The sequence below is a fragment of the Carassius gibelio genome, chromosome A2 (genome assembly GCF_023724105.1).
Source record: "Carassius gibelio isolate Cgi1373 ecotype wild population from Czech Republic chromosome A2, carGib1.2-hapl.c, whole genome shotgun sequence".
NCBI classification, from domain to species: Eukaryota; Metazoa; Chordata; class Actinopteri; order Cypriniformes; family Cyprinidae; genus Carassius; species Carassius gibelio.
The window spans coordinates 26,804,424-26,875,183 of NC_068372.1; the positions used below are offsets into that span (position 1 = coordinate 26,804,424).

At 35.6% G+C, this 70,760-nt stretch overlaps 1 protein-coding gene and 3 long non-coding RNA genes across 5 annotated transcripts in view; 2 read left to right on the top strand and 2 right to left on the bottom strand.

Annotated features, from left to right (window-relative positions):
* The window catches only part of LOC127935199 (uncharacterized), a 7,798-nt gene extending 2,833 nt beyond the window's left edge, over window positions 1-4,965 (top strand). Inside the window, exons 2-4 of the long non-coding RNA XR_008148004.1 lie at window positions 834-955; window positions 1,055-1,155; window positions 3,453-4,965. This is a non-coding gene — a long non-coding RNA (uncharacterized LOC127935199). The remainder of the gene's footprint in view (window positions 1-833; window positions 956-1,054; window positions 1,156-3,452) is intronic.
* Window positions 4,966-33,087: 28,122 nt separating this feature from the next.
* LOC127935210 (uncharacterized) lies at window positions 33,088-48,974 on the bottom strand. The gene is made up of 3 exons (XR_008148005.1): window positions 48,833-48,974; window positions 38,407-38,495; window positions 33,088-34,261 (listed from the first exon to the last, which is right to left on the bottom strand). It is a non-coding gene; the product is annotated as an uncharacterized LOC127935210 (long non-coding RNA).
* LOC127935202 (zonadhesin-like) lies at window positions 41,204-54,785 on the top strand. 2 transcript variants are annotated; one of them, XM_052532878.1, is made up of 21 exons: window positions 41,204-41,382; window positions 41,474-41,511; window positions 42,507-42,602; window positions 43,271-43,521; window positions 43,734-43,815; window positions 43,950-44,305; window positions 44,711-45,251; window positions 46,271-46,467; window positions 47,241-47,621; window positions 48,873-49,156; window positions 50,227-50,492; window positions 50,626-50,676; window positions 50,755-50,892; window positions 51,041-51,297; window positions 51,429-51,513; window positions 51,749-51,826; window positions 53,115-53,252; window positions 53,332-53,591; window positions 53,709-53,793; window positions 53,929-53,986; window positions 54,325-54,785. In XM_052532878.1, exons 1-21 carry the CDS (start codon window positions 41,306-41,308, stop codon window positions 54,359-54,361), a joined length of 3,756 nt encoding a protein of 1,251 aa, XP_052388838.1. In that variant the 5' UTR covers window positions 41,204-41,305; the 3' UTR covers window positions 54,362-54,785. The 2 variants fall into 2 exon arrangements, with proteins under 2 accessions (XP_052388838.1, XP_052388841.1); XM_052532881.1 differs by having other exon boundaries at window positions 42,513-42,602.
* Window positions 54,786-60,944: 6,159 nt separating this feature from the next.
* On the bottom strand, window positions 60,945-64,495 carry LOC128023809 (uncharacterized). Its single transcript, XR_008186033.1, has 3 exons — window positions 64,340-64,495; window positions 61,240-61,292; window positions 60,945-61,145 (listed from the first exon to the last, which is right to left on the bottom strand). It is a non-coding gene; the product is annotated as an uncharacterized LOC128023809 (long non-coding RNA).
* Window positions 64,496-70,760: the final 6,265 nt, after the last annotated feature.

The following is a 70,760-nucleotide window of genomic DNA, read 5'->3' on the forward strand; positions in this document are numbered from 1 at the left end:
TGTTCAAAATTACTTCCCGCGGCCCTGGCTCTTTGAAAGGAACGGATCGCGAAGATCCGGATCCCCTCAAAGAGCCATAAATCCCATCACTAGATCACTGTATGGATTAAGAACGGCGGGAATAAAAAAAAAAAAGGAACTGCTCTAAACCTGACAGCGTAAGACATTCGTCAGAATATACATCGATGAAACATTAGGAGAAAAAAGAGGATTCCTACTCGAACTGTGTCTTTTCTGCATGTTATAAGGGAAACAAATGAGCACCATAGATGAGCACCTCCCTCAGAGTTCTTCTGGAGCGCGTAACTTAACGTTACATTTGATATCGCTGACATAAGCTTAGTTCTGATGATTTTTTTACAGTCTACGGTTCAGATGAAGTTCTGAAGGTAGCGTTACAAACTCTTCTTTCAGTTTTCTGAAGTAACGTTAGTCATTCAAGTGCCTCGCTAGAACCTAGAACCCAGTGTAATACTGCGTGAATATCTGTTTTTATATAGTCTATGGTGAATATACGGTCATAAGTAAATTGCGTACGTTTAAATCTATATATTTTAGAATAAAAGTAATAATATCATATATCTTGTATAAATAGAGATACAATAACGATCGACACAAATGTGTTAAATTTCCTTTTATTGTGTTATAATTATGTGTTGTGTCATTTAAAAGCATTGTCTGGATGGTATAGTTTGTCTTTGGCATTTAATACAAACTTGTCAATACATTTGTCTTTCTCTGTAAAGATTTATTTATATGTATGTTTATTATTTTACAGTGTTTTAACATGTTTTTGTATTTTTCATGTTTATGATATTTTTGAATGACTGAAGATTCAGCGCAGAATTCAATAATCCTGTGGATGGACCGCAGCGAGTCCTTTTGCAGTTATCCATCAAAAAGATATGCAGACATAATGGAAATGGCATTTACATTGTAGAGCTTGGACAAAGTTGTAAGCAAATTTATTTATTTATAAATGCACATTTATTGGAGTCTATATGCTTTACAATTGTAAGGCCCTGTTTAATGCATCCCTTTGTTTTTAATAAAGCACACAGGCTCTGCGCAGGAATTCATCAAGGACATGACTGCTGGGATTACGCTTGTGGATGACCAATCTGAGCACCATCAGTCTGCAGTGATATGGTCCAGGTAAAAGAAGAAGAAATCTGGGTGATCTGGGGTTGTAACTCATTGTGGTATTGTGTACGGTGTTAGACGATCTGACTGGGACTAACAGAAATAAACTAATTCAGGTTTAAAATAACTTGAGGTTTAGTAAATGACAATTTTCTTTCTTTTTCTTTTTTGGGTGAACCCTTTACGAAAATGTAGATATTTGCATTGGAAAACAGCTTCAAAATTTAGAGAACATAATTTGACATTATTTTCCCTTCAGTTTTATTTCGTGAATTTTCTATAATTGGTATTTAAAATGTCTTTATAAAGTGTTGAATTTATCTTCATAAAACCACCAGAAACCCTGTTTATGGACATAGCCATTCTTTATTATTTTGCTGAATACTGTTTTGAATCCTGAAAAATGTTCAGTTCTAGCATATTGGCCATTAGCAACTTTGCTTAAAGGATTGTTTCACCAAAAAAATTAAATTAGGCCATGTTTTACTCATTCTCAAGGCACCCTATGTGATTTTCTTCTTTCAGACGAATCTGATCTGAGTTGAATTTAAAATTGTTCTGGCTCTTCCAAGTTATTTAATGGCAGCAGACTGGTGTGTTTTTTTTTCTCAGCAGTCCAAAAATAATCAAGTAAAATGCACCCATCCATCAATAAAACGTGTCTCACGTGGCTCTGGGGGGTGAATAAAGGCTTCCTGTCGCAAATCGATGCACTTTTTGTAAGAAAAATATCCATATTTAAAAAGTTGTAAACACTTTTTTTTCTCTTCCACTGACTATCATATGTGCAAGCCTAATTTTGTGATTCTACTTCGTGATTGGTGTATTGTTGTCTCCTCCGCTCTTCCGTGTTCGTCACTAATCACCGGTGCATGCATGACCCCTATGTCCTATTTTCATCCACCCGGAATGGCTCTTACGAAAGTGAGAGAAAAGGATTTAAATATGTTTTGAATAACATTTTAAATATGTATTTTTTTTTTATTACAAAAACACATGGATTCGCTACAGGAGGACATTATTCACCTCTCAGAGCCATGTGAGGTACTTTTTATTATGAATTGATGCACATTATTTGACTACTTTTGGACTGTTGAAAAAAACACCCACCTATTGCCATAAATATTTTTTTATATAATCCGACTGGATTTGTCTGAAAGAAGAAAGTCATACACACCTACGATGCCATGAGGGTGAATAAAACATACATGGGTTAACCAACCCTTTAGGGCCATTTCATAGTCAACGCATCTGTAGGCATACGTGTCCCCGAGGCTACGCATCATTATGCTTCGGGCGCCATTATGCGTCGGTGCGTAGCCAAATGTGTGGTCCTAGTTTTTGATACGCGACGTGCCGATTCACGCAATACTATGCGTTGTCGGTGGGGGCGACATTGCAAGTATTGTACATTAATTCAAGTATATTGTATTTACAAAAGAAGAAGGTATACAATGAATTGAATACAATGGCGGGCGAAGAGGAAAAATTATACGAACTTATACATATTCATCCACATTTATACGATAGTTCATCAGCAACAGAATACACTCCTCTTCAGTTGCCATTGTAATCTGAATATCACGCGACCCGACTCTACTAATATCACCCGACTCTACTACCCCCTGTTGCGTGAGCCGTGTATTGCATACACGCATCAACCGTGACGCTTGCGTTCACTGTTTAGACTATGAAAAGGAGTGCGTCGCTCGCGTTTCCCGCGTTGACTATGAAACGGCCCTTAGGAGTCATGCTTTACTCTGAACATGCAGTGCAACAGACTATTATTTAAAAGGAATACCTATTTACACCAATATATTTTCTGATCATTGTATAAATGGTGTGACAGATTAGACACTTAGAATCAGATTAAGAAAAAAAACCTGAATGTTGTATTGGTTTGTCACATTTTATGTCATTCAGAAATCATGTAGAATACCAGTGAAGAAAATAATTTCCCCCCATTTTTAGAATAGTTGGTTCTGGGGGTGTATTTTACACTTATCTTCCCATGGGATTTTAAACTCTTTGTGTTCAGCAGAACAAAGAATTTAGTACAGGCTTTTAACAGTTTAATACAGGAAGTTATTTTGAATGTTTTTAAACGAAACCGTTGAGGAGCACCATTTAATTTTGACTTTCATTTTTGGTTACATTTTTCTAAATATCTTCCACTTGAAGGTGAATTACACTTTGCATTAATTGGTAGCTGTGCTTTTAACAAAACACACAACTTTAATAGTGTATGTACATATGTGTGTTCGTTTATAAATTTATTAAGTAATGTAATATTTTTTTTCTTTTCCCAGCCATCCAGTGACATTAAGGATGTTGAGAAAGAAATTGAAGAGGGCATTCTGATTGTAACTGAGGAACAGCAATGTGATGTGCTTCCCAAGGAATAACCAACATTGGTCTCATTTGGACATCCTGTCATCACTGACATCTCCCATGTCCCCAAGGCATTTAGACTCCTAATGGGTCTGTATGCAGTGAACAGCACTACCTCCAGCGCATTAAATACACCATTGAGGCTCTGCAAAAACTTGTGAAGATCAGCTGCTCCCACCATGTGCTCGCTACAGCGGCAGGAACTGTAGGTGTGGGGGAGTGAATGTCCAGTGCTCTCTCCACCCTCAACACCACAAATAAGGTGTCCTTGAGCAAGGCACAACTTCTCCCCGGGTACTGCAGCATAAATGGCTGCCCACTGCTCTGGGTGTGTGTTCACGGTGTGTGTTCACTGCTGTGTGTGTGCACTTTGGATGGGTTAAATGAAGAGCACAAATGTATGTCATGTCACTTTCACTTTTCAGTGTTCATGATGTGTCCATCGGCTCCACCGCACTCTTTCTTAAAAAGTAGTGTTTTTTTTTTTTTTTTAAGGAAAGGTTCTTTTGTGCCTTTCACTATATAGAATGTACATTAAAGTTTACATGTCATGACTTGGAATATGCATGTTCTCATGTAAACAAATGTTTTTTCACCTCTCATTTTCTTAAACAGTATGTACACATTTTCAGTATGTAGCATTATGATGGGGGACGAGTTTGGAAACTTTCAAGATCCTTCTGATGTTAACACCTCTGTCTGGTCATGTTGTGCTGTGAAATTTAGAATCTGACTTTAGATTTTTGTGCTTCCATGTGCATTCATTCCATTTATATCTTATTATACAGAAGTACAGTACACTCATTTTTTGTAACTAATTGTGATATTATATACATATATCTTGGTTTCTCATTTTGACCATGACTTGCATTATGGTGGGGGGAGTGCATGTGAACTTGTCCAGGGTTAATATGCAGAGTTCAACCTTCTGATTTTCATATTGAGTTATGAATTTAAAAACAATCCCTGTGGTTTTGATCTGATGAATTGAAATGCAACTATTTGTTTCTCAATCCCATGCCAATGTTATTTATTATACATCACACTTTCAAGTGTCGGTTCAGATCTTTAGACGTGTTTGTATTTTGCATTTTTTGTTTTGTTTATCAATTATCAGTTGATGTGTTGACAGCAAATTGCTTGTTCAATTTAAATGTGAATGAAAGTGTTGTCTCTATCATTAAATAATTACATTAAAAAAAAGTGTTTTGTCATCTTTATTTAAACATTTAAGGCAGTGGAGTAACATTTGTTTATGATTATTGATCGAAGTAAAAAAAAATCCCTGTTGACACAACATGATTTAGTTGACTGGACTAGAAAATAATAGTCAAGTCAACTTAAAGAAATTTGTTACCTGGACTAACTCCACTCTAGTTTGAAGTTGTTTCAACAAGATTTTTTTTGTCAAGATAACAAAAAAATTTTAGGCAGCGGGGTAACAAAAAATTTTTAGTTGACTCAACAAATTCTTTTTTACAGTGCAGACAAAGTGTGTGTGTGTGTGTGTGTGTGTGTGTGTGTGTGTGTGTGTGTGTGTGTGTGTGTGCTGTGATTAATCTCAGTCAGGGGTAACTGAAAACCTTTAATAAGCCATCTTAGTCTCCTCAGAAAGAGCTGTCACTCACTGTGGACACACTGTCATTTGAATAGCTTCAATCAAGACCTCTCACATTGTCTTTTTTTAATTTAATTTTAATTTGGGGTCCATATGCCCGTCTGACACTTATTTTATTAAGTGTCTTTCTTTCAGCTGGAATGACTGCCCAGAGAAGAAAACAGCAGAGAGTTTTCTGCAAAGTCACCATCGCTCTATCACTAATTGGGGTTGCTGCCATTATGAATGGCTTGTGTTTTTTGTAATATAATGAGTGTATGTAGGGACCACAACCAAGCTCTGAAACTGACTAAATGCACAGTCCATATGTCCACATGCAGTACATTCCAAAACTTCTGAAATTATAAGGCAGAAATTATAGAAAGATAATTCATGCAACTTAATATGGAGCCTATTGAGCAAATTGGATGTCATGACATTAAACAAAATAACTACTAGATAACATTATGAACAACCCTTTTTGCACACCTTGACAACAGAATCGCTATTTTTCAATTTAATCAAATAGTTATACTATTAATATCATTTGCAATGGATAAAAACTACTGAATTAGAAAAATGAGAATGCATTTTCAAAAGAGGACTTATGAATCCCACTATGTTCAGGGCATTGTAATTTTGATGGTGGTTTAAATGTTTTAAAAGGTTGAAGCATCAGTTCAAAGTTCATTAAGGTCACAGTCTTGTTTTTAATGTCCTTGAGCAAGAAAACATTTAAAGGAGTAGTTCACTCAAAATATGAACATTTCGAATAAAGAAGTATAAAATAAGTCTGAATTCATAGTATAATATTATATAATACTATTCTATAGTATTCAGCCATGTAAAATAGACATATACAATACAGAATGTTATCATCTACAAACATGAAGTCAATATGAGAACACTGAGTTGACCCACATATGTGGAGAACATCCATTAGTGTTGAAGTGATATGGCATGTACAAAACTATGCAAACACTTATTCTCAACAGACACTGTGGTTTAACTGATTAATAAACAGTAAGATTCCAATCATTTAATTGACATTTAAATAAACTGGTGAGTGCAGACCCTGGAGCAGATCCAGACTGCAGAGCTTTCATTCGTCCAGCTGAAGATAGCCTGAAGCTTAGCAGGACAATTAAATAGGTTTGAATGGAACTCTGGGTAAAGCCTTTCTAGCACAAAAACTCTGGATCAGTTTTGAAAGTTAATGATTTCCCCAAGACACCAGCTTGAGTCATTATCCTTGGATTTGTCAAGGAGACGCTGAGGAGCCCCAGTGAAAATCCAAACAGATTAAAAAAGAAAATACTAAAAAAAAGAAAAATTTTGTTCATTGAAGTGAATACCATTTTTTCCCTTTACAAATGTAATTGTAGTTGGGAGAAAGTGAGCAACTGTGATCTTATCTTCTGTTTTCAGAGGGAAAGTGTGTCGGACACCGTGACATAATATTCAAATTGATTCAGGACTTTGGACTGTCTCCTAATGTAGTTTTAACTCTCTTTGTCTCCATAATTGAACTCATTTTAGAGAATTTCAAAGTGATAAATCTGCCACAGAGTCTGAGCAGGTTCAGAAGGAAAGAATGAAAGAGAACTAAGCCGTGCAATTTTAGAAAGAAACTTCCACAGTATTAATCTCTTGTTTTAGACATGACAGGAAAAAAATGAAGATTACAATTCACTGCTAATGAGAAACTAAATTTGTGCTTTTCAATGTTGCATAGAACTGTTAAAAAAAGGCTTATCCTCACTACTCCAAACCAGTTTATGCTGGTTTGGCTGAGGTCAAAACAGGTGGACAAAGCTGGTAGGAGCCGGTTGACTTATGCTAGGTTTGTTGCATCAGTTTTGACATCAATTTCTTTTAATATAATAGTTTTTTTTGCATTTGTTATTTGAATTTATCATATGTAAATGTAGTTGTTTTTTTTTCCCAGGTGACTTCAGAAGATTAAATTATGGTGCCTGGACTGTATAAACCACAATGCTGGAGTCCGGCAACCAATACATTAGGCATTGATTATACAAACCCAATACCAAAAAAAAGTTAAAAAGGAGTAAAAAAACAAATGGAATAATTCACAAATCTCATAAACTTATATTCTATTCACAATAGAATATAGATAACTATAGATAACTAGATAAATGTTGAAAGTGAGACATTCTGAAATATCATGCCAAATATTAGCTCATTTTGGATTTCATCTACACATTCCAAAAAAGTTGGGACAGGTAGCAATAAGAGCCCGGAAAAGTTAAATGTACATATAAGGAACAGCTGAAGGACCAATCTGCAACTTATTAGGTCAATTGGCAACATTATTGGGTATAAAAAGAGCCTCTCGGAGTGGCAGTGTCTCTCAGAAGTCAAGATGGGCAGAGGATCACCAATTCCTCCAATGCTGCACTGAAAAATAGTGAAGCAATATCAGAAAGGAGTTTCTCAGAGAAAAAATTGCAAAGAGTTTTAAGTTATCATCATCTACAGTGCATAATATCATCCAAAGATTCAGAGAATCTGGAACAATCTCAGTGCTTAAGGGTCAAGGCCGGAAAACCATACTGGATGCCCGTGATCTTCGGGCCCTTAGACGATACATCACATACAGGAATGCTACTGTAATGGAAATCATAACATGGGCTCAGGAATACTTCCAGAAAACATACATTGAAATGGACTGTGACAAAGTGGAAAACTGTTCTGTGGTCAGACTAATCAAAATTGTAAGTTCTTTTTGGAAAACTGGGACGCCATGTCATCTGGACTAAAAAGGAGAAGGACAACCCAAGTTGTTATCAGCGCTCAGTTCAGAAGCCTGCATCTCTGATGGTATGGTGTTTCATGAGTGTGTGTGGCATGGGCAGCTTACACATCTGGAAAGGCACCATCAATGCTAAAAGGAAAAGGAAAGAAACAACATATATGCTCTCAGCCAGACGTCGTCTCTTTCAGGGAAGACCTTGCATTTTCTAACATGACAATGCCAGACCACATACTGCATCAATTACAACATCATGGCTGCATAGAAGAAGGATCCAGGTACTGAAATGGCCAGCCTGCAGTCCAGATCTTTCACCCATAGAAAACATTTGGCACATCATCATAAAGAGGAAGATGCGACAAAGAAGACCTAAGACAGTTGAGCGATTAGAAGCCTGTATTAGACAAGATTGGGACAACATTCCTATTCCTAAACTTGAGCAACTTGTCTCCTCAGTCCCCAGACGTTTGCAGACTGTTATAAAAAGAAGAGTGGATGCCACACAGTGGTAAACATGGCCTTGTCCCAACTTTTTTTGAGATGTGTTGATGCCAAGAAATTTTAAATCAACTTATTTTTCCCTTAAAATTATAAATTTTCTCAGTTTAAACATTTGATATGTCATTTATGTTGTATTCTGAATAAAATATTTAAATTGGAAACTTCCACATCATTGCATTCTGTTTTTATTCACAATTTGTACAGTGTCCCAACTTTTTTGGAATTGGGTTTGTATATATATACTTATATATTTATAAAAGAAAGAATATACAACACATTTTATCACCACATACTGGGGACCAGAATCCGCAATACAGCTCTTTTCAACCGATTACCAGGCAAATCTGACTTACTAAAGACTGTGATGAAATTAGTCTGGTTGTATGGTTACTGAATCAGGTGAGTGCAATAAAGAAATCCACAGCATTATTCATCCCGGATTGTTTCTGCAAAACTGATCATTTCAGTTTCATTATCATTCATTATATCATTTCATCCTATCACGGATAGATACTAAACAGTTCTGCTACTTCAGGGAACGGTAGTTTAAGCACAATCCCTTCCTAAAACTCTGATGCATTATTCAGTGACTGACCTATTCTCTTATGGAGAGTAAAGTCCCCCGGATCTGTCTAAATGCTGGCTAGAATGCAGCACTGATGTAAAATGCATTCGCACTGATGTCACCTCTCCCCCATTCCTAAAAGCTCTCATCTTCACAGACACAAGCGCGAGAAACACTGCAATATATATATATATATATATATATATATATATATATAAACTACCGCAGTACGACTGCACCATCAAAACATCATCTCTGCTCGTTAATTAGACTCTCTGCACTGTACACACCACAGGCAAAAGGAAAGGAAGCAATGAAAATATAACATCGCACAAAAAGGAACTGAAGTAAGAAGAAAATGGAGTTATTCATTCTATGTGAATGTGTTACGTGTTGTTTCACCTGCGTTACATTAACACACAACTCTAGCTGCTATATTCTCATATTCTCACATCCCAGACTGTAAGCTTCCTCATTGCACATTGTTTAGGAATGTACAATGTAAGTTTCAACTATCAACATTTGCACTCCCACACTTTATATATTCTGTATTTTATATTTTTATCTTTATGTTTTTTTTTCTCTCTCTCTCTGCTCTTATTGTATAGCTTTTACTTGTCTTATTTTAAAATTGCTTATCTCATGCTTATCTATTATTTGTTCTTGTTTTTTCTTTTGTCTTCGTCAAGCACCAATTTACCAAGACAAATTCCTCATACATATATACATACAGTACTTGGCAATAAATGTGATTCTGATTCTTGATTTTTTTGGTAAAATACAACCCAGACATGTTCTTGAAAGGTTCTGTGATATTTATCTACCAATGTCTTGTGTAAAGTTTCTTTATCACAGGCTTCTGTTAGTCTGCAGGCCTTGGCAAGCATTGGGCGTGTGTGTGTGTGTAATTATCACTAAGCAGTTACACACTCTTTGTCTCTCATTTCCAGTCCATTTCATACCCCATGTTTTATTCATGCCTAACATCCTTGTTTTACAAAACATGATGCTGCTTTGCTTGGGACTTAGGATTGGATGCAGTGCCAAGACTGGATGCAGAACAACAAAGATGGACAGATGCAGCAGGAGAGGAGAGGAGAGGAGAGGAGAGGAGAGGAGAGGTGAGGAGAGGAGAGGAGAGGAGAGGAGAGGAGAGGAGAGGAGAAGAGAAGAGAAGAGAAGAGAAGAGAAGAGAAGAGAAGAGAAGAGAAGAGAAGAGAAGAGAAGAGAAGAGAAGAGAAGAGAAGAGAAGAGAAGAGAAGAGAAGAGAAGAGAAGAGAAGAGAAGAGAAGAGAAGAGAAGAGAAGAGAAGAGAAGAGAAGAGAAGCTTGGCTATTGTTTCGAGTGACAGTTGTCAGATGTGGTGCCAACCAACCCCATGATCCACCAAGGAGACAGGGACAGGAAATGTGGCTCCACATAAAATATAAAAGGACCCGCATTATTCATCTGACTCAAACACACACACACACACACAGACACACTCATACGGTGCAAAAATACGAGCAAGGATCAAAGTAAGTGCCAGTCAAGAGCAGTGATTGAAACGGCTCCAAATGACCCACTGAACTCAATCCACATGAACGCAGTGGCACGGGGGGAAAAAAGAGAGGGACACATCATAAAACATCAGCCTGGCTTGTGAATACTAAATAGCACTTAGTCATGGCACCCATTGGTTAGTGCTACAACTATTACTAAAACTACAGCTATTACTTGTTTTCTGTAATTTAAATAAAGCTGAGATAAAAGAAAAAATCAATATTACATGAAAATAATAATAATAATGATAATTACAGGTTGTAGTACTAAATCTAAAACAGAAAACGTAAAGCTATATTGAAATATGATAACAATAAATGACAAAAATGTCAAATAAAAATATACAAATGCTGAGTAGATCAGCTCTTTCACAATGTTTTCTCTGGTACTAACCTTAGATCATTTTATAGCAGTTGTTTTTATATGAAAAATGTTTTTTACTTTTTATAATAATAGTTGGTACACTCCTTCCTGGATAGCTGCCGGAACCATTAGCACATCCGCACTTATCACAGCCATGTTCTCTGCGGCTGAACCCAGAGGAGAGAAGACCAGCTGATTGGCTGTGATGCTCGCTGACAGCAGGTGCTTCTCATCGGCCATGTGAGAGCAGAGGCTCAGTCCACATTACAGGCTCTGTCAGAACATAAGGCATTCTGGGAAAACTCAAGAGGTCCCCTAATAGACATTGCCAATAATGGGCAGATCATGACACCCTGCACGGACTCGCTAACAGAAACACAGCCAAAAGACAGCAAACAATTTCATCACTCTCAGACTACAACAATAAACATTACACACAAAGGTCTTTTCCAAAGCTCTGCATTTTCAGGTGACACAGGTTGCTCAAATTTCAATTAGGTTTTAATTAAGACTTAAGCAAGAAATGATGTTTGGAACAACAGGGTGAGTAAATAATGATAAACAATTAATTTTTTGAGTAAATTAACTAAAATTATGCTATCTTTTAAGAACACTTTATTTTAGCCTTATTTTAAGGCAGCGTCGCATGTATATTTAGAAGACATAGCAATCCCAGAATGAAAATAGAATACTAAAATACAAACATGCTTTTTGATAACTTTGGTCCCTTACTTCTATATGATAAATAACTTTTGTACTGATTTAGGTTGCTACTTCATATTTAATAGTCAATATTAAATTTACACTCAAGTATAAATGTCCTAAAGCAAAACTACAAATGAAATACAATTATATATATTTGACCTATTTTAAACTTTCTTTATATCTTCTTTCTAACCAGAACTTTTTATTAATTCAAGCAAATCAAAAATGCATTGCTTACTGAATAATAGACTATTTTGCATTTTCATGCTAATTTCTTATTCAAAATGTTATTTTTGTTTTTTATTAATATCCTGGTGTAAGTTACAAATGTAAAATAATGACTTGAGGAAAAAAAAATCCCACTGAACATTTGATTACTCCAATGAAATTGTTTTGCGACAACACCATAAACATACATGCTATATAAAGCAGAAAATTAAAATGGCTTTTAAAGCATCTGACAGACTCTATACCAGCAGGGTGACTAGTGTTCAGTCTCGGTGTAAATGTATTTCTTCTCATTCTGACGATTAAAGAATTGTATCCTAACAGGATCCTGTGTAATTAGACAGTGAGGCAGAAATCAACACAGGGTTCAAGGGGTTGTGTCACCTGGCAGTAAGCAGCCTTGACACTCGATAAATGGAAGACATAAACGTGTCAAACTCAATCTTCTCTCATGTCAGCAACCATTGCCAACAATCGATTAGTGTAGAAGCTTTTTGTTTTCCTTCATTTCTGTGCTCCATCTATCAGTTCCTCAGGCTGCTCTGGGACGTAGCTAAAAAGGGCTCAGCCTCCTCCAGACAAAGCACAACACTAAACATGAATAGAAATGCCATAGCAGGTCTCAGATCAGCGATAAACGTGTCAAACCTATTATCTAAGAGAACTAATAATAATATGTTTGCCATAAGGTAAATAAAAGATATACCATTATCTTTGAAAATGATAAATAATGGGAAAATAATAATAATAATTATTATTATTATTGTTGTTATTAATTATTTAAATTGTCATTTTGGCTTACTTCTGCATGGCAAATAACTTTGGTACTATTTTGGGTCGCCACTTTATGTTCATATTCATATTTGTGGCCTAAAGCAAAACCAGATGAGAACCAATGCTGTACAGTCCTAAAAATATTACTGCTGCTGCTGCTGCTAACTTACTAAATAAATAAAATTTCTTTATTTGAAAAGGCATTGAAGATGATGGCAAACACTTTATTTACTGTACTACTACTACTACTAATAATAATAATAATACATGCATATTCGTATCTGTGACTGAAAGCAAAACCAATTGAGAACCAATATTAAAACTACTGATAAAAAATAAAATACAACAAATAAATAAATAAATGGATAATTGTTTTATTTATTCAAAAATACAATGAAAAAGACAAAAAAAAGTCAAATTATTTACCGTATGATGCACCATGAAATCTGAAATTTGTTAAATGTTCAGTGAGATCTTCAGTGAAATCTTTATTATTATTATTTATTTTATTTTTTATATTATCTTGATGTGTTACAAATTTGATAGTTACAAAAAATTTAATAATTTCACTGAACATTTAACAAATTTCAGATTTCATGGTACATCATTCAGTAAATTGTTACAATTACATGAAACATGCAGTTTGTTAGTAATCAAAGAGTACACACAAAATGTTCTACAGCCGTGTTTGTTAGAGAGAACACACTGAAGCTCAACTTTCACTAAACTGCAGCACCTTCGTTAATGTAAAGCTACTAATCATATTTAATTACAGTAATGACTACAAGTCTTGCATACAGTCTGACTAACACAGGAATATTTAGGTGATCAAAACAGATGTAATTCCACCAGAGGATGACAGTTTGGTTATTTCCGCTGTAGTAAATTCTCTAATTACCACTGGCCCAGCTTTCAGATGAAAGATGTCTAAATACACAGGGAATCGGCATATGGAGAGAGTTGATGAAGAGGAGGATCTAAGCGAATGAGAGATGGATTCTGGAGAGTTTTACAGCTTGGAGTTTCCATGTAGTCATGACAGAGTCAAAGTCTTCCACTGTTTTTGTGCTCCCCGATTCTTTCATGCATTTATGACTGAGATTGAGGTGCTCATGCACACAAGGTCACAACAGAGAGGAAATTAACAAATAAATAAATATATAAATTAAATAGTTGGGATAGATAGACAGATGAATAGATTCTATAAAAAAAAAATTAAGTATATAACAATAAGTATATAACTCCTTATGTATACTGTATATGTGAATATATATGTATATACTATTATAGACTTAGGAACTCAATTCCCCTTAGCATTAAAATGGACTACGCAAGTGTACAAAGTCACTGAGTAACAAATCAACTCCAGTCACTGTATAGAGTGCAAAAAGGAAGTGTGAGTGGTTAAGAGAGAGGAGTGGCATGAAATAAAAGAGGGTCTCGACCCTCAGTCCCACCGTTACCAGCATTTACACAGACAAATTGGAACGAGCAATGACATGCATTATACATCCGATGTCGTAGTGACACGCCTGTTGGACTAATGGGATGAGAGATTGTATTTACCCAGCATGCCTCTCAAGAGCTCTCGCCGGTTTGTGAGTGACAGTGATTGGTTTACCTGCTACTATAATGTCCACACAGCTGTAATGTTCACTGATTTAGTATGTCTGTACATGGACATTAATGTGTTTTCCGACAGCATTTCAATGGATTGATTTTGTTCAGAGATCCAATAAAACTGATCTGAACAACAATCTAAATACAGAAACACTGATAAAAGTATTTAGTATTCAGAAAAAATGCACTCATAAAATGAGACTCAAACATTTGACAGTTGAAAAGACACTATGAATAAACAAATCGTGTTTTCCAGTGCTTTTATAAAGCTATATAAAAATGGAACAGACAACTCATCTTTTTAAAACTAAATATTTTATTCAAATAGACTTGGGCCAGTAAGCAACCACCCATAACATCCTATCATAGTATATCTAATTTTGCATGGGCATATTTCTTTCAGATAATGTTAAGTTACATCTACATAAATGAATAAAATGTCCACACTGAGATGTAAAGGTAACATAAGTGAAGTAAACTCAAACACCCTTCTGAAATGTTAATTATGAAATCTGATTCACTTGAGTGATCAGTTCATTCAGACAGCTCTATGGAATAAATCACTTAAAATAAAAATCTTTGCCCAAATACTGGTTTTCATCAACAGGTTTTAAACAATCATATATTCACTATTCAAAGTTATGTAAATACATTGTTTTCTGTAAATAATAGTTATAAATGACCTGTTCAAATGATTATTGCTTTGGTGATAGATATTCTACTAATCATGAATATTTATTTTTTACTTGATGGCATTTTTGACCAGCAAAAACAGCTTTTTGAAGACACTCTCCCAACTGGATAAATTTAATGACACATGTTTAGTCACATGATACCCATATACAAGTATGACTACCGGCATTGTTGCATCTGCTATTCACTTTAACAATGTTGTGAAAGATAAATGTGACCATGGACCACAAAAAAAGGTCTGGAATCTGGAATCTGAAAAAAAATCTAACTACTAAGAAAATCGTATTTAAAATTGTCCAAATGAAGTACTTAATGCATATTACTAATCCAAAATTATGTTTTGATATATTTACTGTAGGAAATAGACAAAATATCTAAACATTTTACTCAATATCCGAATGATTTTTGGCATAAAAGAAAAATCTATAATTTTGACCCATACAATTTTTTTTTTTACCTTTTTTTTTTTTTTTTTGCTATTGCTAAAAATAAAACCCTAGCGGCTTAAATTTGGTTTTGTGGTCCAGGGTCACAAATGCAACTTTTTTGCAATTGTAACAGAATATTTACTTTATAAAAGATGGTGGTTGGTGGAATATTTGGCTAATATCAAGACTTTATTATGTCTGTCATTTAATGCAGCTTTTTCAGATGATATCAGAGCGTTTTGATATATATATATATATATATATATATATATATATATATATATATATATATATATATATATATATATATATATATGTATATATATATATATATATATATATATATATATATATACATATATATATGGCCTTAAAATCCAGTTTGTGAGCTCTGGCCTACACACTACAATGGGATCTGCCCAACCACTGACTCTGTGTACGCTGAAAAAAACACTTCAGACTGTACCTGCATTAAACCCCCAAGCTCATTACCCTTCATCAAAGCACTTGTCTTGTGAATGTTCTGCGGCTTGATTGCACAAAAATTACACTCCTCATTGATTGCTCTCAAATGTGTTCATTGTATTACATTCTTTATTCTCAAAACAATCAAAAACCCTCTCTAAGTGATAGTACCAATGGACTGCTTTATTTCTTTTTTGCTTAAATTTAATATGAAGCCCTTTGCAATCTTCTATATGCTATATAGAAGTTTGTAAAGGTTTACACTAAGTTGTCCACTAAATTAATTCATTACAATGCAATTTAAATGCTTTAGGTTTTGGGTGTTATTTACACCTCCACTAATTCTTTTCTCTGCTGTTATACAGGTTCTAAGGTTATTAGTGTGCATTTAAATGCACAAAACCTGTCATGTACATGTTTACGTGTCTCCGTGAAAGAGTGGCTAATAAACCTTAATTAGTATGTAATGTAATTTAATCCTTATTTATTGCATGGCATTAAGAACTAATTGGCAGCACTGATAGGAGAACGACTGAAATGAGCTCATTACAATGATAATGTATTTAGAGAATAACATGTTAAGCTGGCATTTACACAGCGATGACTGTTCGATAAAGAAAAGAAAAGGAAAAAAGAAGGACAAAATACACAAACCATATTCTGACACTGGAAAAAAAAAAACTGATGTCAGAACATTCCTTCACTTTTTATGTAAAAGCATAGTGTTCAGTTGAAAACACAGACTGAAGAAAACCACACAGTTGTGAGAGGGGAAAAAAACTTAAATTATAATTATTAACTATAAGAACTGAAATGTTCCACAAAATAATATATCATCAACATACTGTAACTTTAAGTGTTGTCATATTAATAGAGTGTGCTTGCAGCTGTGTGTTTGTCGCCATTTTAAACAGCCCAGAATTTAATATGTACAAACAGAAACATTTTATATTTACATCTATTCCCTTAAAGCAACTTACAAATAAAATATACAAGAAATCTATCAATTTACGATTTATCAATAAAAACAAATGATTGGTCAATAAACAACAAACACAAGAAGTTCTAGTAATGTTTCCAACACTGTCACAACTGTAGCTTGTGTTTTTCTGAACAAAGTAAATGTTATATGGGTCCATGAAGTAAGAAAACCAACTACTAAAACATCAGTGCAGCAGTTAAAACTGCATCCTATGAAGCCATGTTATCAAGACCTCATAGTACATTAATTAAATCTGGGTGATATGTTCAGGCTTTTCCACATGAACTGCCTGTGAATGTTTCTGTACAGAGAATGAGACAAAGCAGGAAGATCATACTAACACAAAAACAAGCCATTGAGTAGAGGATGTATTATCAATGTAAGGCAGTAGAAATTCAGGGGATGTGATGAGATATTTCAGCTTATTCTTACACAAGTATGTGCAATTTATTACATTTAATCCTGGCTTAGTAATTAGCATCTTAAACATTTGTGCTGAGTGTTGTATTAAGCTGAGGAGTTGATTTCAGGGGTTCTGTGAACTCCAGAATTTATCTGTGAGTGCGTAGGCAATTAGCAGCTCTTTTTAATTAAATACCCAATTGCAAGTTTTTGCACTTTCCAGAGCAGGTAATTTAGAAGCTGTGTGACTAATAAAAAATAAAAAAGTGCTCGTGCTACCATTTGTTTGGGTTTAATTCTTGGCAGCTGTGCAGAAAACTGTCATTTTGTTTAAAAACGGGGGTGTAGAGCATCCTGTGTGCTCGTCTCACTAATTAGCTTTGATGCTTGAGAGTGAAAATAATTGAGACCTTGTGTCAAGACAATGACAGGTCGAAAGAGTAAATAGCAGAGCTTGATGATGCACTATATATTTATGAGAAAAGATGAGCATTGTTTGGTGCGCATCAAATTCAGACTATAGAAACAGGCAACAAGTTTTTAAATCAGATTTCAAATCAGACATTGAACAAACAAAGCATGTGCATTAAAGCCAACCATATATATATATATATATATATATATATATATTTATAGATATATATATATATATATATATATATATATATATATATATATAGATATATATATATATATATATATATATATATAGATATATAGATATATATATCTATATCTATATATATGTATATTTAATATAATATAAAAAATTAAGTCACTTCCCGTTTATCTGTCAAATATACTTGCATCCATTGGCACAATTTACTTGCCAAATATCTAATCCGTTTCAATAACAAACTGAAAAATTGCACCCAATGTAATTATACATATTAACACCATAGATGGCATGGATAAGTTTGTCAAAGCCCTTAAAGCACATAGACATTACACAATCATTATCTTTTTGTGCAATACTTTTTAATACATATTACAGTTTCATGAGGGATTTCAATTCTTGGTGACAGGTAGTCAATAATTTATTGATTCCGGCTAAATAATGGATGGTAGTGTGAGAGATGGATCATTAGGACGACTGAGCCTCTACTATAAAACTGTGAGATTTCTTATCAATAAATAATGGGTTTGGAGACCATTATCCAACATTTCACTAAGATGGATTAAACACACCCAAAACCACAATGAAGTCTTAATGTTGGCTGAAAAAGTATTGAATGAAGCTGACTGAAGCTGGGGAAAAGGATGGAGTAAACCTGAATGAGATCATACTGACACTTCATTCTCCCAACCAGCCTGTCAATACAGTTGTGATAATAAGAAATTATATAGAAAAGAGTGGCACCTTTCGGAAAATCGGCCAGCAGAAACAGTAGATTATTTAAAATCAAGTTATGTGATATATGTAAGGTCCTCAAGGGAAGTGTTTTGCTTGATGGTAAGACCTTGTATACCAGATCCAATCACATGTGATCAGGACAGACAGATCAGAGAAAGAGAGATTGACTGAGCAAGTGTGTTTACCTGCATCTGATACAGCAGTCATTCTTCAGCTCAATCTCATATTCACAATAAAAAAAAAATATTTGAATTTCCACTGAGGAGAGCGATATCTGATTCATACTGTCCTTTCATCTAATAATGGTTTTGATTTCCGATGACAGCACTGCTCACTGCATTTGTTGGCAGCGTCTTAAAAGTACTTGTTGAAAGTACAAATAACTTCTTTATTTACAAACCTGTTTCATACGGTAGTCCTAAGAGGCCATGGGTTATAATAATTTTTTCATTCTTGTTTTCTGGTTTAACTTAAATTTTGTGATCTCCACACAACAGTTAAAAATAAGAACAAACAATGCACATTACAGAAGCGCATCCTAGTCAAACATAACATACTCCCTGCTTATTAACTAACAATCATGGTCATCCGGAAGCAGAAAAAGAAAAGAAAAAGCACCAGGCCCAGATTATGTTACACCAGCCTGTCTGAAATTCTGTGCTGATCAGCTGGTCCCCATCTTCACACAGAACTTTAACAGATCACTGGAGCTGTGCAAAGTCCATTCATGCTTCAAATGCTCTACCATCATCCCCATCCCAAAGAAATCCAAAATTACAGGACTAAATGACTACAGGCCTGTGGCTCTAACGTCTGTAGTCATGAAGTCATTCGAAAACTGGTGCTTGCCCACCTGAAGGACATTGCTGGAGCCTTGCTGGATCCTCTTCAGTTTGCCTACAGAGTGAACAGGTCTGTGGACGATGCAGACAACATGGGGCTGCATTTTGTTCTGCAAAATCTAGACAGATCAGGGATTTATGTGAGGATCTTATTTGTGGACTTCAACTCGGCCTTTAACACTATCATCTCAAACCTCCTTCTGCCCAAACTAACTCAGTTCTCCATGCCTACCTCTGTCTGTCAGTGGATCAACAGCTTCCTGACAAACAGGCAGCAACTATTGAGGCTAGGAAAACTCTCATCCAGCACCTGCATCATGCATCACTGTATGACAAGGGGCATAACATTTCCATCACACGCTTGAAGAATTAAGCCAATCACAACGCACTTGATAGCTGGCCAATCAGCATACACCTCACTTTTTGGAATGATGAGCTTGGTAAAAATCAACACGTTTCAGAAAGGCGGGGAATAGTGGAGAAACAATAATGTATAGTATGTGGAAAATAATGTGGTTTTTTAACCTTAAACCGCATAAAAACATTTAATTACAACAAATACACAAAAATATGTTATTTTTAGCAACATCGTGTGACCCCTTTAGGATCTTGAAAACAAAGATGCTAGATAGTCCTTCCATTTACACCTCGTCTTCTCTGTAAAAACGTCCATTGAATTGCAAAACAGCTCAGTCCTGCTGCAGGGCCAGGATGCCTCTGCACATCCAGAGCTACCAGGCTAATCAGCAGGTGTGTCAGAACCTTAGCACAGTAATAGCCTATCTCACACTGATAAAGAGTCAGTCACACGGGACAGGGAAACCCCACTGCGGGCGAAGAGACTGGCTCTACTGCAGACCCCAGACAGCTGCGAGAGTGGTTCAGCCCACTGGATGGTCCACTGGGCAACAAGCTACCTTGCTATTGGCTGTTACTCAGTTGGAAAGCTCATCTAGCCTGGCTTTCCAAATCTATCTCCCGGACCCCTGTGGGTGTCGGGCTCTTGTGACATCTGTCTGAGACTGATACCACAAAGGGTACAGGATCCTCTGGGGGAGGCAGTATACCACAATCTTTCCTTAAAAGATAAGTTCACTTTCAAATTAAAATTTCCTGATAATTTACACACGCACATGTCATCCAAGATCTTTATGTCTTTCTTCAGTCGAAAAGAAATTAAGGCCAGCTACCATGTTTCTGTGGCCAAAACAAAGGCTGAAAGAGTCCTACTTCTCTCCTCACAGATCAAATGCTGAAGCGTTCCTTATTGGGAGGATTTTGTATAAATGTGTTGCAGTTACATAAACAGATACTAACAACAGCGGTCGCCACCCCTTTTCACCGTATTTCTGATAATGCGCTCAACCTTTATTCGTACTGTGTGTCCTTACATTAAAATTTGTCATTTCCTGCCAGTGTGTTGTCAGGAGAGCAGAATATATCTGTAACATTCTACAAATAGAGGCTCTTTCTATCTCCGTCCTGTGCTTGTTTAATGAATCCATGTCATAGGAAAGATGGATCCTATTACAATGTGTCCCTCGACTCCCATCACATTAGCATCAACTCGCAGCGAGAGGAAGCGTCCACAATGGCAGGTAATAATCATAAGCTATCTCGTACAACATCTGAATGTCGTGATTACATCTGCCAAGATAGCTGTTCAAAGAACCAAATGGCTAAAATGCATCATTGGGTTCAAGGAACTTCCATCCTGCACATTGAGCTGATATTTTAATTAAGAACGTTCATGCTTGTTTCATAACGCGGTTAGTGTTTCTTCATGGCAGCAGGTTAATGTGACTGAAATTGTTGGCGTGAGTCTGATACCATGGCGAGTGTGACTGAGCATTCGACCGCGCATGGAGTGCGATATCCAGAACGTCACCTAAGATCATTAGACAACATGACATTTTCAGGCTGAGAAATCACCTAAAATAGAGCACCATGGTGAAAGAATGAGCAAACACCCGTGATGACAAAAATAAACATGATATGAACCATAACAAACAGCAGCAGTACAATGCTTCACGGTACTGATATAAGATTAACCTGAACCAAAACCAACTTTTTTTGGTTTTGGATCAACTCATTTCCTATGGATAAACTAGAAATATTATAACTTATATAGTAGTTAAAGAGATAGTTCACCCAAAAATGAAAATTCTGTCACTAATTACTCATCAAACCAGCAAGATTATTTAATTAAGATATTTTTGATGAAATCTGAGAGCTTTAAACTAATGCAAAGTAGATTGTGGTTAGAGATTTTTAATTTAGATAATTTAATTCTAACTTAATCTAGGGTTAAATTGTTTTTATAATTTTTTAAAATTAAGATGCATAACTTACCATGCAGTATATGCCTAAGTACATGACTTTCTTTTACCTGTGTGTGCTGATTATGCTGTATAATTTACCAGGTAATTATGATCTCATGTGTAGCGCTTTTCTGTAGTCAGCAAAGCCGCTAATTGATGCCAAACAGCGAGGGATGCCATTACCTGCCGTCATAAAATCTCACCTGGTTACTAGCTAACATGCAAATGCTGTTAAATTGGTGGTGAAGGAGAAATTAGTTTATATTGAGCTCCTCTGCATTTATCAGTTCTGACCTTTGACCTTGGCTAATGGACTGTTTACTTTGGCTTCCCGGCTCCCAGTGGTGCCAGCAGAAGTCATTCATCTATTGATTATGTTCGTTTTGGATCTGTAAATGATCATTAATCTGATTGACTGCATTTAGACGTCCAGCCTGGGCTGCTATCATTAGACTCATCACATGTTAGACACGTCACTGTGACTCATCTGAGATGCAGTGATCTTTGAAGAGCACAAAGGGCCAGCAGGTGTTCAGACAACAAAAGGTGCAAAAGACTGAGGTAGACTGCATGAGTGGCCTAAATAGGGCACACATGAGCAGCACCAGATGACAGTCTCAGAGAGAGAGAGAGAATTAATAGCATGAATATATAATCGATTTATTTATTTTGCCATTTTAGATTTGCCTGAATTTTTCTTAGGTTAAATTAAATTAAATTATTTTTAAGAATTTGACCTAAAAATATATAGAATTCAAAAATTTTAGATGTACCTATACACACACAGAGACACAGGTAAATCTAGAAAAATCAAGCATTTTTCTATGAAAAAAAAAACTGATATAACTGGGTCATGCTATATATATATATATATATATATATATATATATATTTTTTTTTTTTTTTTTTTTTTTTTTCATTGTACATTCAAATTATTTCACTAAATTAAGTTGTGTCTGTACTGATCATTCACTTTACCTTTCTTCTGAGCAACTTGTATTTCCTGCACTCCTGAGAGGTCAAAAGGTCAAGCAGACAGAGAAATGCAAATGTAGCAATTTCCCCACATGATTCTTTACCTGACTAATTTCCATAAGTTTTGTTTCCAGGGAAGCACATCAAAGGAAAATGCAAACAGCTCACTTGTCAGTGCAGTGACAGGTCAGCTTTCATCTCGTCTTACTTCTTTCTTGTTATATCTCATTCTAGTTTATTTTTACCTCACTCTCTGCCTGATATGAATTAAAAGAGAAGAGAGTGAGAGTTTGTGCAACTTGAATGGAGTGTGAGGTATGGAGATGATTTGTTTTAGTTCACACAGTTTCCCAGATTGTAGTTCAGCGATTGACACTGTACTCAATGATACCATTTACAGAGTAATTTACCACGATTATAAAGAAATCCTTACATGATGAAAAGGTCTCATTTAGTTTACAACCTAGCATAAAGTACAACAGTTCAGAAACGTGGTCTTGAGGACTGTAATACTTTACACCAGCTACGGTTTGAGAAGCATCCAACCAGCCATTCAACAAAAGAGAAAATAATATCAGGGCTGAAGATAAAGAGAGTTCTAGCATGAAATTTAAAATGGAGAGAAATGGAGTAGAGAGAAGCAAAAAGATGGGTTGAGGGTAGAGGAAAATATGGAGAAAGTTGAGAGGAGGGACAGGCTTCCCTGAGAACTTGGAGGCTATGTGGGGTTGAGAGCAGATCTCTGGGGTCTGCCGTCAGGGAGAGAGGAAGATTAGAGATGATTGAATCCTGAGTCGTGCTGTCTTCAAAGACTCAGAGGTTCATCTGAAAAGCAGTGGGGAAACCGTAACAAACATACAAGCCCTCAGCTATACTCTAATCCATGTAACTTCATACACACAGGGAATCGGTCACATTGTGACTATTCGTTTGATATATCATAAGCCATTAGAAATGTCTTAACTTTCAGATTGTCTTTCTACATGACAAGAGCAGAAGTCACCGCATGAAAGAAGTATTTGAAACCTTAACAACTAATAAACTGTAATAAATACAAAAATTTCAGTTTTGCAAGCTTAAATATTAATTTAATAGTAATTACTATGGTAAAGTACTTAATTGAATACATATTTAAAGGAAGCCTTTTTGCATACATCTAGAAATAAAATAACACCAAAACTTATTCAAAACAGTTTTTTGTGTATTGGCTGTACTGTTCGGAATACAGAAATTTGATCATTTATAATATATTTATATAATTTAATTTATCTGATAAAGTATTTAAGTATTTAAATATTTTAAAGGAGGCAATATTACATTTTATAAATATAACAATGTATTAAAGTATAATTAATGTTCTCCTTCAGTTTATCATAAAATATAATAAATGTATCTATGTTCACTAAATTTGATTTCCTCACATATATTAGAATTATTATAAAATATTTTTTATATTATAAAATAATAATAATAACAAATTTCTTTAATTTTCTCATACTGCGGACTCTTAAATGTTAATGCTAGGAGAGGGCCGGATTAAGGTATCACAGGGCCCCCGGTGATGTTGATTTGGTGGCCAATCACCAGGTGACCGGTGGGGCTCGTCTCTGGCCTTTAGCACTGCATCTCCTGCTGTTTGAAAACATTTATACAACCGTACAGTATGTGGTGGTCATTAGCCCCTGGGCAGGAGCCCTTGGGATTTTTTTATATCCCAAGACACTCATTTATTATTAACTCAGCAAATGCACATAGCACTTAAAAACAAGTCTTTGTCTCACAGACCAAAATCTACCACAACAGAAAGCCTTTAAAATGGAAAAGGCACCCATTTCATAGAACGACTCAAGAATATCACTGAAATGGCATCAGTCAATAATCCACTGTCTGACATTTCAGAGATCACATGTCAGCCATCTGGATCAAAGAGTGCATGTATTTTGAACAAATCCAGGACTATCGACTATGTCAGTGTATGTGTTGTTTACCGGCCCTCGTCCAAACCTCAGATATGATCATCTGTCTCCAGAATGATGGATTTACATATGTGTTAAAGGGCCCATATTCTTCACTACTTTATTTTTTGTCTCAGTAATAACACTAGTCAAGGATTCTTGTCTGCAAAAAAAAAATTTAAAAAATAAAAATAAATACTATAATTTAGTGTTCAGTGATTCCCACACTCGCGGTGGTAGCTGGGTGGAAAATCCTCCTGTTACACAAAAACTGGCCTATCATATGTGACAAATAATGTGTGCTCGAGGAAGACCAAGGTGAGCGTCTCATGCAGAGGTGGGTAGTAACGAGTTACATTTACTTCGTTACATTTACTTGAGTAATTTTTCGGGGTAACTAATACTTTTCGGAGTATATTTAAAGATGGGTACTTTATACTCTTACTTGAGTAAATTTTTTGGGAAAAATCTGTACTTTTACTTCGTTACTGTGGCCGACGCCCCTCTCGTTACTTTATCTTAAAGCAATAAATGTTATAAATGCTTCAGTTTATTCCAAACACGCCGTCTACTTTTCTCTGGGCAATGAGCGATGCCCATTCGCGAATGATTCATTCTTTTGAGTCAATTCTGTTCAAAGGCTTGATCAAACCAATTGGCAAACGAGTGAATTGGTTCATGAATCAGTTTGAATGAGTCGTTCAGCTCCCTGCCTCACGCACTGAGCGTCTGAAGCGGTTCACGCAGAGTTGTAACGTTTAAGAATATCAGCAGCGTTGAAAACGGGACTATGGAACTGCACTGAATTGAAAGCAAATCTACAAAAGCTATTATTTGCTTGCGATGGAGATCCTTATTAGATGAACACCACGTGTGCTGTCTACTGTTTAACAGGTAATAACTTGGGCTACATTCGATTACAGTACACGATACCACTGTGACATTAGCTTGTTGTACGTGTGTGGCTTATAACAGAGGGGAGTCAAGTTGAATGCAGCTTCCAAAAGACAAAAAAATAGCCGATTAAGATTTTATTAATTTTAATACAATCACACCGGTGCGAGTACGTTCAGCAAGTCATATCATCAGCTGCTAAATTCAGATCTGTGATCGCTTGCTGGCGCTGAGCCAGAGACAGACGCGTTTTTACAGCGCTGCGCATTATAACCAATCACACAAGATTCTGTTGAGCTTTTGAATGCAATGGCCAATCAGAGGTGTTCAGATGAGTCATCGCTAAAATGCCGGCGCTTCTTTCACTCGCTCACTGAATGGAGACCTCTTTCTGGCGAATTCTCTTGTCAGAAACAACAAAGTGCAGATGTGTGTACGAATCTATAATTAAGATATTGATTTCACAGTGTTAACAGTTTCAGCGATTTTAATGGGAGTTTCTGAGAGTGACTGAACTCTAGACTGTCAGTGAAAATGATCTTTAATAATGTAAATGTTATTTGCTCTCTTTCTGAACAATGAAAGATTAGTAGCAATATTTAGATCACATTAACTTTCAATGTTAAATTCACATTTAATATAAAGTCAGTCGTATTAAAAATATGTTATGGCATGACACCTATATTTGTTACTTAAGTAAACAGACAGGGTTTATAATAAATTACATACATTGGAGTAAAGGCTGATGAAATATATACATTTATACACACACACATACATTACATACATTTTATCTAAATAAAAATAGGCTCCGTATATATGACCCAAAGTAACTAGTAACTAACTACTTGAGTAGATTTTTTATCCGATACTCTTTTACTCTTACTCAAGTAACTATTCAAGACTAGCACTTTTACTTTTACTTGAGTAAATATTTCTAGAATTACTTTTACTTTTACTTGAGTAAAGTTTTTGGGTACTCTACCCACCTCTGGTCTCATGCTAATGTGTGTCTGATCTCAGTTCCCCTCTAACATCTGTAATGTCTGATGAGTCACTTCAGTCCCAGAATCACCATGAGCATTCCTTTACTGTGTCATCTCTCACATCAGATCAACTATTTATAAAGAGCAGACTACGAACCTCAAGAGTAGCATGAAAAACCTTTTCTTTCTCTCAAAAACATTCCTTTCTGTATTCAACTTTCATGCAGAGATTTCCAATTCAAAATATTATTAATATCCTCATCCAGTAACTGAGGATCAATAATAGTTTACTTACCCCCAAATGTAAAAGTACTATATTTAAAATTTTTAGATAACTAAAATTAATTAAATTTTTAAAGCCATTAAGTTTTATTTTATTTGTTTTGCATTGTGTTAATCCTGATATAATTTTAATTATTGTCATGATAAATATGCACAGATTTATGTCTAATACATGTGCATTTTTTTTTTTTTTTTTACTAATTTTGTTTTGTTCATAATTTTAATAGTTTTATCATTTACATTTAGTTTCGTTTTAGGGTGACTCTAACGTTAGAGACTACAAATGAAAAATGAATAGCCTCAGTTAATTCTTCTGAAAACACAGTAGTTTTTATTTCTGATTAATGTGCTCAGTTTCTGCTCAAATAAACTATTAAATAAATGCATCCAATTTCTCATTTCTGTAATGTACAAAATATATGACTATTTACTGTAAATTAAATTACTTTTTTCATTCAAAATACTTTATTAAACTTAAATATTAAATGTTGATAATAATAGGAATTACAAAATAACAAATACATTTGAAATATATTGACACAACTGGTAAATTGTCCTATGTTTTCCTATATTTTAGGGTTTCACATCATTTGCCCAATACAGTTCACTGTGTTTTGACTCATGCCTTATTCAACAAAACCATTCACTTAAGTGAAAAATACATCAGTCACGCTCCATCTGAGGGAAAGAAATCATACTCATACATTTAATACTAATAATAATCTCATGCCTTACTCCTGCTATTATTATTCTCAGCGAGAGAGATTCTGAGGGAACTGATAGGAAACGTGTGCCGTTTCCCAGCAAACTTTTGATATTTGACGCTTGACATTCTCAGGTGCCCTGTACCTGTGTGAGACTGAGGAACGGTGCGTTATCTGTGCCTGCCGCACACTCAGAAGGAAGTCTGGAGGTCAGAGGTCAGGACTCGGTGTTCCTAACGCAGCGAGGAGAGACGGCAGGGGTGCGAGAGAGGAAAAGAGACATTAGGACAAAAGCGGGAGGAGAAAGATCTCCTTAGCATTTCACACAGAGTCTCAAAGTGCAGCAAGTCTCTGTTGCTGGCAAACGGCTGATAAATGTCCTTAAGCAAGGCTTTTGGTGTGTGTGTGTGTGTGTGTGTGTGTGTTTATACATTCTCATTGGCAATTACAGTAGAGGGCTCCTCTTGATGTCAGACAATATCGATTCCAACATTCTCAAGTTTAAATGCTTTCGCATTTGAAATGGCACACACCAAGCAGACAGAAAAGCCTGATCACTGCAGTGAGAGTGTGTGTTCGTGTGTTTTCAGGCTGACAGAGCGTGATGTCTTGCCATGCTGGTTGTCATACTGATGTTCAAAACCCTGAGAGACTCAAAGAGACAGAAATGAAATATGTCACCAGTGCAGCACAACATAAAACAGAGACAAACTCTGTACGAAATTCAAACCAATTGTTCTTCAAGTAATAGTTCATCGCATAATGAATAGTTTGACTGCAAAAAGCAATATTATGGATAGAATACTTGTATTTTAGACAGATACAATGGTTTGAAATCAAAAAACATTTTAATGACAGATTTGTTTCTTACAAACATGCAGCTTTTCAGTTCACAAGGCATTCATTGATGGACTGGAGTGGTTTGGATTACTTTATTGTGATGTTTTTATCGGCTGTTTGGACTCTCATTCTGACGGCACCCATTCACTGCAGAAGATCAATTGCTGAGCAAATTTGAGGTAATGCTTAATCTGTTGCAATGAAATAAACTCAATTACATCTTGGATGGGTTCCTTTAAAAGGATAGCTCCCCCAAAAATGAAAATTCATGTTGTTCTAAACCAATATGATTTTCATTCTTCTGTGCAAGAAGACAACAGAGATTATGTTTGTCCATACAATGAAATTCCGTAGGGTCCAAAACAAAACTGGACCCAATTGACTTTTATTGCATGATGGAAAGAAAATAAAAAGCTTTCTGAGAACATTTTCTTTTTTTCTGTGAAATATCCTCTTTTTGTTCTGCCGCAGAAAGTCAGTCATACAAGTTTAAAATGGCCTGGGGGCGATTCAAAGATGAACAGATTTTCATTTTTGAACGAGCATTTCATTTTGAAAAAGAGTGCAATTAATTGTATTGAATGTGTACTTCAGATCATAAAAGCACATTTTTAATAAACTGTACTTGCAAATAACATAATATTAATGAAATTAAAAGACAGCACCCTTGTTAACTTAAACGGAAAAGGGGAAGAGTTGCTACCGGGTCACAAGAATGTTACGGGAAAATATGACACATTATTTATTGTGTGGTTTGCCCTTTAAGAGCCACTGTCCAAATGTACATATGTCACAATTTCAGAAAATATCATTTTCACACTTGCAACAGGTTCAGATAATTTTAAACAAATATACCTTGAAAAGTTCCATTAGTTGAGAAGGTAAGAAAAGACCAAGCGGTGTGACAACAGAGAAAAAGAAAAGCAACCTATAACCGTAAATATGTTGACTTATTTATAAAATAGCAGTTAAAATGCTCCAAATCTCTTGTGTGTAATATGAGGAGATATTAGTTAATGTGTCAATGAAGCCCTCAAAATTGCATTCTGAAAATAATAACATGTCTACACTCGACACAAGCAGCAACAGCGCAGGCAACAGTTTTTGCATCCTGTGCAAAATCACATAGCTGTGCATAGGGCTGTCACGATTATGAAATTTGGCTGGTGATTAATTGTCTAAAAATAGTCAAAAGTTGTTATATTTAAGTAAAATATTGTAAGTTGTAAAAATATAATGTGAAAAGATTGTGCCCTCGATCAGCCAAAGCAATTTGCTCTGGAACAAATAATAGATGAATTAGACCAAAGACCATTAGTTTAAACCAAAATGAATTATATCTCAAGTTTAACCACTATAGAAACATCAAAGCCTGCGGCAAATTCCAGAAGCTATGGGCGATGTGAGGCTGCTCTCGGCGAGTTCATGAGCGCTGAACGGTCGGCTGCTGACGCCCTGGAGCTCACATCTCTGAAAATGTTGAAGCTCATTTTTGACAGACATTATTCTTAATGTCTGCATATTTGAGGTCAACGCAACTACATTCTTGCCTAAAAACTCTTAAAACTATATTCCGTGAAACAGAAAAGTACTATTTATAAAATTTTTGTGGATTTGGGCATCCCCCATGACACTCACTGTGAGAAAAAATGCAAGTGGAGTGATGCAAATGGTGTAACGGTTGGAAATCTATTATCATTAGAATATCACACTCCTGAAAAATTAACACTATATATTTACACAATTTACACAATTAATATTGTTTTTTTAAGTATATTATTTCAGTAATAAGTACTCTTTTTAATGGAATTCTAAAGTGTAAATTTTCACTAGGATATCACTTTTATTTCAGCACTGCATCAATATGTAAAGTTCACGAAAAAGAAGAATCATAGTAATTCATACACAATAAAACTCAAAACTCATCCTTTTTCTCCATTGCTGAATAGTTATAGAGTATATCATGCTGTTTCATAGGCATTGGGTGGCGTGCACAGACTATGTGACCAAAACACTTTTTGATTTTACCTGGTCTGCCTAAATGCTAAACAGAATGGCTGGAGCATAATGTGTCCCAGCAGCACCACAAACACACACTTCCTGTGCCAGTCATTTACACTTCAAAGCTATGTGTCCTCTCTGCCCTGCATGCAAGCTTCCTTATTTATACAAATACACTCACACACACACACTGCATGATGACTGCAATGCCAAAAAATAAAAAATAAATTGTCACACACATACGCAGAAGTCCCTGTATGTGTGTATCCTCATTTAGACAATGTAAGACATCACACACCTACACACACAGCACAAATAATTTGAGCTAGTCTTGGCTGGTTCTCTAGATTTCCATTCCCTCCCTCTCTCTTGTGATGAAGCACCCTGTTTTTCATCTCAGTCTTTTGGCTCAAACAGTGTTTGTTTTGTGCCTTGCTTATGGATTCTTCATATACGTGGACACAAAGGCTCGGCCAACACATTGCAAGAGCGCTTACCCCCATGTACACAAGTGTAGCAAATATCCTTGTTAGCTAATTGTAGCATGTATGATCTACTGCTGTTGGCTTGCATTAAAACCACATTTCTAATGTGGGCTATAATTTGCAATAGTTTTAGTACCTGGTGATATTTCAAATATGTGCAATGCGTCTTTTGGGCCTTGCACTAGAAAGAAAGAAAAGAAGAAAAAAAAAGAGATCAAAGTCTCTGTGCACAGATCTACTAAATTTTTGGAGCAGTTATGTCACTTTCACTTAGCCAGAACAGATTTCTGTTCAGAGCCCAGAGAGAGATACTGGCAGGGTCAAACAGTTGGAAAAAAATCTGATAAAGTGCTCTGCTAAAATACATCCAGCATACACGTTAAGCAAACCTTATTCAAAGAACAACAAAGTTATTAAACAAACTGTCAAATGCTTTTTGTGAATTAAGTTAAAAGAATGACTGTTCATGCCAATTAAATTTCAGAAAATAAATCTTAAAAATGTACATTTCATATAAAATTTGTTTAGAATTCTTAGATTTTTGTTAAGAAATAGCCAAACAACTAACAACTGTAAGTTCCGGAAATTGTTTTATGAGCTTTACTACAGGCTAAAAATTAACTGTAATATTTTAAATTATATCCATTTTATATTTACTTAAATTTATTTTAGCATAAAATATTGTATATTTTAATTAGAATTAAAAATCAATCTAATAAATCTCAGTTAAAATAACAACGTAAAACTGGCTTGACGAACTTCTGTGGCTCATGAATATTAATTAGGTAATATGACTGGATGGTCTAAGAAAAATATTGTTGTATACATTTCCTTTACAAACCTTACATTTGTGTGGAGAGACAGCCAAACAAATGACAATAATACATTTGTTATGTTATTTTGAGCTTTACTACAGGCTAAAATGTACAAACAGTTTTATAAATATATTTTAATATATAAATGCATATTTTAAATAGAACTAAAAATACCCCTAAGCAAATATAATGATAATGTAAACTGGCATGATCTTGTATGCCAAAGTCAATGCAGCATGGAACTCGTGTGGCTTACAAATATCAATTAGGTAATGTAACTGAATGGTCTATGAAGATTATCAAGCAACATATGAATATTCATGAGCTAATTTCCACAGAGTTATATCACTACCTGCTCATCTTTGGCCCTGCTGCTGGCTGTGTTTTTACTTTGCTAACAAACCTTTTCAAATAGCTGTTGTTATTCAGATAGCTGTTATAAACATAACTTAAAACTGTTTTAACATTCTCTTCAAACTTGTGCTCATTCATGAAGATAGTTGACCTGAAACAGAGAACTGACCATAAAACATGAGTTTACACTAATGCCCGGTGGGACTCTAAATACAGTACGACTTGTCTTGCAGAATGAACTGCAGTCTGACACATTTAATAGCGCATTGACACAGGTTTGTGTAGCTAAAAGCGTTTTCGTTAACATAGTTGCATGCTTCGGGCCTTGAAAAGGAAACAGGAAACATTTACAGAGCTTTTGAGTTGAATTTGCAATTAATGTGGAATCAGCAGGAACAAAGGTTCAAGTGTGTCCTACTGTAGAATGGCGAACGCACACACACTCTCTCTCGCATCCACTCACACTCTTGCTCAGCCCTAGGGGACTTGCTTTCCTTCTGTCAAACACCTCCATGTTAACAAAAGGCAATTAAACTGGCTGCTCACATCTATTGATCATATCTAACACAATTCACTTGCTCTGCGAATGTAGAACAACAGGAGCCACATTCAGCCATAAATCCCCTGCTCCATTCACCCTCGGCAAGACAGACGCCCATCTAAAGATCCATATCTGCTGCTCATTTAACGTTTGTTCTTGTGAATCTCGCAAAACATCACATTTCATCCCCTTAAATAAAAGTCAAGTATAAATAACTGTATTTTGCATAAAGAAAATTAAGCCATTTAGGACCATTAAGAAGTTTCGCTTTGTGCCATTACTTTTATGACAGTTAAGCACATTTTTCCTTGTACAGCCATTACTAATGTGTCTGGATGTTTTTCTTTTAAGGATTTTCTTGTCATTTTTATTATGCTTAATGGAGACTTTCATGACAGAAATACATTCATTTAAAAAAAGTTAAATATTACACAAAACAATGCAGACAAAAACAACTGAATTAAATGAAAGTTGATAGAAACAACCATATGTAAACAATATAAATGGAATAATGGAAGTATATACACATTTACATAAATTAATTAAATGCTGTTAAAAATGTAGAGAGCGAGACTGAAGATAGACTTTTTATTTTTATTTTGGGAATACAATCAGTATGACCCAGGTTTTCTGAGATTTTCCTGCCACATGTGCTTCCCAAAAAGACTTCTGAGCCATCAAAGGTGACCCTTATTATCAGCAACCTCCCAAATGCTGGGCAAACAGTGAATTTCTATCCTGACTTTTAAAAGCTTTTAAAAGGTCTGAAGATGAAATAAGACTCAGAGTGAGAGAGGAATCCGATTACAGACAGATACTGCAGACCAAAACACGAAAGGTCAGTGATTGCAACAGTTTGGAGCAATGACCTTGACTTGATAATCTGTCTCTCTGTCTGTCTGTCTGTCTGTCTGTCTGTCTGTCTGTCTGTCTGTCTGTGTGTATGTCTGTCTGTCTGAGAGAGAGAGAGAGAGAGAGAGAGAGAGAGAGAGAAGCAGGAAGATAATGCAGTACACAGCCTCTCCTCTACTGCATGGTGTGACCTGTTTCTCAGTTAAAAAGGGCAAGGTATAGATTGATTCTCTCCACCTGCTGACCTTTAGGACCAGATCTGATATGGACTGCTGATTAGACAAACAAATAGAAGGAGAGAAAAGAAAAGTAAGAGTTTTTCTGTGGTTTCAACCAGGTGGTCTATCAGCTCAGAAGGACCCAAGCCCTTTTAAAAACCAACAAATCAGGCCAATCTTCATTCATTCTTTTGAGTAATTTCTTTTCAATAAATAATTTAAAACCATTCACAAAACCTGTATCGATCAACTTTGTATTATGACGCTTTTTTGGGGGGGGAAACACAGCCCTGAACAGTTGGTTCACAAAACAAACTGAGAAAGTCCAAATGGTTCTTACTCACTGAATCCAGAACAGTCTCTTACTAACAAACACGATTCGTAACTAGAAGAGGGTTTGGCGGATGAGGTGCAACAGATGTTATAGCTGATATTACAAATAAAATATACTGCAAAATGACAATAAAACTGTACAATTATGCGAAAGACAGCAGATGGGGAAAACATAACAATCAAAACAGATTTTGTACCTGAATTACCCACCAGAAATGATAAAGAACATCTATATGTCCGGGTTGCTTTCAGAGAACTCCTCTAACAGCACTTTTGAGACTACAGGTTTGGCTGTCCTCCCCTCTATCCATCTTGTCTGGACGGGTGAGGTGCAGATCTGTAATATTCAGAGGGTTAAAATGAACAAAAATGTATAAAGACTTACAGGAAACCTCCAACTTTCTGGAGAAGTGATTCTGGCTTAGAAAAGAGCATTAACCCAATGCTAAATTAATCAAACTGAAGCATTTTTATTTTTAAGTTCTGTAACACAGTCATTACCAATCTCCATCAGTCATTAGTTTGATCCAGAACATGGCAGGGACAATTGATTACTAGTGCAAACCCTAATCAACACTTCAACAAGTGCTTTGGAGAACTGCAGAAATGAATTTATGGCTTCTGAAATTAATGTAAACAAGTAAATAAGAAGAGTGGAAAGCAACCATGATATAAAGAGAAGATGTTGAAAAGCATACAAATACAAGCAAGTACAAGCAGAATCTACTGATCTGGTCTATCTCTCTAATTTAACCAGCACTAGATTGGGTCCTTCTGGGTAAGTAGTTTAAGTGTATATGACTCCCCGGTAGAAACGCACAACACTGGAACAAAAGTTTAATCAGAGTGTGTTGTTTGTGAATTCTGTAAAGCACACTGGTGCAGAAATCATTCCCTCTTTCATCTCTCTACATCCGGCTTTCATTTGACATTCCCCTCCATTCCCTGCTGTTCGTCATGCAGTCAGGTCACTGGTGCACTCAGCTAATATAGTCAATTAATCATAATGCAGAAGAGACACGATTCACTCTCGTTTCGGCTCTAAGAAGCGGGAATGTGTTTATTTAGGGAGAGACTTTGTTTGGGACTGTTTTTGTTGTTTTCTCCCTTGACGCTGTGTGTGTTTGGGGCCATTTTGTTTGGTACCATGCAGTAGGTTTGTGTACCATTCAATATTTAATTGATAGGGCATTTTAAATTTCAATAACTTAATTATTCAATTTTACATTTTAAAGGGGGGTGATTCTTTATGTATGTATATATATATATATATATATATATATATATATATGGGTGTGTTTGTGTGTGTGTGTGTGTGTGTGTATATATACACTCACACACATACATGCATATATACATACACACACACATATGCGACCCTACACGTCATAGGTCTAGGCTATAAATATTCAGGAAATTTCAGTCTTCTTTTCTTTAATCCTTTTGAAAAATAAACAACAGAACAGATTGGAAAACACGCATAGTGAAACTACCACGCCTCCATCACGAACGTGCCCATTGTCAGCCTCAATCCCTAAATACTGTTGCAGATTACAGTAGCTACAACCTGTCCACATTCAAAAAATTGAGTAACAGTTAGAACGAAAATTAAATACAAATACATTTAGAAAACAGAAGTCATTTAAAATGTTATTTGCATATTTTTTATTTACATTACATCATACATAAATGTTGCTATTTAAGGCACTGGATTTACTCCTCATACTTCCTTAAATAGGCTATAGCCTAGCTAAAATGTATGAAATGATTTTATAAAAAAATGTCACGTTTGATAGACCTGTTTGAAAACATGTCCAGTAAGTTGCCAGCGTCAGTTACAAATATTACAAAAATAAAGTGTATAAAAAATAATCTTTGGGAGGACGACTGGCAACAGCCGGTTTTAAATTCTTTAGACACTGCACACTACAAGATTTTAAAGACTGACTGAAAACACTGCCTGAGCTCAAATGACTTTCATAATCAGCCTGACAGCAGCATGTTCCCGGCTTTACAGAATAAACTGGATCAGCCTGCACGTGGAACTGAGTATTCTTGCAGGCTGATGGAGTATCTTACGCTTACAAAGGCTGCATATATATATATATATATATATATATATATATATATATATATATATATATATATATACACACACAGACACACACACAAAGTAGATATAATTTGTTGTGTTTATATATCTCTTGCTCTCTGTGTAGCATATGATGTTCATGATGAACAAAGGGAGACAGACTCAACTCTGCATATGAACAGACTTTCCAACGACAGGGGTGAGTTTCCTCAACATAAACAAAATTTCATTAAAAAAATAATACAATATTTTTTCATATAGATATAATTTATAATTATTAATATTTTATTATTAATTTGGGAATGGGTCTGTACTTGTTTTATGCCATGTTTGCTTGGTTCTTGTTAATTGACCCATGCTACCTTCTCAAACGCCTTTATACTATTTGACACCCTCAGTCCGGTCGAACTTCAATGTGTGTATATATGCAAGGTGAACACAGCGGGAAGCCAGCCCCCTCAGATCCACTAAATCCAGTGAGATCTTTCCTCCTTTCATGCACTGATCTTCCAACTCTTCTCCTCTTTTCTCATTCCCACCTCTCCTCCACTCACAGTCAGAGACAGAGGGATAGGAAGACAGGAAGAGCTCTTTGATCTTAGCCCCCCCCCCCCCCACACACACACACACACCCTCTGCTTTGGCCATCCAGAAGGGCACAGCCATAAGATCATCTGCTCTCTGAAGTTCACCCGATCGATGAGACCAGGGAGGCACGAAGAGGAGTTAGTTCTTCATCCCTTTCTTTTTAGTCTTTTTTTAAACTTCCTCGCATTTGTTCTCAATTTTGATGGGTTTGCGTGGTGCTGAGGTGGCATGCAGGGCAGGGAAATGACTTTGAGAGCAGAGCTGCATGACCCTGTCGAGGTCTGGACACTAACACCAACATACAAACACACACAATCTCAGACAGGCAATGACAGACCAAACACGTGGTATTTCCATTTTGGGCGTTAAGTTGATCTGAAATATTGAGATTCAACCACACTTCAACCACATAATAATATTATTAATAATAATAATAATAAACTGGGAAATCACATATAAATACATGCATCAGTCTTCAGAGAACATCTTCAGTATGTCCGATGCCAACATGCAATGGCAGATCATGTAAAACATATCCAAAGTGCAGCTAATAGGGATGGCTGGCAATATCTGCTCAATAACATCACTTTAAACATCACGGTTTAAAAATAATAAATTACGTTTAAAATAAATCAAACTAGTTGCTAAATAAATAGTTGCCAATTAGTTGATTTGTCAAATTAGTTGATAATTAACTAAAATCTGGTCCATCTCTACTCTGATGTGACAAGACATTTTCTCAGGGACAAATCTAGAACTCACCTAAACCTTTCACGGTTCTTTTGCGGACTGCACTGCTATTAACTTCAGGAAATGCAAATGAAGTAATTATCAAATGTTGACTAACTGTGCATGGGGTCGCCGTGATTTTGCCAAGTAAGACATGTTCCTGGATCAACATCTTTTGATGATCCTGAATCAACACTATTGTCCAAAAATATAGACTTAACCCAATCCCTACCCCTAAACCTAACCCTACCCATAATTTATTCCTAAAATCAGTGGGAAATGACAGCTGATTAACAAGGGTGTAGAGGCACCTAACTCTGATTGTAAGGCGTACAACAGATATTTCCTGAAAAGTTATATCTCAATTCTGATTGGTTGATTGGAATGTTGTTTCAGGATCAACAAGGATGTTGACCAGGAACATGTTGTGCTTGGTTAGATCACGCTCAGCCTGTGCATGGACCAAAATCTACAAACTACAGTACTTCAGTGATAAAGCGCCTTAAAGTGTATAAAGAAAAGGTGAATTTCACACATTACAGATCTGTGTACTAAACTGTACTAATGCAACCCTCAGTCTTATACTCTATTCGCCAAAGGTGTTTTTATTTATTTTTTTGGCATTAAAGCATTAAAAATTTTTAGCTCCTGTTCCTCACACTTCTTGCACAAGATTTAAATACAAAGCAGAAAGAAAAGAAACATTGGGGTTTGGCGCTCCCTGCTGGAATTTACACGCTAATGCATGGCGATTTGGTAACTAGATTACCTTAAAATGTGTAAACTACTTTGTTTACATGTCCTCATATAGTCTTAGTGTAAGAAAATGTATATTGCATAACTGTAATGTTCCCTAACCAGCACTCTCAAAAAAAAAAAAAAAAAAAAACTTACTAACTAGTTCTGAGTTTGGGGCTTTGCCTCATTTTGAAATGGGTCAGATCAGATTAGGAGCTTTGAAAGAGTACATTCTGTCCACTTGGTGTCCAGGGGAAATGGTTTGGAAAAGCACACAATATATCACCTCTCCAACATTACACTTCAAACACAGAGCAGCTCTCATCTCAACTCACCAGGGCTTCCGGAACAAATCCCTCGCTGAGCAACAAACCACAAACACGTCTCTCTCAAGTTTCTCAAACAGCTCACACTTCTAAGGTCTCTGCAAAGAAAGTTTCAGAAACTCTAATTAAGGGCAGTGTAAGAACAACCAAAACTGCGGTCAAATCTTTAATACCCAAAAACATTTTGATCATTTTATTGTAAATGGTAAAGAAATACGAATGTGGATAAAATCTTAAGAAATCCTCTACACCCAGCACATCTAATCTCATTGAACATGCGCACAAGTGCCTGCATTTAATACATAAACTAAAAGTATATCTATATATGTTTTTTTTATATTCCATTTGCAAATAGGTTTATTTAAATTTTTATAGTATAATTACAATAATACAACAATTCAGTAGATTTCCACACACAAAAAAAAATAATTTGATGTTATTAGTTATTTAATTTACATTTTATTGGAACTTTTATTGGAAGTTTTTGATGTTTAAAAATAGTTATGATAAGTACAATTGTATTTTTATTTATCAATCACATAACAGAGCTCAGAACAAAAATGTGTAAAAAAAAACAAAACAAAAAAAAAACACATGGCATGTGTCAAAAAAGGGAAAGTCAAAAATGGCATCTAGTTGTCACATCAAAATGTAAAATATTAAAATGTTAAATTAAACTACGATAAGCATTTCTATTTCAAGAGAGCGAAACTCTCGCTGTGTGCAAACAGACAATCTCAGAGAGAGACTTTTTGAGATGAAAGAGGAACAGAAGTGAGTATTAATATTCTTTTAGTTCAGTCATATTGACACAAATGAGTATAGGAAGTGTTAGGGAATTACCGGGGGAATGTCCATTTACAGCTGCCAGTCTTTAGCTCTCATAGAGAGGCTTGGCTTATCTCTGACAGTTGGCAAATACTCTCTGACTAACACTCTCATTGAAACCAGCCTTTATCTGGGCTCTGTGTACATATCCCACGACTGTACACTTCCCATTAATCTGCTACATAATGTGACAATGTCTCTGCATTTAAGTGTTGTGTCACAAAATGGCTCAATAAATTAAACATTTAATGTATTTATCTCAAGTAGTATTCAGTAATCGTTCAACTGGAAAATATTACTCAATATAGGCCATGATCTATGTGAGCCATGGTGGATCCGATTCCAGGTGAACGGAAGGAGTTATTTGGTAAAAGATGGAATGTTTTTTTTTTTGTTTTTTGTTTTTATAGTAAGGCTAGTTAATGCAAGTGGAGCAAATGTGAAATGGAAAATGTGGAGTAGAGCCGGAGCACATGGATTACAGAAAATTTGTCACTCAAATTATAGAACGCATTAACAAAAAAATAAATAAAAAATGATATATAAACACTTCATAATAAAAGTAATGATCAGAAAAATCAGAAACGGCACAAAAGATCAGAAATAATTAAATATAATAATATTTAATACTAATATAATCCAATCAGCCTATCATTTTATTCCAGCCATCTCCTGGTCAAAAGCTTCTGGAAAAAAATAAAAATAAAAATAAAGGTTTGTAGTTTGGGTTATGTTTTGAAGTTTAATGGTGCTATGTGCAAATATTTAGCAATAAGCTCTAGCAATAGTGCAAACAACTGAAAGTTGTAAATCATTTACGTTATAACTAGGCAAAGCCATGATCTACATAATGGTGCAAATGGCCACAGTTCTTTATACACAGGGTCTTGCTCTTGACCTTCAAAGATGCATCAAAGATGAGCTATTTCTAACCTCTCTGGGGGCATTCATCTCAAATCATTCATGCACACTTTCTCATTAAAGCCAAGCACCAGGAGAAAAGCAATATTCATTTTCTGATATTGTACATCTGATGTCATGCTCTCTTCACTTGCACTCTGTTTCACATCTCAAGTTTGTTTGTTGTTTGCTGAAATCCAAGAGTTTAGTTGATAGCAGATGTCTGATACCCACATTCTGGAAGTCAGAGCACTTACATACAGTACACCGGAGATGACATCATTAAACATCAAGAAAAGTAGTGTCTGGGATTGCATATGTCCATATCTTATAAAAAAGTGTTGATGGCTTTATCTTATCTGTCGGAAAGGTTGAAGAGAAGAACAGGGAAATAAAAAATAAAAAAGAGAGGCATTTGGAAACTGTGACATGATTACAGCACTCGATTAGCTCCAGCTCAAATTTAATCATCCTACAAAAAGTGTTTGAGCCAAACAGAATTGTGCAAACCGGTCAGGGGTACAGCTATGGATCACATTGACAAGGTTTCAGTGCCTGACATCAATCTAAACAATGGTTTTTCTCTTGTTTGATCTATACAAATGTATTTTTTAGTGAAGAACAGTAAGAGTTTAAAGGGCCTTGCAAGGTTCAAATAACCTGAAGAGACTGGTAAAAATATAATTATAATTATAATATAATAATAAAAAGGCCAACTACTGAAACTAGCTAAAAAAACAACACCTTGGCTATTCTAAGAGACCAGCATATAACAGCTTGGGCTAGTTGAGATTTTATTTTCCCCAAGAAATTAACCTGCTTTGAGATATTGTTATCTAATATTTCAAAAGCAATGTTGCATAAGCCAGAAGTAATTAAAGTTGTTGGTGCAAGACAATAACTGGACTTTGATAAGGACATGACTGGGACTAAACTGAATGAAATAAAGTACAATGAACGTTCGATTCATCTTTATTACTGTAACTATATATACACACATCAAAACCCCTCCCAATTCAGTGGGACCCAATCAACGTCACCTCACCTTCTCAGGGTAAATGGTGCATTTTCAACACCTTCATAAAACAGCCATAACATTAAACCCTTTCTATTGTCCTGAGGTAGACCCACATCAGCTCAACACTACAGAACTTAGTAGCGGGACACTGGGAGAGACAATATGCCAGGGGACACACACCTGGGGCTGCTCTCTGTAGTAGCCTATTTATGTGCTTTCAACACCGAGGCTTATTCAGGGTAGGTTGTCTTTCTCTTATATTGTGCTTAACAAAGCTGAGACTTTTACATTTTTGTTAACATCAAGTCTTTCTCCATTCATCATCTGAAGTTTTCAACTCGCTCTGCCTGACTGGAGGTTAAATGCAGGTAAGCATTTTATTAGCACAAATCCTGATGCCTAACTTTTATAAGTTTATAAATTTAGGGCAGTTACACTTTAAACCTTTAAATATACTTGCATTTTTTTATATATATGTATTTCAATGCATTAGCCTTGTAATGCACAATATAAAACGTTTTCTATGAAGTCATGAATACTAGTTGTCATTAATGTGTTAAAGTTTTAATTACATTATAATATATTACAAAATACACATGCACTATAATATTTATCTATGAATTATTACACCTTTTATAATGCATTTTATTAAACCTATTAAACCATTATAACGCATTCTAAATAAATTAAATTAAATTAATAAATAAATGTATGCATTTAGCAGACGCTTTTATCCAAAGTGACTTCCAATGCATTCAAGCTAACAATTTTCTCCTATCGTGTTCCCTGTTTACTATAAAGATTTAGAGCCTTTATGTATAATGCATTATAAAATGATCAATGAGGAATGTTGTAATGCATTGTATTTTTTTTAATAAATAATTGTTAACTAAAAAGGATTAAAATATTTGAAGATTTGTTTGTGTTTTAATGCATTATACTTTCTAAATGTGTAACAATGTATAGATAAGTATTATAATGTATTTTAACTGTGGTTACTATTATTCATGAGATCATGCAATGTATTATAATCTGAATTACAAAGCATAATTAATGCAATAAAACTACTTTTATAATGCAGTATATATACTGTATAAAACTTTGAGTAAAGTGAAACCAACTTCTGCACTACTGAAATGAGGACCTGTAAGAAACCATGCTAACTCTGATGAGTTGTAAAACTTTTTCAACTTCTCTAATAAAAGCACTCACACTGGTACGACCAATTTCTTGCAAGAGTGACTGGGGACATTAACATTCGTTATAAATATATAAACAGAACTATGTTTTTGGTTTGTTACTCATTTTTGATTAGGTTCTTATTCCCCATTTTATTGTCCTTTAATCACTTTTCCCTCCTGAGCTGTAGATTATTACGCAACGTGTGATTTTGGCAGTGATTTGCCAGCATCCTGCGATTGGACCTCTGAGGGACCCATCAGCACTCAGACGGCAACAGGTAATTATACTGCAGAGACGGAATTGCTGCAGAAACAGTTGCTGCTTTGTGTTTACCACCAATCCATTCACCTGCAGTTAACAGGTTTCTAACAGCATGTAGCAGAGCTTCTTTAACTCCTCATTCCTCCAATTATGTTCTTCAACTTTCAAGTACACTATGAACCACATTCAAGCACTTTTGTGAATACTTGGCATCACGGTACACTGTAAGAATTCACAAAACTCAAAGTTCAGAGTCTAACTTGTGGCGCATGTTGTCTGAGTCTGCAAGTAGGTAATTTGATAATTATTTATGGCTGCATGCTATTAGAGGTCAGTCTATGAAGTATATGATATAAAGAGCATATGTTACTAATACAGGCTTTGCTTGTACATTACAAACTCAATTTGTTTAGAGAACATAAACTTCATAGCAGTTGAGTTTTGTATGAAACTGTTATTTCAGCTTTGTACTACTTATAAGAACAGGGGCATGCTCAATGTATCAATATACATGTGTTAACCATAAACTGAGCGACTTTTGTTATTATAAAACTGTAAATCACAACCTTAGGAGAAATAATGTTCACAGAAAATAAAAACGGACAATATTAACATTATTTCAGAAGCTCTCCTGCAAATCCCTTAAATGTATACTTGTTTTTCCTTTTTGTCTGTGTGCTACAGAGGAAACTTCTTTCCATCCTGAGAATCCATCTGGTGCATTTCGTCTCAAGAGTGGATTTCTTAAGATCTCGGAAGACTCCTGTTTGGAGTTCTGGTACCATAGACCTAACAGGAAGAGTTCTGAACTCAGAGTTTTGCTAGTGGATGACATTCAGCAGACACTGATTTGGACGTCAGAGACGTCTAGCAGTGGAGACTGGAGACAAGTCTTCATCCCACTGACGAAGCAATCTGACAGCGACAACTTACAGGTACAGTACAGCAATTTAAATATTCATATTTAGGTTTTGGGCATCTTTATGGTGAGAGATAGCAGAAAATCTTATTTTCTTACTAGTTATTTTTCATTAGTTTTAGGCGGACAGACAGACAAATCTTTGAAAATAATGAGCACAAATGTAATTGTAGGCATTTAAAAACATTTGTGTCTCAAGTGATGAAACTTAATTGTGTTCTCTGGCAGGTTGTTTTTGAGCTAATAAAAGGTCTGCATGGCGATGAAGCAACTGCCTTTGATAGAATAGGAATTCGGAAGGGACAATGTGGTGAGTGACATGTGATTATCATTATTTTGACCTAGTACATCACTTACCAATACACAAACATATTCAGGCTAAATTCACCACATTTACTGTCCTTTAAGTAAAATAGTAGTAAAATGGTAATATATCATCCATAGGGCCACAATGTCAGCGAGGAGGCATATTTTGGACTAATAAAAGCACTCAGTGCACTTGCACTGATAAGCAACTCATCTGTTCTCACATCTCTTGGTCCAACAACACTTTTGGCACCTGCTATGTGGCCTCTGACCCACACTACACTACTTTTGATGGGGTCAGCTTACAATTTGAGGGTCCCTGTACCTACGTCTTGTCAAAGGTATGCGATGAGTCAGGGTTGCTTCCAAAGTTCACAGTGGAGGTGCAAAACGAAAATAAAGGGGACTCGCACGTATCCTCCATTCAGCAAGTGAACATCATTGTACACGGTCTGAGAGTGACCATGATGAGGACAGAGAGAAGAAAAGTCATGGTGAGCAATCAACCACGATTTATGATGATTAGATATAGCATTTGTCTTTCATCTTAAGCAATAGTTTACACTTACTGAAAATGTCCTCACTCAGGCAATCAAAAATGTAGAGGAGTTTGTTTGTTCATCAGGTCATATTTGGAGAACTTTAGCATTACATCACTTGCTCACTAATGGATTCTTTGCAGTGAATGGGTGCCGTTAGAATGAGAGTCCATGGGATGGATTTATTATAAACACACAGTGTTTCACTTCACTTCACAAGTGCCAATTGATGGATTTGACGGCACCCATTCACTGCAGGGGATCCACTGGACTACATTTTGGATGGCCTGAAGGTGAGCAAATTTCCATTTTTTTGTGTTAACCACTCCTTCAACCATTTTCCATTATTGCCCTAATCAGGTTAATGGGATTTGGAATAATCTCCCTCTACTCCTGGAAGGAAACAGAGTTACGGTTAATGCACAGAGAAATGCTTTGGTACTCCAGACAGACTTCAAACTGTCCATCTTCTACATGCAATCCGGTTCCATTCAGGTGATCGTCCCTAGCCATTACTCAAACAGAATCTGTGGCATGTGTGGTAACTTTAATCATGAGACAGAAGATGACTTCAAGATCCCAGAAGGGTCACTGGTGCAGGACAGGCATGTTTTAGGGCAGAGCATGTGTGAGGAGCCCTCCCTGCCAAGGGTCTGTACAGACGCAGAGGAGCAGCAGTACGCCAGCGAGGCTTACTGTGGCATGCTAACATCCAGACAAGGGCCGTTCTCAATGTGCTCATCTGTTCTGAATGCAGAGAGTTTCTTCCAAAGCTGCATGTTTGATATGTGTTCAACTCACGGAGATCCTGATGCCCTCTGCAATGCGATTGAGGCTTTTGATGCCACCTGCAACGAAGTTGGAATCTCTGTTCTGGCATGGAGGAACTCAACGTTCTGTCGTATGTACTTAGCATTTACTAAAATTACCTACATATACGCATACATATACATATATATATATATATATATATATATATATATATATATATATATATATATATATATATATATATATATATATATATATATATATATATATATATATATATATATATATATATATATATATATCCCACAATGGAAATCTATAAGGCAAAAAAATCTTTTTTTTTTTTTTTTTTTTTTTTTTTTAAGCCATGATTTATTCAGTTTTAAAAATAAAGTTTATTATTTGATCTGTAAAGCTGTCATTTTAAGTGGACTTCAATATGTGAATGAATATTTCATTATGCATTACTGATGCAATACCTGATTTACCAAAATTATCGTTGATACTGATAAGCCAGTCATTTCTTTTGGGTGATGGCCGATAATTAGCCAATATTGTAAATTACTTTATTTTTTAAAAATTTTTAATTTAGGCATCACATTCTGATGTACAATACATAGTATAGACACATATTCCTTTTGAAATTTACTATAGAAAAAGGTATAATATTCAAATTAAAATAAATAAGAACTCATAAAAAAGAGAAGGGAATGCTGATTTTTCCTTTAACAACTCCAGTTAGAACCCCAATTATTATTCAGACTGTCAGTTTCACAACTGAATGAACTAAAAATATTTTTCCACTCATAGCAACATAAAAGACATTGCATTAGAACTCTATAAAAATGCATCTGACCTTGGATATAAGTTTAAAGCCTTAGTATCTAATTTCCATCCAAAACTATCAAACAATAGAGACAAGTAATTAAAGTATTTCCAGTATTATTAGGCTAAACATGAATATAAATTAAGGCCTTTCTGTAATCAGCAGTCCAGTCTCCTCTTAACGACCCACACAGAAGTACTAGACATAGTCACTGGTTATTAATTAATCATCTCCCACATTTTCACCAGCTGGCACGTAACTTTCCATTACAAACCACAAATGTACTTACTATTTATGTTTAACTCTCTGGGTTTCTGTTTTAGCTGTGGCATGTGGCCTACACAGCCACTATAACGCCTGTGCCAGCGGCTGTCCTAAGACCTGCTCCAGCCAGGACGGTACAGGGTCTTGTGGGATATGTGAGGAGCGCTGTGAGTGTGACGATGGCTTCATGCTCAGCGGAGGATCATGTGTGCTAGCTAAAGACTGTGGATGTTGGGCTAATGGACAGCATTCTCCGGTACAGCAGCTTAGCCTTCTTATTGTTATCCTCACATCATTATTTATATCTATCTAGCTACACACACACACACACACACACACACACACACACACACACACACATATATTATATATTATTATATTATTTAGTATAGTTTCACATAAATAAAGTCAGACCATTCTGTTTTTGCTTCAAATTTTTAAGCAAACTCATACTGCATCTTTGTTTGGATCATGATTAAAATCCAATAGTTGCCTCTAATTTGAAATGGAAAGAGCACAGACAACACCTTAATTTGATCATATTAGGAGATTTATTTTACTTGTGTAACTTACTCAATAGACTTGGGGTTTATTTAAAAATGTAAATGTAATCTTGTTATATTGCAATTTCACAAAGAAACGTGAAGCAATAGCCTAATAAAATGACACCTTTTCATTTACTGTATAATATCTGCAATTTCATTTTGTAAAAAAAAAAATTGTGAGTCAATTGAATCGTGAAATTGTGTGAATCGTATCGTAAGTTGAGTGAATCAATACGTCCCTAATGTACATAAATACACACACACACACACACACACACATCATGACTTGTAATCAGTTTTATTTATTTATTTATTACAAGTCAATGCAGAAATTTTGATTCCATTCAGTTTGGTCAGTGAAATGGAGTTTGAGCTCTTAATTTAACTTTAAAATTTACAAACATTTCTTTTCAGAATTTAAGTGTTATATATTAAATTTTACTAAAATTGTATATTTTAATCTTTCTCTTCCTGTCCTATCCAGATCAGAGAGACATTTATGAAGGGTGAATGTGAGCAACAGTGCCAGTGTTTGGGCAATGGGACCATCCAATGTTCACCTACAGCCTGCAAGTCAGACGAAGTGTGCATGGTTAAGGACGGGGTCTTGGGTTGCTTTCCATCCAACCCAGTGACATGCAGTGTCTACGGTGACCCACATTACATCACTTTCGATGGCAAGGCCTACACTTTCTGGGGCACCTGCAACTACACCATAGCAAAGACCTGTGGGCCAACTGAAACCCAGTTCACAATAACAGCACGAAATGAGGGACAGAACAACTCTGCAACTTCCTCCCTTAACTCTGTAGCTCTAGACATGGAAGGCCTACATATTGTCATCGGGAAGAACAAGCAGGTTTATGTGAGTATCTTGTTTTTGTCATTCATTTGGACTTAACTACACTGTCAATGTGCATACTGAGAAATGTATTTAGCTACACCACAAATATGCGATGCAAATATAAATATTTATTTATGGATTGATTGATTGATTAACTTTTTGAATCATATCATTGGAATACTATGAACACCTTCACGCATTTAAGAACTCAAAACTGCCCAGTCCAAAAAATATGCAAAAAATGACAAATTTCAGCAACCTTGTAACAGATAAATGGATCAACAAATGACCATCCAGATTTACACATCAATCTGGCGATTATACATGTGATCAGAAAAACAATGGAAGAAATATTTCCAAAGAACAAGACAAGCAAATAGACTACTTTGTTAGTGTACATTGAGGGGACATTTGTGATGCCTCCACAGTTTTCCATGTAACACTAATCTTCCATTATGTAACTAATCAATCATGATATATATGGGTAGTTCAAAAGAAGAAATGCGGGCAGGAGCTGCCATCTGAAATATATGACCCATAATTAGTGTTAACAGTAAGTAAAATGTTCATATTTTAAAGGGAAGTGATAAGATATGTGTTTGATTATGACGCCACATGTTATCTTTCAGTGATAACATTTGAGGAGTGTCCTGATAGTCACTTCTGCTTCATATAATTAGGCCTCTGGCAATGATATATAGCTGCAATACTTCAGATTAAATTGCTTTTTTTTTTTTTAAAGCAGCAATTTTTTTAAACAATTTTTAAACAAAGCATTCATCATGTCATCAATAAGTGACACTCTCTGGACCTAAGCACATTTTTTCATGACCAGCAATGATTAGAATTATAATCAAATACACAACTTACTCCAGTTATTTTTTACTACGATACAAATGTCAATTTGGCATCAGCTGCCAGAAACATAGAAAATAAAATGACAAAGATTCTGAAAGCATTGGTTTGAAGGAGATTACACTAGGCAAACTACAATAAAGTATTACATTAAAGTGAACTTAAAATAAGCTACAAGTAATGTAAATGTAAAGATGGACATAAACACAAAAACAAAAAATTAACGAAGTGTAAAAAATCTGCCTACTTCATGCTGATTAATTAATTAACATAAAAATAAGCTAATAAAATACATGCAATCGTTAAGTCGTAACGGTCTTCAATCTTCGCCTCATTTTCTTGTAAGGCCTGATGAGATAGACTCGAAAGTCCCTTACCTTCACTCATTGTTTGTTTTGTTTTGTTTTTTCACTCCAGGCAAACGGTAGTGAAGTTCGTCTCCCTGCGAAGTTTGGTTCCTCTGTGTCTGTGTTTCAGTCGGGACCTTACGCTCAGGTTAATACAAACTTCGGACTGAGGCTGCTGTTTGGAAACGCCAGGCTGTTCGTCCAGGTGGATGAGCGCTACAGAGGAGTGTTGTGCGGCCTGTGCGGGACCTACTCCGGAAGTCAGTTTGACGATTTTCTGAAACCCGACGGCAACACAGTAGCGAATTCGCACGAGTTCGCCAGCAGCTGGAATACCAACGACAGCGACTGGCCGTAAGAGCTCGGACTCCTCACAGAAATTATAGTAATTCCTAAAATATTCAGTTGAATTGATTGACCGACCATTTATATTGTATTGCGCAATTACACTGACAGATGTTGCACTTGACCGATTTGTTTACTCAACGTTCAGACAAACACATACACAAAAAATACTCAAGATAGTAACTCGTGGCCTCAAGATAGTGAAGTGTCTGACACATGGACCCTTTGTTATTACACTGGACCCTGTACTGTAGTGCAATGTAATACTTCACAGTCTGTGCAATATTCTCTGTTTTAATATTCAGTGTAATATAGTTTGCTGCAGTTCTGCTTCTATTTATTTACTAGAACTGTTAATCACAATCAATTCAATTCTGTTAATACAGTAATGTACTGTACATCTTTACTGAGGCTGCATTTGCATAGTCCTTTATAATTCTTCTTCATATTTTTGAGGCCATCAGTTACTTATCTTGAGGCCACGAGTTACTTATCATGAGGCCACGAGTTACTTATCATGAGGCCACGAGTTACTTATCATGAGGCCACGAGTTAGTATCTTGAGGTCACAAGATAGTTAAATTTTTTTTTTTGACAAAGTGGGAACAGAAGGGCTCTGTATTCCATGATAGTTTTGTGAGATGAAGAGACTTAAAGTGAAGTTTTCAAATGAAATACCAATTCTCTCCAAATGACATTCACTCCTGCTCTTCTTGGCTTGTTAATGTAAGAAGTGCCGTTTCGTGAATGGATCATTATTGTGAGTCAGATTTTTTCAACGACTGATCATGTTCATAAAGATGTTTTGAGTGATTCATTCATGAATCATTCAAGGTTCATTCCCGAAACAACTTCAAGTCATTGACTCGGTGATCCAGTGTGGTAATCAAATGATAAAGTAACAGTAACTAATTAATCGAATGTGAAGTACAAAGAGGCAAAAAGTTAAACTATTAAATGATGTGTTATTTTTTATCTATTATTAATGTATTAATCTATTATTAATCTATTTCTTATGATTAAAAACAACACTGTAATATCAAATAAATACATAATGTCCTGTTTGTTTGTTTTTTCAGTTGCAGTAATGGCTTTCGGGACCCCCCTAAGTGTCATCCAGACCTGGAGGATGAAGCATATACAAAGTGCAGTGAACTGTTTGAAGATGCTTTCAAAGAGTGCCACTGGTTTGTTCCGCCACAGATTTATGTCAGCAGCTGTGTTTTTGATTACTGTATTTCCAAAGGTGACAAAGCTAAGTTCTGCACCTCTTTGGAGGACTATGTGTCTGCTTGTGAAATAGCTCTGGTCTTTCTGCCAGACTGGAGGAATCACACCTTGTGTTGTAAGTGCTTCTGAAAAGCATTATCATAAAATATTATAATATCATATTTGTATTATTCAGATGTCTTATTCAAATCTATTTTTTTTTAGCCGAGATGTGTTTCAGTATATTCAATTTTTCCGTTTCCATACAGTTGCCAATCCACTGCCAACAGAGGACCCCACACCAACTAAACCATCTGAAAGTAAGCAATCTATCTTCTATCTGTCTGTCTGTCTGTCTTTTTTTCTGCTTTTATTTTAATTATTTTGTCAACACACAGGTTGTCCATGGAGCTGTAACTTTGACCAGGATGAATGTGGGTGGGAACAACTTATCCAAGACAGTTTTGATTGGACCAGATGGTCAGGATCAACGCCATCAAACTTTACTGGGCCATCCGGTGACCACACCACAGGAAGTAGGTTTGCTGGGCAAACTGGTTTATACAATCTGAAGTAGACTATGGGATTCTCATGGCACTCTGTGGAGCAGACTTACTTAAATACCTCAAAAAACTGAGTCGACTGCCTTATTCGTCTCTCTGACTCTCTGACTGTTTTATATAGGTGGCTATTACATGTATATTGAGGGGGATAGTGTGGTCCATGGCGACTCAGCCCGAATAATGAGTCCCGTCTGTCACACCTCCAGCAAGCAGTGTTTGAGTTTCTGGTTTCACATGTACGGCCTGGCAACTGCTATGTCACTCAACCTCTACATATTTGAGAACAGTCGTTTCATAAAAATATGGTCCAGAACCAACAACCATGGAAACAGATGGTACCAAGGGCAGGTTGAAATCAAACCACAACAGCCATTCCAGGTAAATTACTATATGTGTACATTGCAAGTACTGTACAATGCATTAATGTCAATGAATTCAGAGGACAAAAGTGTAAGTGCTCTAGGCAGGCATGTTATACATGATGGATGAGTGATTGTTTGTTGTTTCAGATCATCATAGAAGGCATCAGGGGCTCAGATCCTCGCTCAGATGTGTCCATAGACGATTTGACCATAATGCATGGTGCATGTGGCTGTAAGTGTTGTAGATATAAATGTGGCATGTTCTGTGACTAATTTCAGTTTTTTTTTGTTTTTTTTTTAAGCTTTGCTCATCTTAAAAATACTAGTTCACTACTTCAGACTCTCCTTCAGAAGTGCTATTGTTAACTGAATATTTATTTATATTTAAAGTGTATTATATATATAATCGTTTTGAATATTTATGATTAAAAAGATCTCCGATTACTTTGATCTCAAAACATTGGCAGATTTGTCTGAAGAAGATGTGGACTTGACCACTCTGGGACCCCATCCATATACTCCAAACTTAATTGACCCCCATCCAAGTAAGACTTCCTGTAATAATATTAATGTAAAAGTGATGTAAAACACTGTTCACAACACAATTTATTTTCATCACCTGTTGACTTATCAAGTGAGATCAGATATTCACACAATATTCGTAGGTCATTGTTCCTGTACATGCTTTTGTAGTTCAGACAGCAAAGAACATGAGTTTGATTGTCATGGGATGCATGAACTGATAAAATGTACAGTATATCTTCAATGCAATTGTGAATAAAAATATAAAGTTGATGGATAGTGAAAATTGGGAGTTATACACAAAAGGGGACAGGGATTTGGGAGATATCAGATATCACTTTATAGACCAATTTTAGTGTTTGCAAACACTAAAAGTCTATCGGATGGCAATAAATAACAGTTTTAACGCAGATTAACGCAGACTCAGACATGAGTTTATAATCACACACTTCTGGCTTTTTTTCCTCAGAATTGACAAACTCACAATTGTTGAGTCAAGTCATAAAGTTCGAAACTAGGAAATAAAAATTTGCATTTGCAAGAAAAAGATCAGAATTGTAATAGAAAATAGCTAAATGTTATGCAAAATTGTTTAAAAAAAACAGTTTTTAATAGTATAACTGTAGGGCTAATACAATAATTTCCCTTATGTGTATATTATATAGATTTATTGTTTAAATCAAATGAATGCTTTAAAAGTAGGGTAATCACAGCAGGTTTCATCCAGATTTAAACGTTTGCGTTCAGCTTCAAATGGTGTCTTTGACAGCAGTGTTACATAAAATTGATTTATATTCCGATTCCGACACCCAAAAGCCAACAATATAATTGTTCTCTTATTTCATGGATTTTACCCTTTTCCCTCCACTGTTTTTCTGCCACCACAATGCATGCGCAGCTGCAAGTGACATAACTGTGACGTCCACTCCAAATTGGTTTATAATAATAATAATAATAATAATAATAATAATAATTCCTTACATTTATATAGTGCTTTTCTAGACACTCAAAGCGCTTACATAGTCAGGGGGTATCTCCTCATCCACCACCAGTGTGCAGCATCCACCTGGTAACACCTCTACTCTTTTCGAAAGACATCCTGGGATTTTTAATGACCACAGAGAGTCAGGACCTCGGTTTAACGTCTCATCCGAAGGACGGGTTTATTCTGGAAACACAGTTTATTTACAGTTTTTATTCACAGTAATTTATAGTTTTTGATGTTTAAAAATGCTCTCACATGCATCATTTTTGTGGATCAGAGTATGGTAAACTGCTTGGTATGATTATATGGTTGCTTTCTTTTGACAGTTTGCAGAATAAACTGTGATTTTGAAAGTGACATCTGCAGTTGGACTCAGATGGTGACTGATGCTTTTGATTGGACCAGACACAGAGGCTCCACCCCCACTTCAATGACTGGTCCCTCCTCTGACCACACAACAGGAAGTAGGTTAATTTCCCAGATTATATAACATACTGGTCAAGTTCTTGACCATTTTCCAAATGTCTCCTTTTCCTTTTCCAGGTGGCTTTTATATGTACATTGAGGGTGACAGTGTAACTCATGGCGACACAGCTCGTCTCCTCAGTGCAGAATGTGCTGACCCTCAACCTCAGTGTCTTCAGTTCTGGTACCACATGTATGGCTCCAGCTGGACCATGGGACTGAGTGTCTACCTGCTGCAATATGGCAATGTGGCCAAAGAGGTGTGGAGGAAGAGCGAAGACCAGGGTAACATGTGGCATCTTGCACGGGTGGACCTGAGACCAGATGTTAAGTTTCAGGTCAGTAAAAGAAAATTTTTTTCTTTTTTTTTTGAACACATTAGATATTAAACATACTAAAACATGTAAAGCAATCTATAAAAAAACAAAACAAAAAACATGTTATTGTTCCATCAGGTGATCTTTGAGGGACGCAGAGGTAGCTCAGCCTTGTCAGATGTTGCCATTGATGACATTTCACTGCACAGAGGAGCCTGTAGCGGTATGTTTCTACTTTGATGCGGCCCTTAGTATAAGCAACCTAATGTGTTCAATAGTTGTAGATAAATTAAATAGACATATCGTCTAACATTAGTACCAAAGCATGCCTGTGAAACCTATCTCTCTGTCTCTGCAGAGATCACGGTCTCTGACACGCATGGATATTCTGACAGCATTAGCAAAAATAGACGGAGGTAGAGAGCCTTTTATCATTTATTTATATATGCTGTATATATATATATATTTATATATATATATATATATATATATATATATATATATATATATATATATATATATATGTATGTGTGTGTGTGTGTGTGTGTGTGTGTGTATACTGTATATGAATGTGTGATAATAATTTACTTACTGCATTAATTGCACAATATGGTATGATTATTAATTTATTAAAGGTAATGTATATATGTCAATTGTTTAAGAACCACTGATGTTAGCTTGTTTTTTTTTGTTTGTTTTTTACAAACATGATTGACATCTGTATGATAACTTGCTTTTTATCTTTGGTATGCAGGCGGTCCCAGCTGTTAAGGGAACGTTCCTGGGCTTGAGCCAGATTCTTCATATGAGGCAAACGATTAGCTGAAAGCACCTGTCATCTGTCAATATGGACCTCTCTGTTTTTAGCAAGATCATTTGGTGTGTTAGTGTTGTTCACTTAGGAAGTAACTCTTAACATAGTCTAACATAGTCATTTCATATTACACTTCATATTACATATTCATATTCATATTGCACCACAGAAAGATGTTAAAAGGTGTTTTTCTCTAGTGTCAGTGAAGTTTACACGTCTCCTTGCAGAGGAACCACATTACATGAACTATGATAACGTTACATTAATGTTTGAAAAATGTCCACAAGATGTCCAAATACTTGTTTTAATTTTCAAAAATTTACCTATTGTTTTATCATTTAAAAAACTTATTTTTGTCAAATGTTTTATGTATATGTATGTTAATAAACATTCATTTCATTCAGCAACACCTTCTGAAGGTCCTGTTATTTCTTTAACTTTGTATCTTTATGATTCTGCACATTATTCAGATGTCACTAAATGTTTTCCAGCATTCCTGTCATCCCTTATGAAAAAGTAGTATACTTCAAGTTTATTTTATTAAGTATACTTTTTAAGTATGTAGCAAGTATACAAATATCAGTGTTCTAGTAGTATACTTGTAAGTGTACAGTTTCAATACTCCTTGGGAAAAAATTGGCCATCTTTCTAGTATATAAAAGTGTACTTTTAAGTATACTTTAAGTATAACAGTAGCAACCTTTGAGTACACTACTAGTTTACCTCTATGTTAGTAGTTTTATACTTCAAGTATACTCCTAAGTTTTCTTTAAGTGAATTTTACATCATACTTTAAGTGTACTACTATGTCCCTATTTAGGTTTTAATGTGTATACATTTTGTTACATGAATATCTGAACATACAAAACATCCAAAGAAAGAACAGAGTATCTGCTTGTAAATGAAAACATTTTATTCTAGCTTCATGCATTCTTTTTTTTTAAACTTTAATGAGTTTAATCAAAATGTAGATGGAGTCGATCAACACCCCAAAGCTTGAGTGTAATTATTACCTCTTCATTGGTCGACATTTTATTCCATAACGTTACAGTTTTGATGCTGTTGAATGTCAGATGATAGTGTTATGTGTTAGTATCCGATGTTTCTTTTTTCTTCTTCACAATTTTTTTTTATTTTTTTGGAAAATCTGAACAGAAGATGTGTACTAGCGTCCTCTACCGTATAATAATGAAAACACAGATTCTAGGAGTACATGTATATCTCAAATATATCAGGAGGTGGTTCCAGAGTGGTGGCATTCGGTGGGGTAGGTAGAGGGATTGCTGTGAATAAAGTGTACTGAGGTTTAGATTGCATATAAGGGTTAGAAGGAAGATATGGAGGGGCCATAACCGTTTGTGGTGGCAGCCTTATGCACTGATTAATGTTAGCCCCCTGGTGCTTGGGGAAGCCTGTAGGAAGAGGTAGAAGGAAAAGATGGAGGCCAGTAAGCTTGCGTTGCTGGCTGATGATACCCTACTTGGACATCTGCAGCGGGGGCTGCTGGCCATTGATAGGGAAAAAGAGTGAAGTGAGTGAAGTGACATTCAGCCAAGTATGGTTACCCATACTCAGAATTCGTGCTCTGCATTTAACCCATCCAAAGCGCACACACACAGAGCAGTGAACACACATACTGTGAATACACACCCGGAGCAGTGGGTAGCCATTTATGCTGCGGCACATGGGGAGCAGTTGGGGGTTCGCTGCCTTGCTCAAGGGCACCTAAGTCGTGGTATTGAGGGTGTAGAGAGCACTGTACATGCACTCCCCCCACCCACAATTCCTTCCGTCCCAAGACTCGAACTCACAACCTTTCGATTGCGAATCCGACTCTCTAACCATTAGGCCATGACTTCCCCAAAGAGTAGCAGAAGGGTAAGGGTAGCGTAGATGAGCTTGAGGAGTTAGCGGACGCTGCCTCACGCTAGCGTCTGCAGCCGGACATAGAAGAAAGAGTGTGGGAAGGATAGGAGGTTGTAAAACCATGACAGTGGGCAATGCTGCATGTGGCACGGTAGCTGAAGGTGCCACAGTGATTGGTTGAGAAGAGGAAGGAGGTAATGCAGTGTGAGCAGCGGCCAAGTTTGGTGCGCGGCCAATGTTTACTTAAGGCCTGCTTTGTCTTGATGCATGACAGGAGCCAGAACTGGAAGAAGACCACATTAGAGAGACATGATAACTTTTAGTGTTGGGGGCTTTAGTTATCTTTTTGGATGTGGGTGAAATTACATTTTCCAGAGAGATACAGGTACAGATCAAAGTTGAGCGAGAAAACTCAACTTCAGAGTTTGACAGCGCTTGTACCAATCCCGCAATGGTCCATTTCCCAATAGGAGGGAAGGATGATGAAGCCAAGGCATATGAAGATGTTAGGGATTGTGATGCTTGTCTCGATGGTGGAGGTGAACAGAGACTTTATGGCTAAGGTGTGTGAGTAGCTGGCCTTGAAGGCCTCCACCCGTGTGCCAAGGTGTGTGTGATCGGTGGTGGAAACAGGCTGAGGAGGAAGTGCCTTGGAACCGACAGAGAGAGCTGCATTTGAGCCAGAGGCTAGATCGAGATGTGCCTTAGAGCATGTGGTTTGCGATGGAGCGTCCAGCTCGTTTTTAGATGGGAAGAGCTCAAGTTTTTATATATTTTGGCAGTGGAATGAAGCTGGATGCCGGAAAACTGTAGCAGGACAGAGGTAGGTAGGCTGCAAATATATATATATATATATGTGTGTGTGTGTGTGTGTGTGTATTGTGCTAATCAGGATGGTTAGCTAACCGAGTTGCTACTGTGCCAAATTGATTGATTATCTGATCGTGCTCCTCCCTAACCTTGTTAATAAAACAATTTATTAAAATTTGAATCTGCGTATCCTCTGAGTTTTATAATTTCATCTGCTTGTGTACTTTGTTCAAGGAAAATATTTGGAATTATATACATAACACAAACCATTTTTGTGTTGCAATCTTTGTAGCAGAACTGTTTTCCTGCATTCCACTTAAAAAATTTTTTTTTTAGGTAAATTTTTTTCTGCCCTTGATGCCAAGTGTCAAAGCAAAAAATGCTTCTCCGGATGCCAGTAAGAAGAAGCGATTTAAAAATGATATATACACTCACAGGCCAATTTATTAGGTACACCTATTCAATTGCTTGGTAACACAAATCGCTAATCAGCCAATCACATGGCAGCAACTCAATGCATTTAGACATCTAGATGTGGTGAAGATGACTTGCTGAAGTTCAAACCGAGCATCAGAATGGGGAAGAAAGGTAATTTAAGTGACTTTGAATGTGGAATTGTATATATTGCACAATACATATATATATTTGTTGATTTCTACAGCAGTGTTCAATAGAAAAGTTTTCCTGCACTCTTCTTCTATTTGGAAGATTAGTATTTCACTTCAGACAGACAGGAAGTAACATGTTAAATGTTAAATTCCTCATCAGCCACAGATGAACCTGAATGACAAGATATGTATAAAAAGCTAAATGTTTAAAACACGGGTCATACAAGGAAATTATGCTGGTGTCTGGGTGTGGATTTCAATAATGCTTTTAATTAAAAACACTCAAACTACACTGTGTGCACACTCAGCTGAGCTAAGATGAAGGTCTCAAGTGCTCACTGCTGGCTCCTCTTATTGTTCCTGGTCCAAAGTGACAGAAACCAGGTTTCAGGTAAGACCGACAATATGCTTCAGCAAAGAAAAATTAAATTCAAGAACTTAAACCATGTGCTCTATCGTTTTGTGTTATTTTTGTGGGTTGTGTGTATGATAAGTATGTTTTTATTTGTATTAGTAGTAGAACAAAACAATTAAATCTAGATATATATTTGTGTGTAAGAGTGTAACTTTCTGTTAACATTAGTGAGACAATACAGCAAACAAAAGATTTATAAGAGCTTAAAGAAAACCATTGATAGAAAAGTATGAAATCGAATCGATAAAGACTACAACTGTTTGGTTACCCACATTTTTCAAAATATCTTATTTTTTGTTAATTTACAGTATATTTACATTTGGCAGACGCTTTTATCGAAAGCGACTTACAAATGAGAACAATGGAAGCAATCAAAATCAGCGAGAGAGCAATGATATGCAAGTGCTATAACAAGTCTCAGTTAGTGTTCAGTTGAAGAAATAAATTCATATAGGTTTGGAATAACATGGGAGTGAGAATATTATGACAACTTTAAATTTGGGGGAGAACTATCCAACATTTTGTGTTTTTTTGTTTTTTTTGACACTGCTTATGTGTATGAGGAGTATATTTTGAAGGAAATAAATGCTTTTAAACAGCCTATTAAAAAAAAAAAATTAATAGCACAAAACTATCAAATCTGGACATAGTTTTTTATGAATGAGAGCAGTGGATAATAAGATATTTATATTTTAATACACATAAAAGTATTAATTTTAAGTTATTTCATGTTAGACAGTCACATACCATCTATCACAAGGTTAATGTCTGAAAAGATGAAATTAAAATTGAAAATTTTAATTAGATGAAAAAAAAAATTATGCAAATACAGTCATACATATTGTCAGGTCTACTTGTAGTTTTCAATTGATCAAAAACAAAGGGGAAACATTTTTTATGCAGTATTTTTTATATGTAAAAATTATGTCTTCAATGAACTCATAAATAAATTTATTTTCAATACAATCAAACTGTTAGCTGCAAATCTATCCAGGATTGTTCCAATTTGTATAACGCAAGATGCAAAGAAATGTCAGACAAAGTAAAAACACGAACATTTGACACACTGCGCCGTATGACTAGATGGGGGAATGCAGCTGCAGAGCATCAGATCTGTGTTTTACAAAAGGAAAGCCATAGAAAAGTAAAGGATGAACATCTTTGTTAAATGAGTGTTCTGTGTTCATGTCTTATATCTTTCAGGTCAGTGTGCAGTACCCACAGTACTCTGCTGTTCTGGAACGAATAGCCAATGCAACCGTGGTGGGTGTTTTTGTGATGAGTTCTGCGTCACAAACAGGGACTGCTGTGCTGACTATAATCAGATATGCATTCAGGGTAAGAATGAACTAACTAATTAACTAAAGTAATTAATGATAAACAAACTACAATCCAGCATCTGTTTATTCTTTTGTGACAAACCGGAATTAAAACATTCCTGAATATAAATAAATATTTCATATTTATTTCATATTCTTCATCAACAACCTTAGCACATTCTCCACCATCCTTTATATCACCTTCATCAACCACACTATCATATTAACTGTTCATCTTTATTAACCTCAATATCACAAACCTCACCAGGTTTATCTTCATCAACATCAACCTCACCACCAACTTCATCCTCCTTACCTACAACCAACCAATCACCAACATCATCACCAACCTCACAACCATCTTCATCCTCCCTGCCTACAACCAACCAATCACCAACATCACTATCTTCATCCTCCCTGCCTACAACCAACCAATCACCAACATCACTATCTTCATCCTCCCTGCCTACAACCAACCAATCACCAACATCACTATCTTCATCCTCCCTGCCTACAACCAACCAATCACCAACATCATCACCAACCTCACAACCATCTTCATCCTCCCTGCCTACAACCAACCAATCACCAACATCATCACCAACCTCACCCCCATTTTCATCCTCCTTACCTACAACCAACCAATCACCAACATCATCACCAACCTCACAACCATCTTCATCCTCCTTACCTACAACCAACCAATCACCAACATCATCACCAACCTCACCACCAACTTCATCCTCCCTGCCTACAACCAACCAATCACCAACATCATCACCAACCTCACCCCCATTTTCATCCTCCCTGCCTACAACCAACCAATCACCAACATCACCATCTTCATCCTCCCTGCCTACAACCAACCAATCACCAACATCACCATCTTCATCCTCCCTGCCTACAACCAACCAATCACCAACCTCTGCATCCTCATCAACATCCCAGCAGAAAAGTAGATTATACCAGCTATCAAAAATGCTAAACTGCAAATATTGTTTGCATAGATATTGAATATATTTTCATTCTTGTATTTTCAGTTTATTAGAATAGAATAGAATAGAATAGAATAGAATAGAATAGAATAGAATATACAAAATAATGTAGATGATAAGATATAATGTCATCAAATTCCTTGGAGTAAATAAATAGCATAATTTCTACCTTTTCAGAAAACATCAGTGCAATCATAGTCTTCCACATGCGTGTTAACTCAGGAGCCAATGAGGAGGCAATGCTGAAGGATGTCCAGGATGTAAGTGATTTTTTTTTTATAAATTTTCACTAGAATATAACTGTTGTGACTTTTTTCCACTATGCTTTTCACTAATCTTAGTGAGTTGAACTGTTAACACATTTACAGTAAGCATCAACAGAGTTATTCCTTTAGTTCCTGTAACTGTAGATCATGTTGAAATGCAAAAAAAATGAAATGTAGAATACAACAAGCATATTCTCTCCCCTCAGTTGCACGAGGTCAGCAATTTGAATTATATTTAAAAAAAGGTCTTGACTTGGTCTGAAAAGAGATGATTTCTGTCATTTGTTTATTTCATTTATTTTATCATATTTATTCAAGTAAGATACAAGTAACTGTAGCAATTGTTTTGGCTGTTACTTTGCACATTGTACATTTTGGAAAGTGAGAACTATGAGTATTATCTCTCTTTCTGGCTTTAGTTCATTCTCCACCTCGAGGACTTGATGAGGAGACAGCAATGTGAAGACTGCAGTCTGCGAGTGCTAAACATCAGCAAGAAATATCACTGATAACAACAACTCAAATACATTAGAATGATTGAGAATCCTAAGGGTTTCAGTAGTTAATCATTATTACCTGATCTCCCTGGTGTGGAAATGATGTCACTAGATGGCACTAGATGACTAAACCTGTAAAGGAAATCATACAAGATTGTCTAATCACTATCTGACCTTCATTTTAATCTTAATACAGAGCTATTATAAATGTTGATTAATTTAGTATATTCTTATTTCAATTAGATTTATTTTAGCAATATATATTAGAATGTAATGAAACAAGGAATCTTGGGATGATTATATCATAAATGTTGTTTCAAAAGATAGGATCGATAGCATAATAATACAATAATTGCCTGTTTCTCAAACATTATTATTAGGAATCTTTATTTCCATAGCATAAAATTAGTCAAATGACAACCAACTGATTTCCCACAAAAACAGGAGAGTTTTAACAATAGGTCACTTTTATTGTCATAGGCCTTTTTGAATTAAAACACAAGTGTTGGAGTTTGTTGTTGTCCAATGTATTTAATAGTACAGCAGTATTAGCATATATCAAGCAGAAAATAATAACTGTAAAAAGAAAAAAACAAAGATATTTTGGACTTAATTTTAATTATCATTTGTTTAATAAAACTTTGTGAATGCCCTTTCATTTTTCTTTATATATGAAGATAATAATTATGATTCAAATTATTTTTATGGAAGTGTTCTGTGGAACAAAACCTTTAAAAATGCTTCGGACAAACAGGAAGTACTGGTAAATGTCAAATACCTCACTGTAAACACATGAACCTGGATGACAAGATAAAATGTAAAAAGATACACTCTCAAAACATGAGGTAGTAACAGGAATTTAAATCTACTTTTGCCAGTGGGGGTGTGTGTTTCACAAACGATCACCCAAACCACCATGTATAGGCACTCATGCCTGGCTTCTCTTACTGTTCCTAGTCCAAACTGACAGGAACCAGGTTCCAGGTAAGACGGATACTGAGCTTCATGTGCTTCACTCTGTGAGAAACTACAGCAAACTTGTATTATCTTATTTTGTACATTATTTTGAGCCATTTTTGTGACGGTGTGTATTAGGATGATATAAAATGCTGCAAAAGTGGATTAATAAAAATACAAATGCTACAAAAGTTGATTAATTCCAATCATTTATACTTAACAATGAAATATATATATATATGTGTGTGTGTGTGTGTGTGTGTGTGTGTGTGTGATTGCATTCAGGGGGTGCTCAATATTTTTAAAAAGCACTCATTTACAATACAAATACTAAATATTAATAAAATAGGTTAAATAAGAAATAAATTACTTAACAAAAAAAAGTATATTAGTCAATCAAACAATGCAAATATTGTTTTGTGTCTTCAGAAATGGTTTAAACTCCAGTAAATAATTGCCCTTTTAAACATAATCAGGGTGCAAATCTATCCAGGTGTGTGTTAGGTCTCAAATGACACATTACCACATCCAAAGTAACATCAGACAACAACATCAAAAAACATCTGACACCATCTGTTACACGTCTAGACGGAGGAATGTAGCTGTGTTGTGTCAGATCTGTAATTTAAAAAGGATAACCCTAGATACACATATTTGTGAAGTGAGCTTTCTATGTGTTCATGTATATTTCAGCCCTGTTTTCAGCACACACAATGCTCTACTGTACTGGCAGTAATGACAAATCAAGGCCATCATGGATCATGTTTTTGTGATGAATTCTGCAAGTCTCTGCTGTCCTGACTACATTCAAATATGTAATATACATAAGACAAAATATACACCCTATACCAGCTCAACTATGCCTAAAAAAAAGACACATGCAGATCATTTCCATAAAAGACAATAAAAAACTGCAATTCCAATTGTAAATTTAAGTAATTTGTAACTTACATAAAAAAGTCTTAAGCAACAAAAATCAGCACATAATTACTTGTACTTGAATGAATATTATACAAACCAAAAGCTGCATGAATTTATTTGTACTTCAATGTTTAATTTAATAAATCAAAATTCACACATTTTTACATCTGCTTAAATTCTTTTTTATATTTACTGAACCTTTATCCTAGCATTTTCTTGAACATCCTCATCTTCACCTCATCAACCGTCCCAGCACTTTCCACATCATCAGCTTTAGAAACCACACCAGCTTTATCTTCCTCATCATCTGCCCCACCACCATCATTTTCATCATCCTCACAATCAAGACCAACAACCTCACCACCATCATCACCAACCTCAGCAAACAAGACACACATAAACCAGAAAGCTAAACTGCATATTTTTGTATAAATAGTTGCTTAAATAATATTTGCATTCAGCATTTGCTTTAGTATCATTTATGCAAATACAGACTGCATACAAATTCAAATTATATATACATTTCACAGCAAAGTAACTCACTGATGTAAGGGTAAAAAATGTAAAATAGAAAAAAATTGAATTTGCAAAACATGCTCCAATAATTTAATTTAAAACTTAGACAAATCAGTTTTTAAAGTTTATATATTGTTTACATTTTATTGCTCAGTTCAATAGAATAGAACAGAATAGACACAGTATAATATGGAATTCTGTCTAAATTCAAAATGGTAGCTATATGATGCAGAATTTTCTTCGAATAAATATTTTTAAATATTTTTATTGTCTATAATTTTAAGAAAATACCATAATAATAGTCACAGTCTTCCACATGCATGTTCGCTCCAGAGCCAAAGAAGAGGCAGTGCTAAAGGCTGTGCAGGATGTAAGTGATTCCTAAAAATTATTTTCATAAGAGCACTGAAAACTAAGGTAGTACATATATGACTATTTGCAATTCATAACATGACTTTAAATATAATAACTTCATCTTTTAGAAAGGTGTATTCTGATGAAACTGATGCAGTGAGTCTTGAATTATTATAAAACCATGTTCAGTATATGGCTGCCTCGGAATTGTTTACACTTTTAAACTTGTTGTTCTGCTCTACTTTTGACAGTGGTAGCAAATCATTTTAAGTTACATAAGCCATTGATATTTTGGTAAGGGATTTTAAAGAGAGGGGGTTTAAATGTAGATTAACATTAATAGTTTAATAACACATGCTCCAACAAGCTAATTTTAGATACTGTGAGTATTATTATCTCGGTTTCTTTTCTGGCTTTAGTTCACTCCCTACCTTGAGGACTTGATGAGGAGACAACAATGTGAAGACTGCAGTCTGCGAGTGCTAAACATCAGCAAGAAACATCACTGACCATAACTTCAAATCATATTTACTATATCTGAGCAGCAGAACCTCAGTGAGAATAAGTAGTTAATGGTTTTGACCTGACCTTCCGCTTCTGCTCTCCCTCTCTCCACGTGTTTGATGAATCCTCCGCGCTGCGTGAACGGTGTCACTAGATGGCACTAGAGAGCCAGACCTGTGATTGAACTGCGACTGATGCGCGTGACTCGCTTTCTCTGGGTGAACTGTTTTAGTGTTATAATCTATTTTATTATAAAGTTTCTGTATATCTTTGATACTATTACAACTAATCTCACTTAATCTAGTATAGCATTAGCATATAATAAAAATATCAATATTTTGTTGATATTTAAAACTAATAAAAGGCTACTGTCAGACCGTTTAATTATCTATGATTAGTTTGTTTTGACGTTGGTAAAAAAAAAAAAAAAAGTCTAAAGGTGATAACTGAACAAACAAGAACACTAAACCCTTATGTTTTATATAATTACACACATTGCACTGCAGTTGCACAAAGGAGGCACTAAATGCAAAATACAGATTGTAGTGTGATGTTTTTGTGGCTACTGCTTTAACATTGTGCAACCATTATTTACAGGATATTCTTGAGTAAGATATAAATTTAATCACTGCCAAATACCACAAAAACTGTTTACATTTTTCAACTTTAATCAAAAAAAGAACATGGCCATGTGTCCTAATAGTTTTATACAGTTTAATAATTGTAGTATTTTTGGGCCAAAACAATGGTTTGATATTTCTGTTTCCCTTTCCTGTTGCCTAAAAGGTTGTATAATTGGTTTTGTTTAAATTTTGCTTTTAAGATTACTCAATACATTATTTTTATAAAGAACACAATAATATAAACCATAAAATGTAAATGGTCACTATCATATTCAATTTTGAGGGCATTTAATTAAATGGTCACTATTTGTAATATAATTTCTTTATGGCATTTATTATGGCAATTAGGATTTTTTTTTTTTTATCTCAAAACATTTCTTGTTTTGTCAGCTTGCTTTGGCCCCTTCTCTGAAGTTGTGGAGGTAAGATCAGGTCAAAGAAGTGAGATGGTCAGCTCAGCTCTGCCCCCGGGCTTCAACATGTCTTCAAAGAACAGCGGGTGGATAGATTAAATTAAGACAGGTCAGGCTCATCCTCGGGTCAGGATGCTTCTCTCTTGACCTAGGATATGCAGCTGCCCTCAGAGAAACCATTTCTGAGTCCTGGTCAAATATCCAGGCACTGATATCCCAGCAATTGTATATGTTTGCCTCTACAGATTATTGTTGTAAAACACCAATTATTTTATTTTTGTACATTTCAATCTATTACAATTAAAAATATTAAGACACTATTGCTTAGTAAAGCTGTTTTAAAACAATAATGTGAAAATACTGTGAAACGCACTATAAAAATAAAACTTATTTGGCGTGTATTTAATCAAACTCCTTACAAACTTCCCCACTCGCATTGATTTTAGTACATTAAATGCAGCTTACAGCAGCAGGTCTGAAAGACAAAAGATCAGCAAATCATTTTGAGCTGGATTTTATTCAATCATTTATTGTGTAGAACTGTACACAAGTCATTTTCTTAATATTTTCAATTGGTAACTCAGTGCAGACATGGTATGTGCCGTGTGCTGTCAAGACACAGTGACAAGTTAAACCCACTAAATAATTAATTTATACCTATTTTTCTTGCCAACCAAGTTTAAGTTTATTTTCACAGCACATCAGACCTGCTTTGATTTAACAACACTCAAACACGGACAGGAAAGTGCAGTGTAGAAAAAAAAAATATCAATGTAAAATCTTGTAACAACAAGAGTGTTTAAAAGTCATTTAACATGGTTCAGAATCACTGTAATTTTACCCAAAGGTTACTTAAAAATTAAAGAGGGCTGCATTTTAAAGTGTATAAACATATTATGATGATTCGGGATTATAAAAGATTATAAACCAGTGCCTTGAGGCCTCAAACTTTTCTAACACCTGGAAACAAGCCACTGCAGATGTACATAACGTAAGAACAGATAAACAGCACTTATCCAGTGATATCTGCCACAGTGTTTATAACAGTACATTATCTCTTTTACAATGTGTAACACGTGTTGTAATAACGTTATATGACATAATTGTGATGTACTTTCTCGTTATTTTTACAGCACTCCAGTCGTTCCAGGTGGGTTTGATGCTTCTCCATCATCCGAAGAGCCCTTGATTTGCTTCTGAAACTCGAGGAAACTCAAAACTTCATAAAGGGAGGTCGGAGGGATGCAAATAGCAAGTTGTTGGAGCGTTACCGAAGATTACACCGCTCTCTCCCTTTCTCTCTCAATCTGGCTTTCATGATCTGGCCGGCAGAATGTCGTCAAAATGAAAAGCGTATGTTCTTGTTAGAGGCATCCCCCGCCAATCCTTGCTAGATGCAATTGACGTTAATTCACAGCACCGATAAAGTCTAAGGTTCCATGTGTCCTTGCCGCTCTGGGTCGAAGATGTAAGATCACACGGGGTCAGCGGGAGGTTGAAATTAGACGAGCGCTCACCGCGCGCATTTTTCGCCGCTTTCTGCACGGATCAAATCCCGTACACGGCCGTCCCCTGCACCGCATCCCTGCCTTCTGCCTTCTGCTTGATTAAATCTAACCTCTCCACATCAAAAAAACCTTCGGGCACACATCGTATAACCTTACTTCCTAATACTGATTTTGTCAAAACAAATGTAATTATAGGACTGCGTTTGTTAATTTGTAAATTCACCTTGCAATTGCTGGTAACTCTGCGCACAGGGGTCACCGAGAGAGAAACTGCTGTTCCTGCTGTAAAAATGGTCGCCAACGAACATACTATTGGAAGATCACTTCAAAAATCAATAGTTTTACTATTTAAATGCATTTAGAGCATATAAACCTTTTACAGTGTGTTGCCAAATAACGTCTACATTAACTGATTTTATTCAAATCGGCCTATACTCAGTGTTTACATTTACATCTTCAATGGATTTTACAAGCAATCTTTTTTTATGTCAACTGAAATATTTTTTGGCTTTTTACTTTATTGCAGATCAGCTTATTTAACCTAGAATACACTAAGATGTATGATACTGTTGAATAATATTTCAATTAAAAAAACGTCGGTTGTAATATATTTAAAAATACTGTGACACAATGCTGAATTATCAGTATTCATTAATTTAGTATTCAGTGTCACATGACCCTTCAGAAATAATTATAATATGCTGAGTTGCTGCTCAAAAAAAATAAATAATAATAATTCTGTTGATAATGGTTTTACTGCTTAATATGTTTTGGAAACCATGAAAATTTTTTCATGATCTGTTAGTAAATATACATTTTAAACAAACAGCATATATTTAAAATAGATTGTTTTGTAATACTGTAAAAAATTTTACTGTCACTTTTGATTAGTTTAATGCAATAGTTTAATGAAAAAAAAACTTGCTCATCCTAAACTTACAATAGCATATATATATATATATATATATACACACACGCACACACACACAAACACACACACACACACACACACATTATATATATATATATATATATATATATATATATATATATAATCCTCTATGTTCTTATATTCTGTAGTTAAATGTGTTCTGTGTAGAATCTAATTTAATGATGCATGTGAAATCTCTGGCAGTGATGAATATACTGACGTGTGTCTTGTCTCAGATGCTGTTTTCCTCCTCAAAGTCGATTTTGTCAGCGGATGGGCCTGTGTTGCATTTTTGCTTTGAGGAGTCAGTGGAGGTCATAAACTCTTTGTACGGATCCTTCTTGCCTTCATCATGCTGAACAAAACCTTTAAACAGAGTCAGAGCCAGGAAGGAGTAGAAGAACATCACAAACAGGATGTAGTAGTAGGCGTTGTTGTAGGATCGATTGCTTGTTGTGGTGAGATCCGCGGAGGTCGGGGCTGTTGTGTTCGTGTTATCTTGGGAATCCTGATGGTTTGTCTCAATTTCCCTCAGAATGGCTTGTCGGCACCTGGCCAGCAGGGCGAGAAGCAATGTGTGGTTCGCTGTAGCGCCACCTAGGGGCATGTTGACACTAATACTGAGGTCAGATTCAAGGTTTCAGTCTCTCAAGAAGAAACAGATGCTGTAACTTCACCAAATTTCATCTGTTTGCAGTTCTCTACAAGGTCAAAAAGACGATTCCTTCACCTTGAGCTGTGACAAAAACAAGAGTTCAGAGCATACGCTTTTTGTCCATGAACATCTCTGATATTTTCACAAAGACTTGCTGATACTGATGTAAAGGGCAGATATGGAGCTGCTGAAACGGTATGGGATAGATTTTCCGGTCCGTTCAGAAGTTTTTCTCTGATGGAGGCGTTTATTCCAAAATGTCAATGTTTGTAAGTTCTTAAGAAGTTTTAAAAAGATTTTCTTCTGATTTCTGTTGTCACTCAACTTAACTGTGACGCTCAAACGCTGAAGCTTCAGTCCTGGACACGCTGAGTCACCCAATTATGAAATGCAGCTTGTTTTGCTCCTTATACTTCACGTCAGTAAGACTTCAATAGGACTTCATCCACTGCAGTGCATGGTGAGTTGGACTTGCTCTGATGATTATAAGGGTTTCTGTCTGGTTCGTGAACAGTGTGCAGCCTGACCAAAGAAAGAGAGAGAGAGAGAAGAGATAGCAAGCAAGATGCTTTTGGAAAGGAATGCTGACATGCAGTTGTTCTCTCACAGCCATGATAAACACTCTTTATCATTTATGCAGCGATAAAGCCCTGCACGGCCACTGAACACCACTGCTGCTCAACATACAGGATCCTTTATGCTCTACTAAGGCTGACAACAGCAGTCTAGGTGAAACCTAAATTACTTTAGTTTAGTTTAAATAAACACATTGCTTATATACACACTTTGTGTATTTACACACACTATTATATTGCTTACAAAAACACTTGCTTTGTAAGAAATATAATAATGCAAAAGTAAAAAAAAAAAAGTTTTCAACAACATAATCAGCATTCCTGTAGATCAAACAGGGAAGCGTGTTGTTAGCAATGTCGTCAATAGTTTAAATCCTTGTTTAAATAAAAATGTGCCTTGAATGCAATGTAAATAGTTTGAGATAAAGCATCTGCATAAAAATATGAATCATCACAAAAAGCAATTTTTTTTTATTTATTTTTTTTATAATGTTCCCAACAATGTTTTAGGACCCAGATTTCAAATCAGACATAATCTGGAATCCCAACACAGTACCAAAGCATCAGTAACCCTATAAAGCCTACTGTATCACATTTGATACACACATTTCTAAAGCCTCTAAATGACTAACATGATCAAAACTTTGCAGATCTACTACATGCCTTCTGTCGAGTTCATAAACAGCCTTTTAGTTTAAAATCAACCTCCTCCAGGTCTTGGTCTTTTTGCTGTGAAATATTTCAGCTTTATAAAGCAAACATAATTACTTTTATATTGTTCGCAATATTTCAAAATCATCACAAAAAAAAGCAATTTTTTTTTATTTTATTTTTTTATAATGTTCCCAACAATGTTTTAGGACCCAGATTTCAAATCAGACATAATCTGGAATCCCAACACAGTACCAAAGCATCAGTAACCCTATAAAGCCTACTGTATCTAATTTGATACACACATTTCTAAAGCTTCTAAATGACTAACATGATCAAAACTTTGCAGATCTACTACATGGCTTCTGTCGAGTTCATAAACAGCCTTTTAGTTTAAAATCAACCTCCTCCAGGTCTTGGTCTTTTTGCTGTGAAATCTTTCAGCTTTATAAAGCAAACATAATTACTTTTATATTGTTCGCAATATTTCAAGATTACTGTTCTGAAGCAACTTAGTTTTACTTGATCATGCATATATTGTTTGTTTGTTTGTTATTTAGAAAAACCATGTTCATATTTAAGGAGAGGGTGACTTATGAGGACATAACCCATATCCCCATTTTTCAAAACGCTTATAAATCATACACAATTAGTTTTTTTGAGAAAGTAAAAATGCACAAAGTTTCCTGTGAGGGTTAGGGTTAGGTGTAGGGTTGGTGTAGGGCCATAGAATATACAGTTTGTACAGTATAAAAACCATTACGCCTATGGGATGTTCCCACTTTTTCACAAAAACAAGTGTGTGTGTGTGTGTGTGTAAGAGTGTGCTATATATACTGTCATTAAGATCTCACTGATTTACATTGCAAGTTATTGGAATTTCATCAGCCCTTTTTGGTCAAATAAATACAAGCAACTGCACAAAATTGCGTATTTCTGCTCAATTTGGGCCTCTGAGTATATTCTTATTATATCAATGAATGATTTGCTCT

Bases quoted from the DNA above. Each gene is read 5' to 3' on its own strand.
- LOC127935202 (XM_052532878.1), top strand. From the start codon at position 41,306: ATGCCAGGGGACACACACCTGGGGCTGCTCTCTGTAGTAGCCTATTTA. The intron at 51,827-53,114 runs GTAAGACTTCCT...TTCTTTTGACAG, and splicing joins CTTAATTGACCCCCATCCAA to TTTGCAGAATAAACTGTGAT. The intron at 53,794-53,928 runs GTATGTTTCTAC...CTGTCTCTGCAG, and splicing joins GCACAGAGGAGCCTGTAGCG to AGATCACGGTCTCTGACACG.